Raw genomic sequence first — 61,288 nt, 5'->3', positions numbered from 1 at the left:
AAACAGACAAACTAGGCCTACCTAAGAACCTAAAGTACAAGTAAATGTATTTAGTTACTTCCTTCATCTAGCACTGAGGCATTCCCTCCAGACACATTCCTCTTTCCCTGTGCACTCGCTCACCCTTCCCCTGCTGTCTGGAAACAGCTTGGCAGAAACAAGGAGTAGCCGTGACCCCTCTGCCACTAATCTGTGAATGGGCCGTGAACAAGGAAACATGGGTACAGGAGGTTATCCGGCTGGGAAATAACATCCTATCCCGCTCACCTCCTGTACAGGAGGCGAGGCCGGCAGACAGGTGAATGACCTTTGACCCGTGGGTCGACGCGCCAGGAATGTGTCCACACCTCTCAGCCAAGCACGTCACGGCGAGTGGGCGAAGAGGCGGTGGGAAACACGCAGGCTGACCAAACCCAAACAGAGTGTGTGCGCTCGGCCCGGCCTCTCTGTTATGGTCTACATTCTGTGGCGCTGTGTGAATGTAGGGGAGAGTGTTTTGGGAGTTAGAATGATGGATGACTTAATCAGAAGAGACGCGTAAAGAGAGTGGGTTTGTGTGTGTGTGGGAAAGAGCAGGGTGATAAGGATATTTTTGTCCAATTTATGTGAAGTATTTCAAGGCCTAGATAGTTAAAGAGCTGGAGTTTATGTGAGGGTGTCTGGGAAGCAACAAGGTTTCAATAACAAAGACAGATGCGCCTTTGGGTTCATAAGAGCGTGGATGTCAGTTTTGTAGTCTTGGCCATCATTTGTTTGTTTCTGTTAATGTAGTACTCGTCAAGTTAAATGCTGACTAATTGGAGGTAAAACTGAGACACTTAAGGTACACATCATTTATTGAAAATTACGAATTTCTTTTTGTACAATGACGGTCCTTTGACAGGTTCCCATCATAGTTTACTGACTAACTGACTTCCTGGTTCACCTTACTGTCCAGTAAGCAAATATAGCAGACCTTTTGGGTATTACATTTACTCTGGCATAACTGTTGTCTTGCCTTCAACTTGTTTATAGTCAAACCAGTTGTCTTTCTTGGTCCATTGAACTTCATTCAAGTAATATTAAGTTGTTCCCATATCACAGCAAGTACTTTATTAATTCAAACATTTTCCTACCTGAAAGAAATGATAGCCAAAACTCTGAAAATAAGACCAAAGCTGTAATTATCCTTTAATATTACCACATACAAAAACAATTAAACAGAGGCAGAAAGATGAACATAATATTTATATAGATATATACAAATAATACTGTACAAGAGCACAAAAGGAAGGAATAACAAGGATTTTCTGAAATGAGTGTAATATGAGATGAATCAATATACATGACGTTACATCATCAACATTGGAACGGCTGTTGTTGAAAGTGTACACAAACCTACAGAAAAGCTTAAGAGCTGGACTGAGTCTGGACCGTGCTCATAGTATTCCTCTTCAATCTAACACTCTCTTTCTGTCTCACACACACACATTTGCAAAAACAGGCAAATACATTCACGTTTTGGGTCAAATCCATTCACTCTTCAACACAGGCACACCTGGACTGGCTAAGATTCATCCACCTGTAGTGGCTTGTATGGCTTGTTCAGCGTCACTCTTGGTGCTTTGCACAACAGACACGTACTCACACACACTGCTTCCTGTGAGAAGGAGTGTCCACTGTCATAGAAAATAGACATGCTCCATCCACGTTCCATGTCAGGGGGGTCATTTAGTATGAGTATGATAGGTATCCCTCTCTTTTTGTGTCCATTTTCCCTCAGTCCATCTTAGGCTAAAGTGCTGCAGAGAGGAAAATATTCAGTTTTAATCAACGCGCTCAAAGGGAGTCACTTAAAATAGAAAGCACGTGGCAGAGCGCTGAATTCCTCAACGTCTTTTGCCGCAGCAGCAACAGCAGAAGAAATCCTACGTAGGAATGTGTAAGACATTATATCTCTCAATAAAATAAGGTCCCACATGCTTTTAAGCTGGCGCAGTCCACCACTAGCTCTCATTGGAGAAATAAAGGGGGCTTCAATCATCTCAGTTCCGCCCCTAAAACCTGCTCCCGATCTCACATTTGGAGGACAAGAAAAAATCCATGGCATTGTCGTCCCTGTGTCCATTGGTACTCCAGTATTTTGAAATGGACTGTCTACCAGTTGCAGTCTTTCTTTAGTAGCGTGAGGACTTTGCGGCCCAAGCTGGCTTTCCAAGGTTTGACAAAGCTCTTCATGTTGACCAGGAGGCGGCCCTGCTTACGGTCCGAGTGACCCGCCACCAGGTACTCCACTCCTGAGAAATAATGTCAACAATCAGATACAGCTGATACTATTTTTAGTCTGCCAATCATCTTTCTAGATCAAGCATTTGGTCTATAAAACGTCAGAGACTAGAGAAAAGTAGGTTACGAATTGTCTTTAAAATCGTATCTTTTACATTTAGAGAGACACAGAAAATCAGCTAATCGTAAAGATTGGCGATGACCTTACGATAGACCAACTGATCCATCAGTTGACTAATTGTTGCTTCTCTATTGATGGAACATGTCCCCCCTAATAATCTCTTAACATGTGGTATGTATCTTGTAAAGACCACCACCTCTAACCTGTACTGTAGGATTAGATATGCATGTCACTCTCACCTGGGTTGAGGATGGGGCATGTGCAGCCCCGGGCGGTCCAGGACTCGGGGTAAAGAGTGACCCGACCCCGCGGTACCTTCACCTTGGTGTTTTGACTGAGCACCTTCTGAACTTTGACCTCCACCTCAGCGTGTGAGCCCTTATCGTGGGCGGACAGCACTTTCACCTTCAGGACTATGAGTCAGGTAGAGGAGACAAATATTAATAATGAAATGCGAAATAAATTGCTAGATTTTTTACTTTTCTTTTTACATGAAATCCTTACCGTATGCATAATTCATGGTGCAGAAGAGTTTACTGTTGGTCAGTGCTTGCTCTTTGCACTCACACTTCTCTGCAGGAGGCAAACACAAGGACACATTAATATACATAACATAACTGACGTGTGTGTGTGTGTGTGTGTGTGTGTGTGTGTGTGTGTGTGTGTGTGTGTGTGTGTGTGTGTGTGTGTGTGTGTGTGTGTGTGTGTGTGTGTGTGTGTGTGTGTGTGTGTGTGTGTGTGTGTGTGTGTGTGTGTGTGGTCTCAGATACTGTGCATGGCGTCCTAGTAAGAATGCAAGCACAGTGTGTGTGTCCACTGAGGAATGTGCCTAAGAAAGCTGCAGTTACATGATGGTGTTGGGGGGTCCAAGAGAAGTACACACTTGGAAACTGTCCATGCCTACACACACACACAAACACACACACACCTTTGTTCGATGTCCTTCTTTGGTCCTATCATGACTCCATTACTTAACCATTAATGCTTGGTCACTGGACTGTGGAGGACACACACACACACACACACACACACACACACACACACACACACACACACACACACACACACACACACACACACACACACACACACACACACACACACACACACACACACACACACACACACACACACACACAAACTGTATCTTACCTGAGTAGTGAAGGGCAGAGAAGAGTTCGTCTGGTCTGAAAATCTTCACAGGCTCGCTGGAGTTTCCCTCTAACTCCAGATCAGAGCTGCACAAACACATTAACGCATCAGCACTCACACACAGGAATGTTTGCAATTGAAAGGCATTAGTCATCTGCATATACTTATAAGTAGGTATAGGTGTTTTACTTACCCAAACATACAGTCTCCAGTGAATGGATCACAGTCTCCTGCACAGTCACATGGACGGCAGCCATAATCGTGGAAGCCCCAGTATCCCACCATGCAACTGTCACAGTGGGCTCCCCCTACTCCAGGCTTACAGATGCAGTTTCCGTTGGAGGGGTCGCAGAGAGAGCCGTCTGCAAAGTGGAAGGCCATTGATCCCAAGGGGTGACAGCCGCATGCTAGGAGAGAAATAAAGTAGTTTAGTTGTGAAAGTCATTGTGAATCACAACATGCAACATCACATGTTGCATTTTGACATATTGGCATACATTTTGAGGCAAACTGTTACACTGTGATTTATTTGTATTTATATTACATTACACATTGAGGCAGTGCTTTGGTACTTTATCTGGGAGGAAAATGTTCTGAAAAGCTACAGATATTTGATTAAGATTGTCATTTTTTTGCAGGATTTTGGTCATAAACCAAATATTGGAAAAATGAAAACTTGATGATTTTACTAAACCAAAAATCTGACAATTATCCTCGGAATGATCCTCTGGGGAACATGAAAGCTTCTAATAATTGTAATGGCACTTTATCCAATTGTTGTTTAGATATTTAATACTTGAACAAAGTCTCTTATACAAATATATTCTAACAAAGGTAAAACAATCATTTATGGAAATAATAACATATAAAGATTAGATATCTATGAAAATAATACAAAACAAGTCTAAAGGTCCTTTGAGCTACTATTTATTACCAGGACTTAAGTATTTCATCATTCATTCTATTTGTGTGTGGTATTGTTGGAGGATCATGTTATACAAAGGCCTCTCTCTTGTTCTTATCACACACACACACACACACAGACACACACACACACACACACACACACACACACACACACACACACACACACACACACACACACACACACACACACACACACACACACACACACACACACACACACACACACACACAGCTTTCTCCCTCCCTCATGTCCACTCTAATTGTGTGCTGATATGGTGTTCTTTAAACATCCTCCAAAAACAATATACTTTTACACACACCCATGTTTCCACTGTCTGAGAAAAACTACTGTATGCGGTCTCTCTACTGTTATCAACACTGAGAGCCTTTGCAGGAGAAGGTGTCAGACCTCCCCCATAAATCTGTCCCTATCCCGAGGGGAGCAAGAGGGGGGGAGAAGTGGTGAAGGAGAGGCAGAAGACGAGGAGGGAGAAACAAAGGGGGGGTGTTGTTACGGAGCCATTTCTCTGCTGTTTAATGATGCTTGAAGCTCAACTGGCAGTAAATGAGTCTAACTACTTACTGTAAGGCCCGAGGCATGTCTGCCTGCACTCTAACCTCTTTTTCATTATTATTGAGGGGATACTTAACGCCCAAAATTACCATTTGTATATCAGTTTCTCACCCTGTGTTACATTCAATCTTTCCTGCATGCCTCAACAGAGAACAATAAGTTAAAAAAGGGAACATTTAAAATAATTTCCTCCAGACTTTACTTCTTTTTTTATGATTCTTCGATCTCCGTCAAAGCATGCGAGAAGAACAAAAACGTTATTTTCATATTCAAAGTAATACAGGGTGGTTTATTAATATACAAATGGTCCTTTTGTATGTCAAGTATTTTATCAATGTTGTTGTTCGACTAAGGATTATATAACAAAAGTCATAGTAGTAGTCCTGGAGGTTGTGTTTTCTCAATCTAAAGCATGACACATGACATTCACATACTTCATTCTGGAGATTGCATACTTTTGAAAAAACCTCTAAAGCTGAGATTAAAAGTGAATTCTTGACCTTGGAAACAGCAGTTGACAAAACAATCTCACAAGACATTCCTTTTAACGCCAATGTGCTGTAGATTGTGTCCACGAGCTGACCTGTTAGCTATATCGTAATTACATTCACACGTTTCACACATGACCCGACAATAAAGTATTATCGTATTGTAAGTGAGGACAATTAAGAGGACTATTTTTCAGCATGATGTTTTTAAATCCTAAGACATTTATACTCTGTTACCCAATTAAAACTTTCCAAATTAAAAGTATTTTTACCTCACAGAAACTTTATGACATTATATTATTTATAATATTTTTTTTCCTGTTTCCTGAAAAGTTGCCTTACTACTAGATAAACTGTAAAACTTTCATGCCTGTTTTAGTGCATCACAAATGTATCCATTACGTAAAGATGCCAATGCACTATAACTCTGTAACTTTAGTAGTGTAATAATAAAAAACTGAAAAAGTATCTTTATCCATAATTTAACAAATATGGCATGTTATGTATAGACGAAATAGAATGACCACATTAATCCATAACTAAATACGTGTGAGTTGCAGCTGTATGTGGCATTTATACAAATAATAAAAAGAATGTGGTCCCCGTATTGCTGTAAAATAAAAAAAATGTTACACTATTCTGAATTACGAACAAAGCACAACAGTGTCTTCAGCTTGTTATGTCACATTGACCCTCCTGAAAACCAAACCAGACAGTTTATCAGAGGAATCACACGGGACAACAAAGATAAAATCGTTAACCTTATCAAAGGACTGAACTGTGCAATATCAACACAATCATAAAGATATCCCATTTATTGACTTTATAGACAAGCATAAAACACAGATAACACAGATAAGACAAACAGATTCCCTACAACTACAGCAATAATGTGTGTGTGTGTGTGTGTGTGTGTGTGTGTGTGTGTGTGTGTGTGTGTGTGTGTGTGTGTGTGTGTGTGTGTGTGTGTGTGTGTGTGTGTGTGTGTGCGCACATCAGGCTCTAATCTGGACTATTGTTTAGTAAGCAGCAGTGAGCACGTCAATAATTAATCGACATTACAGCACCAACCCAGTTCCATGTTAAGTCGAAACACGTGTGCTGTTGTGCTTGGTAAGAGTGTGTGTTTACATATCTGCGTGAGAATTTATGAGCATTTGAAAGGGGTCACTACACAAGGAGTCCTGTGTGTAAATACATGTGCGTGTGTGTGTGTGTGTGTGTGTGTGTGTGTGTGTGTGTGTGTGTCTGTGTATGAAAGCTGCAGGTGCTATAACAATGAAAACTTTACGAGACATGACAAGAAGACACCTGCTTGAGCAACGAGTGTAGATAACAAACTGCCCCCCACCACACACACACACACACACACACACACACACACACACACACACACACACACACACACACACACACACACACACACACACACACACACACACACACACACACACACACACACACACACACACACACACACACACACACACACACACACATATATATAAACAGACACTGTAACTTTCCCCCCTGCTAAAGAGTTTTGATTTGTACAAGCTTGACAGGAGTGTTTTCTTTCCAGGGCCCCTCGGAGCCTGGTATGAAAAAAATGTTCCTCACGACGGAGGGAAATTCCTCCATTGTCAGTGGGATTTCACAACCTGTACCTTCGTCTCAGGGGTTTCCAAAGCATGCCTTTTTTCTATCAATCAGCCGTCACTGAGGATCATTAGCCTTCCATAGTTACATATCTTTCACCTGAGTTTTCAGATGCAAAAAAAACACGCATGATACTCAAGCCCTGAAATATAAACCCTAACACACCTCTGTTGTTATAAAAGGTAGTGCATTGTTTTCTCTTATCAGGCATGTTGAAACTTTATGGTCTTAAGTTAATATGGGGAAACTACATAATACTAATAAACTAATAAAATACTGAACAGCAATGAAATAAGGCTGTATCATGTTGGCATATCTTTATGTCAACTATTATTTGATAAACTGCTACGAAATGTGTGTCATAAACTAGCAAACAAGATAAACAAATATTCTTTGTTTGCTCTTAATATCCAATTCATCTTTGAGCTAGTACAATCCTACTGCAATAGAAGCCATTTGGCAATTGCTGGTAGATCTACAACTTTGTTCCAAACTATTTGATTAATAGTGGTATTTTGCGTAAAAAACATTCATGGTCCCCAGAGGATAAAACCCTCACATAAGAGTGATCTATAACTCCACTTGTAGTGCACCCGGAAGTTGATAATCAGGGTTCAAGGTAAAATATCTTGAAAACCATTGTGTGGATTGACAAGAAACTTGCTATTGATATTCCTGTTCGACTCCGGATGAATTGTGACATCTTTAGTGATAATCACATGACCTTTTCATAAAGTGTAGATTACTTTTATTTTGCCATTATTTATGAATATGTTGGTATTATTTAGTTTTTTTATGGATACTCTTAGTTATGTAATCTTTTTTGCACTTTCTTACTGCAGAATTACTGCGACTTATTTGAATGAAGCAACCTCTCAAGAAAGTACTAAGAAACATACTTGCATATACAGTCAGAAAAAAACCTGGATTATGTGATACAATTGGGCAACATGTTCTCCACCCAGATGTTTTTGAACAGTTGATTGCAAATTGACACACAAACAGACGATGTGTGTGGCTATCTGGACACACACACACACACACACACACACACACACACACACACACACACACACACACACACACACACACACACACACACACACACACACACACACACACACACACACACACACACAGTAATCATGTCCAGCATACCTGCATACCTTGGTCAAATCTGACACATAATCAGACGGGGAATGTAGCCACCGCTCTGTGTTTGTGGATGACTATCGCATGTTTACTTAAGACTTGTCTCATCACCGGAGGGCAGACACACACACACACACACACACACACACACACACACACACACACACACACACACACACACACACACACACACACACACACACACACACACACACACACACACACACACACACAAAGGACCCTCACACATACACTGCTACCAATGATTACCCTGAAGCTACTAAAGCTCTGAGTCACGCATGAAAAATGGCAAAACATGCCCGAGATGGACATGCAGGAGTTTGTTGGTTGAGCTTTGAGTCAAGACGCAGGAATGCCACCATCTGATGATTAACTATGCTGTAAACGTCCGCTGGAGCGTGGGCCGTCTGATGACACACACACACACACACACACACACACACACACACACACACACACACACACACACACACACACACACACACACACACACACACACACACACACACACACACACACACACACACCGGGCCAGGTGCCCATCAGTGTTATCCAGCACGTCCCGGCTTGTGATATCATCCCTCAGCATTCCTTAAAAGACGGAGTCTGACGTGCCAGTGTGGTGTGTATGAGGTTAATGTATGATTCACAAAAGCAACACTTTGTCAATACTGAGGTGATTAATTATGTTATTTGACATTTTAAATGAGTTCTACATGTCATGGTTTGCAAAAGAAATAGGGCATGGCAACATCCCTGGATTTTATATGTATATACTGTATGTAGAGTGAAATTCCTGAAGTCATCTTATATATAGTGCACATTTTGGGATTCAATCAGGCAAGATCTGGTGTGTGTGAGTTTATGTGTGTGTGTCTTACGTTTGCAGGAGTCAGGGGCTGTCTGAGGTCTTTGGGGGTCTCTGTAGAAGCCGGCTTTGCATTTCTGACACTGATGTTCCTCAGTGTTGTGCAAACAGTCACAAACTCCCCCGCTGCGCTGGCCGGACTCTCGCCACGCTGTCCAGTCAAAACGGCAGCTGTGGGCATGTCCATTACACTTACACTCTGCGTGAGAGGGAGGAAATATACACAAAATGTAAGTCACTGCACCTTTGGTTGACGTATAGTTTGGATATTGGCATTTTGATTGGCCATTTATTGATATGGGAATTGCATGTGAAAAGCACTTAATCTTAAACGACTTCTATGAGGCTTATTTCAGGAATTGTGTACATATTGGGCAGTAGCTCAGTCTGTATGGACTTGGCTTAGGAATCAATGGGTGAACTTTTCAAGTTCCAAAACAGACCAAGTATGTAGAAAAAACTGGTACATTCAGAGGCTTAGTTTACTACCCTTGGGCAAGGCACTCAACCCTAATGTCACTGTGTGTGTGTTTCAGCAAACATTTGTGATGACTGAACAAGGATTAAATGATATATTATGAAATGTTGCAGTTTCTCATACTTTCTCCACAATATTTTATATAATAATATGCTGTATTTCTTGATGCTTGGGCAATTTTGTTGTTATTAGCTGTGTGTTCTCGTTTTATTTGGTTATGTTACACCATGTTTTATTAACACTTAATTTCGGAATCACATCTTAATATTTTACTCCCTCCCGAAAGTGCTAGGCTTTTTACGTATATGCTAGGATTTTTCTAAGTGTCTCTGCTAAGGTGAAACTCTATTTCTTTGACCTACTCCGACATTCCTGTGGAGCACCTGTCAGTCCGTCAGCTGGCTGCCAGGGTCGGTCGTTGTAGAGAGGACTGCAGCGTTCACAGTGATCACCTGCAGTGTTGTGTCTGCACACACACTTCCCATGGACCTGAGGGAGATAGAGAGAGAGAGGGTGAGAGAGGGAGACAGCTCATTAGCAAAAAGGCAAAATGACAGAGGTAGAAATGTCAAGAACAAAGAGGTCAGTGTGATGGAGGGAAAAGGTTCCCACGTGAGGACGAGCATATTTGGGCTAACTTTAGATTTCACACACACTATTTCTTGTTTTCTCTTTTCTATAAAAGATCTGCTTTTCCCCTCTTCTTCTCCACTTCCTCTCCCTCCATCGCTATCTCTCGTACATTCTCGCCTGAAAATTAGTGAATGGAGATTGATTGTTTGGCTTCATAGCTGGAAACAAGAACGGGCCTCTGGCCTGAAAAGCCTGTGTGTGTGTGTGTATGTGTGTGTGTGTGTGTGTGTGTGTGTGTGTGTGTGTGTGTGTGTGTGTGTGTGTGTGTGTGTGTGTGTGTGTGTGTGTGTGTGTGTGTGTGTGTGTGTGTGTGTGTGTGTGTGTGTGTGTGTGTGTGTGTGTTTGTGTGTATGTGCATGAGAAAAGTGCAAGTATGCAGCGATGAGACCACAATAACAATCTCCTTGTCATTCCTGTGAGCTGGAATGCCATGCATGCTGGATAATGATTGAAGGAGAGGAGGGAGGGGGACAAGCCATCTGAGGAAGCTCTTTATTTGTTTGCGTTACACAGTGCTACTGTAGGAAATACACACACACACACACACACACACACACACACACACACACACACACACACACACACACACACACACACACACACACATTACACAACGAGAGGTAATCACACTCAATATAGAAAATAACTACAAATGTACACAAAGATTCTTGCATTTGTTTCCCACGCTGGGTGACGGTTCTGATTTACACTCTACAGAGTAAAGACTTAAACACATCCACATGCTATAGGAAACAGCTAACATGTTCTCTGACCCTAAAATCAGTCCAGCAATGTGAAGGTGAACATACATTACAGATTTTACACCATTTCAATCAAAGGCTAATAGGGGGGAAGCAATTGCATAAATGAGAGATCAGGCAAAAAGGAAGCAGGATACCTAATGACACATATTGCAAAAATTAAATAGAAGTAATTAATAGAAAAGCGGAAAATCGTGAAGGGAAATAAGGGGTGCAGGAAAAGAAAGAATGGACCAGAGAAAGGGGAAAAGGGTAGCAACAGCAGCAGCAGCAGCAGCTGGCCAGGGTCCAAACAGCTGGTATTTCACCCCATTTCACATGTTTAACCATACCGTGATATGGAACAATTATTTAGCCTATACATTTAGAGCTGCACGGATGCAACCATGCAAGCTTGAGCACAGCCTTCGTAGGACACTGCAAAATCGGACTGATTTGTGCTTATGAGCATGTTTGCATCTTTTTAGCATCTTACTGTACGTCACTTGTTTTCTGCAAAAAATGGACACACAACGTCCTTTAATCGGAAGCGGATAGCAAGCCCTGTACAGCACAGTTTTAGCATCAAATGTCTCTATCTATGTGTCAAAAAGGTACAAATATGCAGTATTTGTATCAGTAGTTGATAGCATGCACGTACAAACATACAGTCTTTAAGCTTGAAGCTCACACTCCGGATTGCCCCTCAGGTTACCATTGGTAGCTCTGTCAGCATCGTTGCTGTTATTTGCACTGTTAGCGCTGTTAGCATCTGCTAGGCGCAGGCTCAGTCATCGCGATCTTGGGAGCCATGTGGAGGCAACCTACTCTAAATTTCAAATTGAAAACCTTTAAGGAGAAGACACGAATGAAAATACGAAATAGAAATATGTGAGGAAGATGTACTGTAGGTGAAAACCATATGAAAATAATGAGTAAATTAAGTACAGATAGATGTAAAGTTAAGTTAATGTTTGTGTATAGGACCCTTTTTGTAACAACAAAGTGAAAAACTAATTTTCCTCTTATGTAATTAAAAGGTAATTTTTCTTAATAAAGAGAGGTTTTGAAAAACAGAACACACACATTGAGGACTAATTGTTGCTAACGCTCCAGTGGTTGTCGCTGGATGTCATTATGTGTGTGTTGGCTTTGTGGCTAACTAACTGACAGTGTAATCACCCTGAACAGAAAACATCCCCATGTGGTGGAACAGAAGCTCACAAAGAAATGAAACAAATACATTTGCATCTACATCTACGTTCACAGTGTTTTAGCACTAATGACTAACATATACGAAAGATACAATCAACAGAAAAAAAGATGATGCTGCTCTGTAGCCTATATTTAAGGAATAGGATGTACAAAAATAAATAAACCCAAACAAGTTGAAATTTGATGTTGGCCTTCTTACTTAATCAGCTATTTTTATCTGGATAAATATATGGATGGAAAGATTTGGCCTTCCTCTCCAGTGAAAACCAGGAATCTGCTCATTTGGTTATTTTGTGTTTACATTTTTCTCATCATCTGAAAGACAAAGTGTTCCTTTATGTTTTGAGAAATGAGTCCTACTTCATCAGCAAAATAAACTCTTAACAGGCCCTTGGATCAGCTAGAGGAAATTATCACAACAAATAGCATTGTTCACTATAGAGACCCGGGTGCAAATAGCATTGTTCACTATAGAGACCCGGGTGTAAATAGCATTGTTCACTATAGAGACCCGGGTACAAATAGCATTGTTCACTATAGAGACCCGGGTACAAATAGCATTGTTCACTATAGAGACCCGGGTACAAATAGCATTGTTCACTATAGAGACCCGGGTGCAAATAGCATTGTTCACTATAGTCACCAGGGTGTAAATAGCATTGTTCACTATAGAGACCCAGGTGCAAATAGCAATAGCATGCGCAGTGTATATAGCATTGTTCACTATAGTCACCCGGGTGCAAATAGCATTGTTCACTATAGTCACCCGGGTGCAAATAGCATTGTTCACTAAAGTCACCCGGGTGCAAATAGCATTGTTCACTATAGTTACCCAGGTGCAAATAGCATTGTTCACTATAGTTACCCGGGTGCAAATAGCATTGTTCACTATAGTCACCCGGGTGCAAATAGCAATAGCATGCGCAGTGTATATAGCATTGTTCACTATAGTCACCCGGGTGCAAATAGCATTGTTCACTATAGTCACCCGGGTGCAAATAGCATTGTTCACTAAAGTCACCCGGGTGCAAATAGCATTGTTCACTATAGTTACCCAGGTGCAAATAGCATTGTTCACTATAGTTACCCGGGTGCAAATAGCATTGTTCACTATAGTCACCCGGGTGCAAATAGCATTGTTCACTATAGTTACCCGGGTGCAAATAGCATTGTTCACTATAGTCACCCGGGTACAAATAGCATTGTTCACTATAGTTACCCGGGTGCAAATAGCATTGTTCACTATAGTCACCCGGGTACAAATAGCATTGTTCACTATAGTTACCCGGGTGCAAATAGCATTGTTCACTATAGTCACCCGGGTGCAAATAGCATTGTTCACTATAGTCACCCGGGTGCAAATAGCATTGTTCACTATAGTTACCCAGGTGCAAATAGCATTGTTCACTATAGTAACCCGGGTGCAAATAGCATTGTTCACCATAGTCACCCGGGTGCAAATAGCATTGCGCACTATAGTCACCTGGGTGCAAATAACATCTGCCTTACTTCCTCCATTACTGCACATGCCCTTCTGTGAGAGATCAGTAATCTCTGCCCCATCTTGAGCTGCTCTGCTTGTTTGGGTTTAGCCAGAAACAGCGGCTCTGGGTCGAAACATAAAACAAACTGCTGATAACTTCGCAGGAAAAGTCACTTATATAACTTCTGCATGTTTACCAAATGCTGCCCGCATGCCACACAGCAGAATGACGCTTCGATGCCCTGAGGTAATGTTGTGAGAAGGATTTACTGTTCAAACTTTAAGTCTTGGTTGCATTTGAACTAATATTGATGATAAAATGAATCAGCCACACATCTAAGCATTACAATGATCTATCATTATTATTATTATTATCCTGGCGTGCAGGGTACAGATTTACAGCCCCGTGGTCTAAATATTTTCTGCCCTCAAAAGAAGGAAATCCTCTTGAAAACACTCAGTAGAGCCTCTAGGAATTTCTTGGCATGAAAATAGTCAGATTTAAAGATTTAGAGATTGTGTCCAATAAATCGAGTATCAGCAGCTTCATTACAAAAGAGCTGGTATCAGCAAAGAAAACACATGAATCGTTTTGTTCATTTTTCACAAAGAATACCAAAGACTTTCATCTGCTTTGAGTCAGTATGAAATATGAAGGTTGTTTTCAGCTGTTTTCAGGGTCCTACATGTTAGGGTATGTATCCTTTTATCTTTTAGGCTGGGGAAATAGAATAGTAGACATTCAGAAAAAAGAATATATATATACGTATATCAAAGAAACGTTAAAAGAGGTAAGGAAAGGTGAAGTGAATTTTTCGGCTTAAAAACGTCTATATTAGTACATATCTCGATTTCTTTTTTTAAACAAAAGATCCTTATCAAAAATGTTTGTTCTTTTCTGGGATAATGTAGAAAAACATATCCATCAGCCTAACAAATTCTTAACTCCTAAATGTCTTTGCCTAAACACGTTGTGAAGGAATCTCCTTGTTGACTTTCACTTTTCCCGTGCGCCTCGCTGATTGCAGCAGAACAGACATATCTGTTTGTGGAGATGGTTGTGATAGTAGCATAAACACTTATGGTTCTCCAGGAAAAACGTTGAATCAGTCACGTCTGTTCACACCTTTATCCAAACACACAGATCAACACTGTCCTTTACGCTCAGTGGAATTCATATCTAAACCTCTTGGGTTCGTTATGGACGGGAAATGCAGATGTTTATCTGAGCGGACAGAGCCAGGCGAACACAGGAAGTGGAGTCTGTTATTAAGACGAATGCCAACACTAAGTGAACAAGTTGTTTAGTCTGAGAGTATCAAGCCTTATAATCTTCCTCAGAACAAGTGAGAAGCCGGCACATGGGGTGTGATTACTTGTGTAATAAATACCAAAACAAGTGAAAGAAATGTCAGAATGCCAAAACAAGACAGACTGAAGGAAGAGCAATCAGTAGCACAGCATCAAGGCTGCAAACAAGATAACATGCATAGCAACCGACAAACATTGACTTAACTTAAGAAACACTCTTGTCAGTACTTTCAAAAGACTGAGGTGCTTGGATTTCAGAAAAATGGTTACTAAGTGGACTTTGAATTAAGCTTTTTTTCTTGTCAAACAACTGTTTCTAAGGTCAAAAATGAACAGCCATGCTTCATTTATGATCTACTGTATTTCAATTGTATTTTTTGACAACTAGTGCCACACAAGATCGATGTTATGATAAGCTTGTTCTTATTGGCATTGCCCCTTCACAAACACATCTGCTGGCAGCTGGGGACACTAATGCAAGTGTATGGCATGCCAGCCATTAAAGGTCAAACAAGATGTGTGTGTTTAAAAAGCAAAATTAGTTATTTTCATTTAAAAGTATAATTTTTTCCACGCTAGTACATGTTAAGTTTCAAAGCTATGCACTCTAACTCCCTGCTCCTCTCTTACCACATGGTTGGTGCGGTCTCTGATGGGCTGGTACCCCAGGGCAGGAACACACTGCTCTGCGTGTCCGTTGCAGAAGCAGCTTCCCTTCACGATCAGGTCATAGATGGCAAAGTGTCGGGTCGGGAGATTAACGTGGGCGGAGGCAAGGTCTTTGGCCTGGCAGGGGCACGGCTGGCGCTTCAGCAGCCGGACCCGGACGTTGGTCACCCTCAGCTGCTGCTGGCCTTCCAGCCCGAACGGGTCCAGGGACTCCCATTTGGGGAGGGTGCGGTAGATCACCTATTTGTCAGAAACAGAGATCTGCTGTCACATTTCAGAACAAATCAGGTCTGTGTTTTGATAGGTTTCAGCCAACAAAAGACACAACAGAAACTTGCAATTTCATTAGAAATAAAAAAATTAAATGTCATAATGCATTTTTTTTTCAAATGCATAACAACCTTTCTTACAGGCAACACAAGATTAAGAAGTTTTAAAACCCCAGATAAAATGTGTTTACTTATTGATTTGTCTGCAACAGCTTACCCTAACCTAAGTGATCCTGAAATAGATCATACCAAGAAGCACCAAAAAGACACGACAAGCAAAACAGCTTCATCATTTATTATCTTCTCATTACTTTAATTTGTCGTTCTTCTCAACATGACACCATTAAGTAGATTGGGTAAATAATGTTGTCCCTTTGAGTTTAATGGACTTTTGGAAGAATGAAAGTGGTGGATCACAAACTTTTCTTTGGGCTTGTGAAGTCCACTTTTCCTTATGTGTGAAACTTTTCAAACTTGATATATGACTTGGACGTGAAAACAAGTTTTAACTCATAGAGGCTTGGTTTCCCCTTTAGGAGGTGGAGTTGTTTTGTGAGGTTTTATGGTTCCCCCCTCCCCCCTCTTTAGTTTATGGAGATAGAGAGCCATTATGTTATGGTACCAATTTCCTGATTTAGAGTGATTAGTCGGCTGAATGTTATGGCACAATCTGGTTTGTTGATGCTTCTCATGTCAGTACACCTGTCATGTTAACGGGGGGGTAGTTTTGGTATAATTTGTGCACTTAATATAACCTTTCACCCCGCAATTATTGACTGCGTCCCCACGTGACCATGGCGGTGCTGGGTGTCCTTAAATGCAACCTTTCTCCCCCTATTTCTCCCTCCCTGTCTAGTCCTTGGACATCCTTCAAATGGAAGATCCCTTTATAGGATGCCTGCCATCGCCATGGCTACTGCTGCCACTAGTTACCAACACCGCTGCTGTGATAAAGTTGGTGTGTGCCCCAACTCTCGCTGTGAAAGACATTTCTTAACAAAGTGTGTTTTTTTTTGTAGCTTTCCGTCATATATATCATTGGACGAGTAGTGTGTGTGTGTGTGTGTGTGTGTGTGTGTGTGTGTGTGTGTGTGTGTGTGTGTGTGTGTGTGTGTGTGTGTGTGTGTGTGTGTGTGTGTGTGTGTGTGTGTGTGTGTGTGTGAGTGTATTTTCTTTTAGTTAAACCAAGTTGTGAGCAAAAAGCCCCCAAGCTCCTCATTGGCTGGATGACTGGCCCCGAGTGTGATGGGAGGAGCACTATTAATTTCCCTGTTGTTGGATAAGGTCTCAGGGTCACGGCATTGTGGTCCACAATTAAGAGAACACGACAAATAGGACGAGGGGCGCCGGTCCGCGGGAGAGCACGGAGAGCAGGGAGAGCAGGGAGAGCAGGGAGAGCAGGCCAGACAAAGACAGGGACGGGGATCCAGCTTCACATAACTCAGGGCCACACAAAAGGCCCGCGACAGCCTGGGGACACCACAGCAACACCGGCATACACACACTCACACACTGGCATGCACACAGACATCAGTGTGCTGCTCCCCTTTACACAACATATATTACACACAAGGCCTTCTTGCAGCTTTTACTACCCAATGATGCCTCGTAGTTTTCCTCTGAATGTGGAAACAAATTATTATTGTTGGCACATACGCCGATTAAATGCACATTTATGATAATGTGAAGCCTGACCTGAGTCTCCCCAGGTGTATTTACAGTAAGAGGTGTTATTAGGGGGGCTAGCAAAAGGAAGAAAGGTTACACTTATCTAGAATTGTATCTGTGGTCATATTAAGTAAATAAAAAACAACAGAATAAATAGAGATTACAAAGATACTACGGTACAAATTCAACTTCCTATTTGGTTTTCCTCCCCTTTTTTGCTACTAATGTGACGCATTTGTAGGCGTTCTTTATTTATCTAGATTTGGTAGTTATATATGAAAAAAAACGAGCAATGTCCAGTAATAAAAGGTAGGGAATAAGACAGTCAGCATCATTTATAAATTATTTCAAAAATACTTTGTAAATATTTTAAGAGACAGGACATGCATTCATTGGGTTTGTTGGGCCTCAAGGATACACACAATATGCTTCGGGGATACACACAGACTATCACCATTTATTCTGGCATTAGTATACAAGAAAACTCCATAGGGAACCTTTAACTGTAATTGAATTTGCAAATGCTGAATGAAGCACATCTGCTATTTTAAACATGTGTCTCATACCTCACATATTTTTTTAAGTTGAATACCTGTCGTCGAAAATATATAACAAATGTCAGGCCAATTGCGCCACATTTTAAAAAGTTAAATCAATCTGAGGCAGTGGGTTCACTGTGGGCCATGTGTCTACTCCAGGCTGAAAAATAAAAGTACGTCTGGCTTAAACAGGCATAATTCCATCAAAGAGCTGTGGACTGTAATCTGGTAAACAGGCACAATGGGCATTGATGGAAGGAGAACGACGGAGAGGGAAACAGAGAGGGGGATGGGTGTCTAGCCAACAGTACCAACATCCATCAGAGCAATGGCACTTCCTTCCCTGCAGAAAGACGGAGAGCCGACTGTATGTGTTTATCTGAAAGGGCACGGACAAGTGTGTGTGTGTGTGTGTGTGTTTTTGTGTGCTCGAGGAACGGTGGAAAAGTGAGAGAGAATGTGTGTTGGCTGGTCTTGCTCTCTTCCCTAAGGAGGTCAGTCTCTACAACAAACACTCACATTCTTCCAGCCCAGCTGACCTCATAAATAAGACAAGGAACCCAGCATACTCTGTCACTCTCTCTCTCTCTCACACACACACACACACACACACACACACACACACACACACACACACACACACACACACACACACACACACACACACACACACACACACACACACACACACACACACACACACACACACACACACACACACACACACACACACACACACACACACACACACACACACACACACACACACACGCACACACACACACACACACACACACACACCACCTTTTCCCCACATTACAGGTGAACACGAAAAGCTTTCAGCACAAGAGATGACATGCTTTTATGTTTGCTGCGGGAGAAAGAAAACTGAGAATACCTGCCGTCTGGTAACCTTAGCCAACAACAATTCCACACATGCATCAAGTTATAGAGTCAGTCATGTGTTTTATTAACATTGCTTTCATATTTCATTGAAGTATTTGTCTTATGGAGGTTGATCACCATCTTATTAGGCTTAATGACATAAAGATCATACTGAATAATTATAATAACGCTGCAAAAAAAACATTATTTTTGTTAATTATTAGATCAATTCATTTTAATATTAGGCAAAGAAAAATGTCCTAATAACATAGTTCCCAGAGTACAGGTATGATGTCTTCTTTTAAAATGCTTGCTTCAATTCAAGTCTGTTCAGTGCTGAGTGTAAATGAGCTTGATTTCGGTTTAAAAAACATACAGTTTGATTGTCTAGAAAATGTTTTATTACATTTGGTTAAACTCAATTACAAGTAATCTGATTAGATGTATATTTATTTAATAAAAATGCGCAATAATGCTTATAGATACTTTTTATATTGAAAAAGAGGCGCTACATCCCTAAAACACACACCCATAGTACTGCACACTATAAGGCTTTGTTGTCATTGCCTAGCGTAGGCCACTGACTGTTTTACTGTCATTATAGTTGACGAATGATTACAAAAAAAGACACTGAAGCAGAAAGAGTGAGAACAGCTGAGTAGCTCCTGATCTGACAGAGAGCTACTTGACCTCTTTTAACCTCTGGGTCATCAGCTGAGGCGTTAGAAGTCAAAGGTCATGCTCTCAGCACAGGTGGCTGAGATGTGAAGTACAGAGACAAGAACAGACAGAAAGGAAAATGAGTTGCTACTTTTCACACCTTCATGCACACAATGTGTAGGGAAAATCATAAAATAGATGCATAGATGTCTTTCCTACATGAGCATGCAAACCACACTGACAGCAGCAGATAAGGTGATAACGGCTGCTTATTTTTAATGCATCGTAGCAGTGGAGCTCTACAAAGAGGGCGTACACACACGTTACATCTGAGAGCTCTGCAGGGAGTCCGAGCAGGACCACACTTGGCCGGCGCCTCCACTCACATCTGCAGAGCAGCTCCTGACACACACTGCTTCAATTAAACATCAATGGACTTCAGGAAGCCCTCTCGTGCTACAGTCAAAGTACGCCTATTAAACACCCACTCATGCACGCTCACGCTCACACACACACACACACACACACACACACACACACACACACACACACACACACACACACACACACACACACACACACACACACAGACACACAGACACACACACACACACACACACACACACACACACAGCGTCCCCCACCTGGCTGAGCTCTGCTTTCATTTTGCTCGGTCCTATGACTCTATGACTCTTGCATGTTGCGTGACTTACTGCAGACAGGACTGAATTTGTTCCAGTAAGAACTGGGTAATAATACGCTTAAAACCATTTGGTTACGAGAGCATTGCCGTCTTTCTGTAGCAGGGTTTACCTGTCATGCCCATTTATGATATGAGGTAAATAGCAACTCAGTGATAGAGGAAGATAAAGCTGAGCAGGAAACTCTCCGTCACCCTCCTCCAGCGTTTCTCTGCAGGTGTGTGTCCGCCCTCCTCTCCCACCTGCGTCAACCTGCTTTCTGAGCGATACGACTGTTTATATTAAGAGAAATGGTGGGAATTCAACCAAGACTTTATTTTAATTAGATCCCCCAAAGCTCTTCTGGCAGGCAGTTGATAAATTGATAAAAGCACAGAAATCTTTGTTATGATTAAGAGAACCATTATTGTGTAACGTAATACTATTGAACTCACAGTGATTTGAAGTTATTTTGACTTAACATGTCCTTTGTGTAGATACAGAATATAAACGCTTCATATTTCTACCTTTTTACTCCCCCGCTGTTCTTTTCGAGATTTCTTTATTTTCCCCTTCATCAACAGATTTTTTGGCCACTTGGGGGCAATATATCTGAAGGATATATCAGATATATAATTTTTTTAAATGTATTTTAGGGCTCAAACCCTTATTTCAACACTTCCTCATCAACAGTGTCACACTTGCGAGGCGCACTACTCATCCGTTGAAGACGGAATTGTTTTAAAGTGTACAGTTTTAGCGAAAATGTTTTTGGGAGGAGCATTAAATGTGACAAGGTTATATTGCTCTAGTGGTTGGAGATTTTGTAAAAATATGTTTTTGACATAGTTTTCAATTCATAAAGACCTTTTTCTGTTTTTGGATTCTTCATTCTCCGTGGAAGTAAGCAGGAAAAATAAAGTTTCATCAAGATTTTCAGGTAACACCGGGTGAGCAATTTATAAGCATATGGTTATTTTGAGGCTCTAAATATCCCTTTAATATCTGATGTAAAAGGTAAGCTCCCTCCTCACCTCTCCACGGTTGCAGGGATACGCCCCGGAGTATTTGGATGTGCAGATGGCCACATCCCGGCCGACACCTGCCTTCCCCTCCTCCATCCCAAAGGTGTCGGTGCAGTTTCCGGCGTAGTACTGCAGCATCTTCCACGTCCTCCCAAAGTCCTGAGACCTCTCCAGGGTCATGGCGGCAGGCCTGGGCGAGCGAAACACCACGATGAGATGCGTGAAGTAGAACTCTGCCTCCAGGTCCAGTTGCACCGTTTCAGACTCCACCCCCTCCGCCGACTGCCACCAGGTGTTGGGGTGACGGAAGGAGGAGTCGGACATGGCGTTGGCCAGGTGGGACAGGAGGGGCAGGCCGGCGTTGCACTTGGCGCACTTTGCAGCGCTGCAGGCCAGGTTGACGTTGGGGTCGGAGTAGGAGCAGTAGAGCTCCGTGCCGTTGTTTCCGCAGACGGTCTGCGTCAGGACCCGCCGACCCAGAGCCAAGTTACCCATGCGGGGGTTACAGGCCCGGCTCTCACAGCGCGGGGACACACCGGCTTGAAATACGTCACCTGACAGACCTGGAGGGAGAACAAAAAACGGTTTCAACTGCAAATATGGGAGGTGACAAAACTAAAAAACGTGGAATCCAGAGTGTCAAATGGGTCATTTGACCTCAGCTTAAAGGGTCAGGTCACCCAAATTATGCAACACATGGTGGTATTTTACAAACTTCATAGTATTCATCCCCATTCTGAGATCTCTTCCTCCACCCAATACAATGCAGGTCAATGGGATTAGACTTTATCACAGCATTGAAGCATTAAAATAACACTAAAATTATATATTCAATACATTACTGATTTTTCTTTGGGAGATTGGGGTTAGAAAGACGAAACAGATGCACAATTTGAGATAATTGAGAATGTAAAAATGTTAAAGTTACTTTAATAACTCGAAAAGTAAAAGATAGAGCAATTCAAATAACCAGAACACCCAATTGAAAAACACTGAGGAAAATGTTTCCTATTCAAGCAGATATTTTTGTCATTATAGATGAGGCAAAAACAAGTCTTGTTAGTTAATGTGCAATGTGCCGATTTGACCCCAAACTTGTTTAACACTTACTTCATAATAATTTGTTATAGTGTTGGAGAGTTTAGTGAACAGAAACAACTGAATCTGAGTACCAGAGTATGTGCTATAGAGTGAGTGGTTGAGGGAAGAAAAAGAGTGACTCAGTGAGTGTGTGTGTGTACACAAGTCGAGTGATTAACCTCGATCGGAAATCTTATTCAAAAGGGATAATAGGGGCATTGTGCACCTACCTGCCGCAGAATGCAGCCAGCATGGACTCTAACACAGATAAAGTTTGGCAGCTCGGAGGATGAGCAGCATTCAGACGCCTCCCAGACGCTCTGCACCCCCCGAGGGCACAGTGTCATCTTCCATGTGGATTTATTATCTTAAACCTGGAGCTCGCTTTGTTTTTCATGGCAATGCCTTCACTTATTAAACCCGAGAGGCTGAATTATTGAACTTTTGCACTGAGGAACCGTTCTCTTGAGGGATTTTCTTTGTTAGCAGAAATTACATAACTGTCTGTGTGAGGGGAGGTCATAGGGGGAAGATTTAAACTGAATAATCAATCACTTTGTCAAGGTTAATTAGACGTTAATGAATAAATCTAGTACATGTGTTAAATTAATTTTAAAGACCTTTGATTCACCCAATGTTGGTTCTTAAAAGGGTTAGGTTCAGCTATGTTATTTAACACCAAACAAATCTGTGGCAGTAAACAACTCTGTTTTCTATAACTGAATACGGAACTTGAGTTGAATTATTTACTTATGATTTTGTATCAACTCGTATTCTAAAGATGTGGCTTCATGGGTTTAGAAATCCAAAGTAAAAACTCTTTTAGTGAGAGAAAATGGAAAAAATCCAAGCAAGATCTTCAATGTTGCACCTGTGACAATAACTGTTTTATTTTTAAATAAAAGTAATAAAGGAAATCCTACTAACCTGCATCTGACAGCACGGCCAGGCTGATCACAAATAAAATCATCATATCTCCTTGTTTAAAATAATAATCCGAAATATGTGAGAATCCGCTGGAGTTATTCAGACATAAAGTATGCACAGATTTCATCCACGGTGGCAGAAGTATAGTGCGTTTAGGGTTCAAATCCAGTGTGGACTTTCTCTTTCACTCAGCTGCGATCCAATAAGCCGATAATAAGTCGTGAAGAAACAACATGATCCCGGACGGTGCGTGGTGTCCCGCAGAGAGAGGAGCTGAGTGTGTGTGCAGAGTGCGGGTGCTTCGGGTCCTGCAGTGTGTTTCATTTCCCCGCAGTGTGCGTCGCTCTGCCCGCAGATCTCTGTCTCAGGAGAGGCAGCAGAGTGGAGTAGTGACAGCAGCAGCTCCGCCTCTCCTCCACAGTTATCTCGCATTTAAAGGAACATTACAGCAGCTCTCACATGGATGGAGCCCACAACCTGCTCCTTACACTGGGAGGGAGGGGCCCAACATGAGGGTCCAGGAGGAACCTCCAGGGGGCCTTTTCGAGGGGGTCCAAGATCAGGATTAAAGGTGTGTATAATTAAATGTTTGACTTCATCCAACAGTACAAAACGTCAAAATGTATCTGTCTGAGTATGTGAAAGTACTCAGATTTTTTAGTCAAAGTATACTACAGTACAAATATGATGACATTAACACTGCATTAAAATCCTATTATTCATTTCAACTAATATTATTCTATTGGGCCACTATTTTTGGCATATTTATGAGCAATATTTTTTCCTCACATGTTTAAGCATTACAAATAACATAAAACATATTTTTCCATATCTATATAATTATTTTCATGTCCAAGTGGTAGAATATAGGATACTTTCTCTCTATATATATTTCATAATGCACATATGAGTATAACAAAAAAAATGGTGTTAGGCATTAGTTATAGTAATACTATTTTATTATTGGTTAAGATATAATGATACTAAAAATAAGATACTAATACATGAATGTAACATTAATACTCAAGATGCTCAAGATATGACGTGGTTTGGGACCCCTGTGCTGACCACGTGGCGCCTGATGAAAAGCTGAGGTAAGTGAGTGCTCAGCCTCAAATCCACATTTCTGACTAATTGGCTTTGGATGGAGAGACGCACACTCAGAGTGATTCTGCTTACGCACTTCAAATTACACCGAATGGTTGCTCAGCTGCAGCCTTTGTTGACAACAATGTTTGTTTCCATAGAAAAGCAGTGAAATATGCAAGCCAAATATATTGCACGCTTTTTGATTCTGCTTACAATGCTGTCTACTCCCAACAAAGCCACTCAATGCCCCATAAAAGAAAGACAGCTGAAGGACAAAGGCATTCACATATAATACATTACATTGATGCTTAAACTCTTACCAATAAAACACTGCAATTTTTCATATAATTGTTGTTTTATAATATACAATTTGCATGTTTTTACTTTAACTTCTTACGTTGGTGTTTGTCTTTTTTCTAATGTTTTTTATTTTATTTTAAAATGATGCAACTATCACAAACCAACTTCCCCTCGGGATAATTACATTATATTTTTTTCTGGTTTTGATATCAAAGCTTTACTCTTTGGTTATACTAATGAAAATGTAAGCTTGTGTTCCAGCCTGTATGAACCATATGACACAACCCAGGCAGCAGTGTGCCCCCCTGTGCTCAGTGATGGTAAAATAAAAATGGATGTTTTAAAACAGTTTTTTCCGCTCTATCCCATTTGGGTAAGGCTCCAGTGAACACAGCATGGCTTTGGCTTCTCTGTCTGCTGTGTAATCGGTCCGTGACCTGCTTTCTGTGCATCTGACCTGAGTCCAATAAGCAGCAGTGAGCCAAAAGAAACTGTCTCACCTGTTCACTTTGTTCTCTCTGTCCTGCTTCAGTCTCCTGCTCTTTGTGGAGATTTGAACTCTTAAAACTCCAGTCATTATGCTCAAATAGGCCAACCAAATTCTGGCCAGGTGATATCACCAAAACCTTCTTTCATGATAACATTTCCTATCTCAGTAACGATATCATGATACAGCACCTTATCTTACTCCAAAAATAAATAGTCTATATAAAATAACCACATGGAAAATCCTGTTTTTGTCTACTCCCTTTTGCATTAAATACGTGAAAATATGCAAAGTATTTTCTCATCTAATATGATATACAGTGTGTAATCAAATTAAGATAATAGTTTAATTTAACAGACAGAGTTTGATAATTTTATATATACATACAGTATATGGAAAGATGAGTATATACCCAATACCCAGACATTTTGTAGACTGCACTTTATCTATTCATTTTACATTTATAAAATACTTATACACAAGTAGTTGAAGATTGGAGCAAAAGTGGATTTTGCACAGAGCTGAGGAGGTCTGTGAGTCCCATGCTTTTCACTTCCTGCAGATCATCCACTCCACAGGCCCGCTCAGTTTTATCTTTGATTCTTAGCTCTCCTCTGCAGACTTCAAAGAGAAGTCTTGTAACAGACTGGAATGATCCGATTGCTTATTAACACAGCCGTCTTCCTCCAAACGACAATACCAAGTCTTCAAAGTCAAAGTCAGCTTTATTGTCAACATTTCTACATGTGTTATAGAGAAATCTTGAAATACCGTTTCTCGCAGTCCCACAGTGTGACATATTTACATAAAACAAGATACACAAAAGGCCTAGATAAACGGGGTATAAAACTAAGTAATAGTAGTATTAAGTACTAGTTAATAATATATTTGAAAAAACGCAATCCACAGAACATGAATTGACATTAATGCAAGTATTCTTTAGTGCAAAACAGAAAATAATGTTCAAAGTACAGTTTCAGTGCAGTAGCAGCGGAGATGGGTAGAATAGTGACTGCATGGTGCTGGATGAGGGAAGGTTGTGTGTGTGTTTGTAGGGGGGGTTAAAGTCCAGGTCCATTCGGGGCAGGAGGGATAGGTGGGAGGCCGGGAAGAGAGGTCAGGGGAGATATTTTTCAGGGGGGGGAGAGAGGAGAGAGAGAGGGAGGGAGGGAGGGGAGAGAGTTCAGCATCCTGGTGGAAGAAGCTGTTCCTCAGCCTGGTGGTGCTCGAGCGGAGGCTGCAGAACCTTCTCCCTGAAGGCAGGAGGCTGAAGACGCTGTTGGAGGGGTGGGTGGAGTCACCCACAATTCTGAGTACTTTGCGGGTGAGGTGGGTGTCCTAAATGTCCTGTAGTGATGGGAGTGAGGCACCGATGATCCTCTGGGCAGAGTTCACAATGTGCTGCAGGCTCTTGCGGTTGGAGGCGGTGCAGCTTCCAAACCACAGCGTGATGCAGCAGCTGCTGAGGATGCTCTCAGTGGCACCTCGGTAGAAAGACAGCATGATGGGGGGGGGTGCTCTGGCTCGCTTGAGCTTCCGGATGAAGAACATCACTGCTGGGCCTTCTTCTCTAGTGCGGTGGAGTTGTTTTTCCAGGTGAGGTCATCTGTGATGGTCACACCCAGGAATTTGGTGCTGCTCACCTGCTCCACAGCAGTGCTATTGATGGTCAGGGGGAGGGGCGGTTGCTAGTGGGTTCTCCTGAAGCCAACAACCATCAATCAATCAATCAATGTTTATTTATATAGCCCAATATCACAAATGTTACATTTGTCTCAGTGGACTTCACAGTTTGTACAGAATATCAGTATGACAATACGACACCCTCTGTCCTTAGACAACAATCTCCTTTAGAGGTTGTTATTTTGGCACCACAGGGCCAGCTGGTTCACTTCCTTCCTGTAGTTAGTCTCATCGTTGTGGCTGATGAGACCCACCACAGTAGTATCGTCAGCAAACTTCACGATGTGTGGAGCTAAAGTTGGGTTTGCAGTCGTGGGTCAGCAGGGTGAAGAGAAGGGGGCTGAGCACTTAGTGGTTGCTTTGCATCTAATTGTGGTATAGTTTTTCATGAGTTTGTAACTGTTTTTCATCTTTTTGCAGTCATTTTTTGCTCTTACTGGTTGTCTTGCACATCTTAATGGTAAAGGATCTTCTCTTTCTGGTCACCTTAATCAGCTTTCTGAAAGTCTTGTGTTTCTTTGTGGTCATCTATTGTCTTTTGTTGTCGTGTTCATACACCTATACACAAACATTGCTATCATGCCATAACTGACAGTGACCGACTGACGGATTGGTAAATTCCACAGGCCAACTCAAAAGGAGAGAGAATTTTTATAGGCTAAATGATGTAAGGGCACAAGTATTTAAAACATCCAAAAAAAAAGCTTTAGTGCAATTTCAGAGGAATTTTCTGACAGAAACCCAGCCCTTCACTGGAAGTCAGATGTTAGTTGTATTCAGAGTATCAGGTTTGAACTTGTTGGATGGTTTAGTAACAGTTGAATGCCTCAATGCAGAAAAACGAGAGAAATCTCCTGTTTGTGCCTGGAGAGAAATAACTGCTCAAACAGAGGGCCAGCAACACCCAGATTTGCCAGTCATGACAGCATTGAGTTTAATACTAATAATTAAACCATTGGTTCACGTTAAAGTGAAATATTATATAGAGCAGGTGTTGCAAGTACAGAAGTTCAACTCAGGGCAGAAAGTGATATTGACAGTGACGCTGGACCTCAGAAGATTATTTGTTTTACTTTAACATCACATCAATCATATGACACATTTTGAAAGAATGTCCTTTCAGGCATATTATCATGATGCAATTTGAAATAACACACCTGATGGAGTAATCTGAGTTCACTTTAAACTCACTTCTGAGCATGCCCATATCATGGTTCCAGCTTCTCAAATGTGAAGATGTGCTACTTATTATATATTTCGATTATTTTAATGTACTATTACATCTTGCTTTTCGCTTTGGGCTCTGGGTTACTGTAATGAAATGTCTCCCTATTTTCTTATATTTCTGAAACCATAAATATATCATAAAAATAATCCTCATAGTCAGTAGATTAATGGGAAACATAAATAATCAATAGTTTCCGTCCAATAAAAAGTACTTACAAAATGTCTCAAACAACCATAGTCTCTCATAGTAAATAAATTAGTAATAATTACTTAATACATATTACTATAACAGTCACAGAGGGCATTGTCTGCCTGCGTCCCAATTACCTTTGATGGAGTACTTTTAAGAACAAACCATACAGAAGAGGGCCGTTAGTCATTAGTACGCCAGTGCTCACATCCCACCACCAGGGGGCAGTGTGTCAAATCAAGAATACCCCCGGATGTTACAGCGTTGTACTTCCGGTTTGGCGGTAAAGCGTGTGCTGCTCTGCTGTGCGAAGTACAAACGTTTTGTGACGAACAAACATCACATTTATTCATTCCCAGACAGCATTTAGTAAAACAGAAATGGTGAGTACTTCTTACACATTTTTGATTCTGAATCCTTTTATATTTTGTTGGATTGTTTTTGCAAAGATAGTTGCGTGTTTGCTAGTTAGCATTAGCTACGTTAGCTACTTGTTCATGACTTCACGTTAATGAATGAATCCCCCGTTTTGACTTGCAGCATGTGTACAATGTAATATATTATCACATAAACAGTAATAAGGCCAATGTTTTATTTATTCGGCAATATTAGTTAATATCAACGTGAAATGTTGCGCCCCTTTGTTTGGGTTTGGCCCTGTTTCTGTGGAGAGAAAATCGCACCATACTCCATGGGAAATCGTACAATTTTAACTAGCATTTGCATTTATGAATACAAGTACTTTGTTGAACTCTTTAACTTAAACACTAGCTTTAATACAAGTTTCCAACGAAAAAACTCGCCTTTGTCTGTTTGGGTTTTCTGCCTGTACACATTGACTTGCTGTTTGCCTAAAACCGCGATGTTACCCACTATAAAGAAAGTAATGCAACTATAGTGCTATTTTATTTAGAAATAACACTGGGCTTGGCAGTAATTGCATACAGTTAAGGCTACACCAGAAGCTGTTTTTCAGTACCTTTTCAATACATGAGCACACGTTTTAAGAACAAATACCCTGGATAATTTAAGTATACAGTGTCACATTATGTGTGTGTAATCAACTAACACAGCCAAAATGAGCATATAGTAACCATTTCATATTTTTCCTCCATAGAGTTTACCCCTGAACCCAAAACCATTCCTGAACGGTCTGACAGGAAAGCCAGTGATGGTAAAACTGAAGTGGGGAATGGAGTATAAAGGCTACCTGGTGTCTGTGGATGGCTACATGAATATGCAGGTGAGAACAATTCATTGTGTATGCCTTGTTCCATTACAGGTGGTATTTTTTATTAAACACAGATTTGTGCTAGCATCGCTCGCACAGAGTCCCAAAGTTGTTTTTGGATTTTGCAGCATTGTTGATCCCTTGTACTAGACCATATTGAGATTTTAGTCAAATTCAGATTAATTGTTCAGCCGACCACAAAGTGAGAAAAAGTCCCACCATTCCCCAAAGCAACAAAAACATTGCATAATTGTGTGTGGTACTGCGTGCACACTGGACTCAGAAAAGTAGTATATTTTAGAAGATCCTTCATCATATACTTTATATTCATATTATTATATATGTGTGAGAAACACTCTATTTTCATTACATGGATGCAGGCATCTCTGATTCTGCAGTTTAGTTGTGGAAACAGCTCTTTTCTCTTCTGCTTGATTTATTGGGTTTTTATATCAATATCATATTTTAAGTATCGACCATAACCGTTCACATACATGCATCTCTTGAACTTTTTATATACATGTTTTTCTGACAGCTGGCAAACACAGAAGAGTTTGTGGATGGAGCATTGGCAGGTCACCTGGGTGAAGTGCTTATCAGGTATGAATCCAAAACATATTTCCCTTTTCATTCCATAAATAACTCACTAGATGCTTATTATTCAGTAACATTCATATTTAATGTAAGATGATGTATTTGATGGAAAACAGGTCAATGCAGCAGTAACTGAAAAAGGCCTTAAAAAGCTGTTTTTTATGGCTCAAGATTCTTAACTTCTTTAACTAACATGCGTTAATAATTAACATGTCGTGTTAAAAAAATCAATGATGTAAGCAAAGGCTCCACACATTCAAACCTTTGTTCTTCTGTCTTTTTCCTGTGCATCTTTTTCTGCCAGCATTGTGTTCTAACCAGTGTTTTTACCCCCCAGGTGCAATAATGTTTTGTACATCCGAGGTGTAGAAGAGGAAGAGGAAGATGGAGAAATGAGGGAGTGATGAAGAGGACCCGGCCCTGTTGTGTGATTGTATCTCGTAGTTGAGTTGTGTGTTTGTGTTTTCACCATGTGAAACAAATGAACGCCTGTGGTTTAGGTTTTTTTCAAGCAGTTTCAAATTTTCCTTTTTTTGTTTTCCTTTGTAATACAGACACAATAAAATGATTATTGTACCCTTTCTTAAACCTGGTTGTTGTGGTTCTTGAATGTAACAGAAGCAGCTTATGTAAATCCTTCTGTAATTATTACTGGATTTCTGTGATGTCTGTGACAGAAGCCCCGCCTCTCTGTGCACTTTAAACCCTGCAAATATTTGCCTTTTCCCAAACTAGTTTGAAGCCAGTCACTCTGAAGCTTAGTGTCTACTTTGAAGGAATTAAACATGTCCAGAAATTACAGACTTCTGGTGAAGAATGCCAAACAGGTGGTTCTGATCTGCAACAACGGAGAGAAGTTTATGACCAAACATGAGATACTGAATCTTTGTGTGATTGAAAATGGAAGCATTGTGATAGGAAGGTAAGCATCAGAGGTTACTTCATACAATGTGACGGGCATGAGGGGTCACCTTCTGTTAAATCTTGTAAAGATTAATGAACGAATGTAAGGCAAACTGCATACATTCTCATGTGTGTTAATTTCATGTCAGGATCTGCAGGTTTGATAGTTTAAAAATGGCTGTGGTGGCTTGTTACACCGGGGAGAACATGTTGGATAGCTGAAAACTCGGGCAACATTTATATTACTGTTCATTTTATTTCCCTATTAATGTTTACATTTACAAAAATAAAGGTTCAACGTTTAAATAAAAAACATCAGTTCGAGCTTTAGCCAGAGTTGTACTTGGTGCATGTTCACATCCAACCTGTGCTTGAAAATGGTATGGTAAAGAAACCAGAGGTGTAAAGTAACTAAGTACATTTACACAAGTACTTTACTTTGGTACAATTTGGAGATACTAATACTTAACCTGAGTATTTCCACTTTTTGTTACTTTGTACTTCTACTCCACTACAATACAGAGGTAATAATTTACTTTAGCTCTACTACATTTATTTTATACCTTTAGTTAACTTTGCAGATTTGGATGAATGATGTGAAATATAATCAAATGTTAAATTAGAGTAGTTCCACCTGGAGTAAATTCACAAGCTACCCTGCAGTATACAAAGTCATTCCAACTAGCTGCACCTTTTCCAGCTTTAAGAACACTTTAATGATCAATCATTATAATATATATATATAAATATGAAATGGGCCAATCTTCATTAGTACTTTTACTATACTCTTAAGTATATTCTGATGCTAATACTTTTGTACTTATACCTGAGTAACATTTTGAATACAGGACTTTCACTTGTAAGTGAGTATTCCTACACTCTGGTACAATATCTGAGTAGTTCCTCCACCTCTGAAAGAATGTTACTGTGTCTAGTGACGGGCTGATCACAGCTGTGGGTCCTGCAGAGACCATCAGAGATCAGTTTGCAGGAGCCACCTTTGATAAAGTCATTGATGCTACAGGGATGTGTGTCCTGCCTGGTGAGTATCAGCTCCATAGGGTTTATATGCACGTTTGAAACTGTTTAGAGAGAATGCATTACAAGCAGCATACATGTTCCAGTTTTTATTTATGAAAATAAAATTGCCTTTAATATATTTTATAGCACAGTAAATATTATAAACTGTACAATAGGTAACTTGTAGGGTCAGGTAAAAAGAGTAATACAAATATTGTGGTCTGCTTAAGAATGATAAAAGTACAAATATAAAAAGGTCGTTATAATATAAAAGATTCTGCCATGTCAAACATTTAACGTTTTATAAGTGGTATCTTTAAAAGTATAAAAGGACGGTATGTCTTCAAAGCTTTATGTTATGTTATGCAGCTAATATACAGTACATTGGTTTAATAAAAACAAGTAGCAGATCAAGCTGTTAGTCTCGATATTTATTTCATGAGAAAGAAAAGATTTAACATCATGTGAAATAGTTTACAATCACAAAAAGTGCATCTGTTATTTACAGTTGTGAAGAAATGAGAGATGTTATGTTGTATATTTGCAGTTTTTCTTCAAATAGATGCTATGTGTGATTTGTATTTTGATGTTGTTTTAGGGTTGGTTGATGCTCACACTCATCCCGTCTGGGCTGGTGACAGGGTGCATGAATTTGCAATGAAGGTAAACCTTTGTGTTCAATATATTTTGACAGTATGTTTTTTTAAATTAAGATAAAGTGCTTACCACCGTCACTCACCACCACATGACAGTCTATCCTGTTTAATTATGTGGACATTTTACTTTTACTTCTCATGTTTATTCAATACTTTATTCTCTCTTATCTCTATTAAATCTCTATTTTCATATCTATACATATTTTTATTTTGTTCAATTCTTTAATTTTGGATATTTTATTTATATGTCAATTCTGTTATTTTATTTGTATTGCAAATGATTACTGTAATTTCTATCTTTTGTAAAAAGGGAGCAACTGTCCTGACACATACAGTACTCTGATCTCTTGTATCTCCTGCAGCTGGCGGGCGCCTCCTACATGGACGTGCACCGGGCCGGGGGGGGGATCCACTTCACGGTGGAGCACACCCGGGCTGCCGGCCCCCCTGAGCTGCTCTCCTCCCTCAGCAGCAGACTGCTCCGGATGCAGCGGGCCGGGACCACCCTGGTGGAGTGTAAGAGCGGCTACGGCCTGGACCTGCACACGGAGCTGAAGATGCTGCAGGTCATCGAGGAGGCCAGAAACACCCTGCCCATCAACATCTCCTCCACCTACTGCGGGGCCCACGCAGTGCCTAAGTGAGGACGCTTATCAATATCTCATTAGCTGACAATAATATTTTCCTAGGCCCACACCTTTCAGAATACCTTTATTAGTCGCACAGAGGGAAAATGTACATTGTTACAGCAGAAAATAGCCAAAGACAGCTTAAGGATACCCACGTAGCATGCATGCATATACAGTATATACATATATACAAAAATTAAAAGTTACAACATTTACAAAAAGCACATCCTGTAACAGTTCTGAGGATTTAGCAGCCAGGTATATATTGCACAGTTTCTAACGGCATACTATATATTGCACATAGTTGTTGGTTAACAACAAGGAGTGTTATAGTCAGTGTAATCAGTTTGTCCTACCTTGGGCTGCTGTGCTCTCAGTGTTTTGTCTCCCTGTTCCTGCCTGTTGGCGTCAGCTGATAGAGGTGTTATACTGCTTTATCTTGTTATGCACACTGTTGATTATTCTCTCAGAAACAGCTAAATACATGGGACTGGGCAGAGATCTTCAGAATTGGCAGCACATGTCTTGTGAATTCTCTGGCCGAAGCTCCAAATAAGCCATCAGTGTTTGCCATCAAACTCCAGCTCTCCTCAAGTCTCGTTGCTTCAGGAGTTTTCGTCACACTTTCCAGCGAACACTATCTCTCTTTAACTCAGAGGGAAAACAGTGGAGGAGGCCACGGAGGACATCCTGCAGGTGCAGCTACCCAGGCTGAAGGAGCAGATCTCTGCAGGGACTCTGAGGGTGGACAACATCGACGTGTTCTGTGAGGAGGGGGTGTTCGACCTGAGCTCCACCCGCCGCATCCTGCAGGCCGGCAAGGACCTGGGCCTCAACATCAACTTCCATGGAGACGAGCTCCATCCCATGAACTCTGCTCAGGTAGCATTGAGGTTTATTTGGCCACTTTAAAGAAAGAGGAACTTCCCATCTTTGACATATTCTATTTCTATTACTGGTAAAACTGTATTTGTATAGTATTTTACATTTAAACAGCTTATTGGCTAAGATTCAACAACTGTTTTACTTTGTCTGGTGATCTAAAGATGTGAACATCCACTAACATAAGTACATATTCATACAGCAGTTTTATTGAGTTAAGTTTGGTTTTCATCAGTTATGTTGTTAAACTCAACATTTTGGTGATTTATTTATATGGTGTTTGAAATATAAGCTCCAAAAAATAAGGGGTAATGTGAAAAATGTCCAAGACCAACATACCAAAACTTCAAAGATGTTTCTAGGACATTACCATCATAGAAACTATTTAAAATGTCACATTTGCTTGATTAACTTGTTTTAATGATAAATAAATTATAGAAATGAGTGGGTTTTTTCAGTTTCAACTTTAAACTGCAAAAGGTTTTGAGCACTATCATTTTTTTACTGTGCTCTGTTTTGTGTGTGTGTGTGTGTGTGTGTGTGTGTGTGTGTGTGTGTGTGTGTGTGTGTGTGTGTGTGTGTGTGTGTGTGTGTGTGTGTGTGTCAGTTGGGTGCAGAGCTCGGAGCCTCAGCCATCAGTCACCTGGAGGAGGTCACAGACCAGGGGATCGCTGCCATGGCAACAGCGAGAACCGCCGCCGTCCTTCTACCAACGACAGCTTACATCCTTAGGTACTGTATCACCAGTGCTGGAAAGTAACTAAGTACATTTACTTATGTGAAAATGTAGTATTTTGTTTTTATATCATGAGGTTTTTATTACCAAGTAGGTTGGCACAGACAAGGAATTTTGTCTTGGTGATCAGCAGCATATCAATTAATACAGTGCAGAATATTTGTATTTTTAAATCCAATAAATGTATTTGACAGCCTTAGTGACTTTGGAAATACATTGCATAAAAAAAATGCATATGAAAAGGATATAAAATAGTATAATGAAAAAAATAGTGAGTTTTATATTGTGTGTGTGTGTGTGTGTGTGTGTGTGTGTGTGTGTGTGTGTGTGTGTGTGTGTGTGTGTGTGTGTGTGTGTGTGTGTGTGTGTGTGTGTGTGCGTGTGCGTGTGTGCGTGTGTGTAGGCTGCCTCAGCCCCGGGCCAGGGACATGTTGGAAGCTGGAGTTATTGTTGCCCTCGGCAGCGACTTCAACCCTAACGCCTACTGCTGCTCCATGGTGAGTAGTGTTGCATTGTGGGTAAAACTCATCTCTGTTTTTATGATGGGATTATTTGTGTTGACCTCTCTCTGTCTCTTCTTCCCCCCTCCAAGCCGATTGTCATGCACCTGGCCTGTGTCAACATGAGGATGTCCATGCCTGAGGCTCTGGCTGCGGCCACCATCAACGCAGCCTACGCCCTGGGGTGCTCCCACACACACGGCTCCCTGGAGGTCAACAAGCACGGAGACCTGCTGGTCCTCAACACCACACGGTACATCAAGTCAAGAGTTACACACAAAGAAAAGTATTAGTCTTTTATAATGACACTAAGTGTTTGAGACAACTACAATTATCAAGGAAAGGTAGATTTAACATGAACATATTCATATCAAATAGAAAAAGCACCAAACTCTAATAAATTGAGGTGTGTTCTACTTGTTGCATTGATTTGGAATCTTTAGATCATATGACATGAAATCTTTAGGAAAAAAACAGAATTACCTCCAATAAATTGTTTAAATAAAAAAAAAAACTGTGACCAAATAAGACACTTTAATTATATATTTTTTAAGCATAATTTTCACTTATTTGAGAAAGTTAGCATGTATGAGTGTAACGCTGATCCCCCCTGTGTGTTTTGTTGCAGATGGGAGCATCTGATCTACCAGCTGGGGGGGCATCAGGAGCTGATCCGTTACGTGATCATCAAAGGAAACATTGTTGTTGATAACGACAAAACTCTGGACTTGTAACCATAAGACAAGTGAAGTGGCCGATTCACAGCTTTAGGATTTTAAGGTGACACTTTGACATTTCTGGAAATATCTTGGCCTTATTATTTCCCTGTATTTCCCAAAATGTAAAAGTGTTTCTTTGCTAATATTGACCTTTAAATCTGTTGTTGTCACTAAGACGTTATTGTGTATGCTGCCTGTCAAAGAGAGTGACTGAGGTGAATCATCTATTACTATCTGTCAAACACATGATTTAAGATAAATGTCATTTCCCTGTTGATTAAAATCCACTTCTCTATTCAACTATCTCTGTTTCATTCATCAGAGTAAAGCCTGACTTCATTCAGTTGCAGGAATGTCATTATCACCTCAGAAACAGGTACAATTATCCAGCAAAGTAATCACACAGCTAATTGATTGGCATGATGTGACCTTTGTTAATGTGTCACCTGACCTGGTGCTCGCCCTGCTTTGATCTGTTTACAATCTTAGAGCTGCTGCATGACCGTCAGGGTGAGAGCTGATACTAGAACAACAGGGTAAAGATAGCAGGAGCAAAGAAAACAGAAGTGATGAATCAGTTATCATATCTGTGAAGAGTGTTCTATTAAAGGTATTCCTACACAATGCTTAGTAGTCTTATCATTAAGACAAACAATACTATCACATTTTATTTCAACCTGCTATACTGTGACTTTTAGTTGACATGCTATATTGTGTTTTTTATGACATTTTTGAAGTGCTATGCAATTACTTTTTTCAGAAATGTTTGACACTATGATAGGAAGTTTTTTTTATCATACTATGATTTTTTTCCAGAAATGTACAACATACTATATTGTATTTTTTTTGTTGACATTTTACTTCACTGGCCTTTTTTCCCCCAAAGATTTGACATACTATACTGGGACTTATTTTTTCTGAAATTCTCGACATACGATACTGTGATGTTTTTGATTGAAATGTATGACATACTATACTATGATGGTTCTTTTCATCATACTATACTATGATGGTTCTTTTCATCATACTATACTATGACTTTTCTTTCTGATATTTTTCGACATACTTCAGAAATTTTTCAGAAATGTTGGTCATACTATAATAAGACTTTTTTTCTATTAATTTGACATATTATATAATATTAAGTATTTTTCTGGAACTTTTGATGTAGGCCTACTATACTATGACATTTCTTTCTGAAAATAATCAACATGCTGAAGAATGTTGCCACACTATACAAGCTTTTTTTTGACATACTATACTATAACATTTTAGTACATTTTTGACACGCTACGGTATAACGTTCTTTTTCAGAATGCTATATTATGAAGTTATTTCGGACATACTCTACTTTGATTTTTTTCTGTTATAATTCAACATAAGCAATCTTTTTTAACATATTATAATGTTCTTTTTTCCTGTAGTTTGACATTTTGCAGGACCAAAGAAAACAAGTAAATTATCAGAAACATCACAAATGTGAAGAGTGCTTTTATTGAACATGTTAGTACACAATACTTGTTTTATCTAAATGTACACACATCATATATTTTTCCACAGGCAGAGTTTAACAACCCCAAAAAATAAATTCTCCCCACTCTTCAACTTTACCTGTGTTCAATTGACCGAGACAAATTGCAAATATTACACATAAAAACATGCATTAAAAGTGTGTTTTTAAAAAGCTACCACATGGAATACTACTTTAATAGACAGAGAGAATGAGAGATTGAAGGCTATAGTGGCGTGACAACTCTTTTATGAAACCATGGTAACAGTCTGGGACGATCATCAGGCTTCATACTTCTTCCCTGCTCGGTGGATCTGCTGGTAGAGTGTCATCGAGAAAGCCATACCAAGGAGCTGGGAAAAGAAAAACATGTTAAAAAGAAGAAAATAAAAAATTGTACAATTCTACTTTTCTATGAGATAGTATGTATTACAAATCTTTGAAATAACTCATACAAAGTTGTGTGATTTTTATGAAAGGATTTTTATACATTTATTACATCATGATGCTTTTTTTCAACATACAATACACTTTAATATGATGTTTCCAACATACTATACTATGACTTCTTTTTGACATACTATACTAGTGACTTTTTATCTGAAATGTTCGCCAGACTATACTATGTTTTTTTCGACAAATGTCAAATGACATTTTTCTAGACATATTTTAAGTTTTGGACATAAGGGACCCTTATCTAACAAATTGCAAATATTACACATAAAAAACATTAAAAAAAAAGTAATATTATACATAGTATGTCGAACATTTCGGGAAAAGTTTTAGTATAGTACATCGGAAAAAACAAACTACTAGGATTTTTTTTCTGATCATTTTGACATACCATACAATGAGGGTTTTTTCGACATACTATATGTTTTTTGGGATATTTCATACGATGATGTTTATTTTAACATACTATACTATAATATACAAATAATTATTTATTCAAAATAGTTTTCTGAAATTTCGACATACTATACTATGGCGTTTTTTCAACATACTAAACCATGACATTTTTTCTGACATTTACTATTCTATGTCTTTTCAATGTTATTACAATACAATAACATATGTGCCGTTTGCAGCCTGCGATAAAGATCTGCTTACCTGTATGACCAACACACACATGGCGATGGTTCCCAGAAGGTGTTTGTTGTCGTCCAGCCACTGCTCCACCTTCTCATAGCAACCCTGAAACCCACATCAACAGTATTTAGGAATAAAAAGACAAATGGCAAATCAGAAAGTTTAAAGCAAACACTGTGTGACTTTTGCTTTTGTTTATATTCAGACAACAATAGGTTTTGACTCTTATAAACTTGTCACAGCACAACTTTATCACAACTTCAAAGACTTCGTAGCCACAGATCAACCCACTGACCCGTGTCCAGAAGGTGTTGGTGGCGTTGCGTCCGCAGCCCGGGTAAACCTGCTGGCAGCAGCGGTCAGGAACCCCGTCATCATGCAGGGCGATGTACCAGTCGTTGTGGTCGTTCACACCGCAACACCGCCACTGTGCACAGGCAGGAGAGAAGGAAACAGGAAGAAAATATACTATATTAATGGCAATTTAATGACATAAACAATTAATAGATAGCAAGTAATATGAATGCAAAAAAAGCCATAGTGTCAACAAAGTACAAATAAGTCATAGTCATGAAAAAGTAAAAGAATGTTCATAGTATAAACAAATATCATAATAGCATATCAAAAACATTTTTTAAAAGTCATAGTATAGTATATCATAAAGTATAATATATAATACTATAAACTTTATAGTATAAAGTATAGTGTTTTTTGATGAACATTTTATTTTTAGTTTACTTAAAAAAGTTATAACTTTAAGATTTGTAATTCCATTACATACAAATGAAAGACATGGAAATGGTTAATAGCATACCTCTCCCTGTATGGTGTTCCATGCATCCCTGAGACCAGCGTTGTTATCAGTGTTGTACAGCACCAGGCCTTCTTTCAGGTCCCGTCTGGCATTCTCACTCACCTGGGCAAACCAAAGGAAAGGTGGTCACACTCGCCCACAGCATGATATGATTGGTTAATAAATACATAATGTTCTTTCATGGAGTCTTACCTGGTCCATATAGACAAAGAACAGGATGAGGAGGATAAGTTCTGCCAAGAGGATGATCAACAGAACGATGAAAAACTGGAGAAAAAAATAAATAAAAGTGTCTTTTAAACTCAACCAGAGAAAGAAAAAGCAGAATGTTGCATTCATATCAATGCAAAAACAGTGATGCCTCATGGGTAGTGTAGTTTACTCACACTCAGAAGAAGACACTTGTTCTCCTTGATGGCCCCAAGGCAACCCAGGAAACCGGTCACCATGATGACGGTGCCAAGTGTGATGATGAGGTTGGCGGCGGAGATCGAGGGGAAGGAGGGTGACAGGGTGGCGAAGCTGCCCTGAGACACCGAGAGCCACACCCCCACCCCCAGCAGCCCACACCCCCCCAGCTGAAACACACAAACACAGGAAACTCACACACTTCCTGTTGATTTATTGATAATGAAACGCTTTGGCTGGCATTCTGATCTGTTTTTGATGTTTAGTCAAAGTTTCTGGCTGTGTGTGTGAAATATTTACCCAGAAGGCTAGGTTGAAGAGGAAGAGCATGTATTTAACGCAGCAGATGCAACCTCGAGCCATGATTGAATCGCCAGGCACTGCAGGGAATAATAGTATATGATAAAAGGGAGAAAACATCTCAAAGATATGTCATGGAAATGTTAAAACAAAGTAGTATTTAATCAAAAACAAAAAAAGAGTCACAATTATGTCATAACAACGTTTTAATCTAGATTGCTTCATTTAAAAGTATACTATACATCACAAAGACTGGCTATGGTTAGGTTTTCTTTCCTCTATTGCAGGTTGTTTAAATTGCCACAAACATCACCACACTACAAACTACCGTATGATGTCACTACAGACATCATACTGTAGTTCACAACCTCAAGTTTCTCGTTAAATCCCACTGACGGTAAACATTTAGTTCTACATGTCATGTCATGCTGAAACCACCCAGAAAATACAAGAGGTAAACTTACCACTTCAACTAGCAGGAGAACAGAGGAGCTCTAGATGTGTACCTGCAACACACCAGAGAACACAAACATTCACACATACTGTTTATTGTGTACAGGCTTTTTTTTAAACGCACTTGCTTTAAATTATGCCAATTTGAGTTTGTTTCTGTAATTAAGAACCAACAATGCTCTCTTTATAGGCCCATCCCACATTAATTACAACCTCTTTTATAGAAACATGCATCTTCCAGTAACATGTACACCAAAAAAAACCACATAGGACTTATGTTAGTTACTTCTATATGAGTCAAAGACGTAACATAGACTTTGTGTAGTAACTGTACACTGAAAATAACAGCTACACGATAAATGTCATTTTTCTTTTATAAAAGTTTTCCAGTGTGAAATGTACATTTAAAGAAAGCTATAAATAGTTAAAAAATGTAAAAAGTAGTATATGTTGGCCAATAATTATTTGCAGTACAGAAAAACCTATCCATTACGTTGGAGATGAATTAGAGATAGAGACAGCTACCCTTTTAGATAGTAAAATAACGACGTATCAGTACAAAATCAAAGTCCAAATTCTTTAAATACTAATTTAAGGGATCCCTTTATCAGAAATGTTTGTTTATGATTATATATATCAGTTGTTGGGCTCCACTAATAGAACATCAATGGCCGATTGTTTTGATAGTAGATTAGTAGTTTACGTTAGAGCTAACAAATACAAATGGAAGTGGAAATCATCGCTTAGGTAGTAGAAAATAATGGACATTTAGCTTTAATAGAAGATATATTTTTTAATAGGTTGCTTGAAGACTTGTAAATGAAACTGCTTTAAATGCTTTTTTTGTTTGTATTATTTATTCATATGCGACAGAGGTATCTTCTATCTCTAGAGGACGTGACGTCAACGGTCTGAACTTCAGTTTGCGGTTTTTGTGAAAGTTTGCTTTAAATCAGGCAAATAAGCACTAAAATCAGTTCTAAACGCACTTATTTTCATATTTCGTGAGAATAAAGCATGTTAGGTTTTGAATACAGAAAACTAAGATATCTCTACTGGAGGTTCAGGCCGTGATTGTTTGGTACTCCATGCGATCAAGAGAAGGAAAAAGAGGGATAGTTGTGGTAGTTTCCTACCGTCTGCTATGAACGCATATCCCCGCTAACGTCTCAGGATTCAGCCGGTAAACACCTCCGCATTCCGGCTTAACTTCAGCTGCTTTCCCCTCACAGCATCCCTCGGTGTGAAAACATAAACCAGACTGCTGTAATGATTGTGAAGTCGGCTTTGAAGTTTATTCGATGGCTGGAGAAAAGGAGGAGGGTAAAATCTTTGGAGAGGGCGGAGCATGGCGGAGGACGGACCCGGGAGAGGAGGCGTGTCTCTGGGTCTGGAGAGAAGGACCAGCCGGGCAAAGACCCCTGGCTGTGTAAAGATGGCTGTTAAAAATAGCTCACATATTTGTTTTAAGTGATATTAATTTGAACATCAAATAGTCACATTCCATTGCTGTCATGTAATTTAAAAAAAGGACATTTGCTCAAGTGAAAATACAAAACTGAGATACTCTATTTTACATCTCAGAGGGAAAAAGTGTTCATCCTAAAGCATTATATTCATTTGACATCTCAAAAAACGTAACAAATTAAGATTAGGAGCTTTTCCTTTGAATAATTGTAATTTATTTTAATAATTTGGACAAAACTCGCTTTGTGTCACTTTGAGTAAATGTGACAATCAATAAATAATATGAGAACATGCAGTAGATTATTCTATAATAATGACCTCCACATAAAAAAACAACAGTAAAATGCTCTTACATAAATGCATGAATAATATCAGTCAAGTGGTGGCCTATAATGGATAACAGTATAACAATCACAACAGCCATTCTTCTGCATAGAGAGTTTTAATTAAGTTAATCGTCCTGATTGCAATTATAAATTATTTAAGTAAATCTTCACATTTCATAAATTGAAACCACCAAAGAAAATGCATCAAAATGACAACGGATTATAAAAGAAATTGCAGATTTGTACTCTTACTATTATAAAAAAGCCTATACCTGTCACACATGAGTTGAACTGTATGAACTTTAAACAGCCACGATCAAATCAGAAAGTCAAATAGGACTTTAATAAAGGTTCATCATTAAAACATTGATATAAATACATGACTCTGAACAGAAAGCAAAATACCAAATTAAATTACAAAAAATACAAAAAAACATTAAAAGCATGTTCTCTTTCAGGTGCCGCCCTTGAGCCTCCATGGGTTTCCTGGGTATTAGAGGAATAAAAGTCGGGTTCTGCCAGCGTCCAGGTGGCAATCATGAGGTCTTTTTTTGTGCCCCCCCCCCTTGCATACAATGTAGGGCGGGTTAAGGAAACATGAGAAGCAGGGGAGTGACGGACACCGTCACTGACCGACTCTTCCTCCATTATTTCACCTCTCTCTCCGTCTGGATCTGCTCATCCCAGGATCCATCGGTCACTGTGGGACGAGTTGAGCTGCACAGACTCACTGCTCTCTCCCCTGTCGTGCTGAAAGACACAGATATTACAGAGTAATATATCTTTATCCTCATAGTCCTTAGAACAATGAAACTGTGTTGGCTCTTTAACAAAAAGTACAGTGAAGAGTAAAGTAGGTACAATTTCAAGTAATACTGTAAATAGAAGCAAATTAAAATGAAAGTAACATATCCGCAAACAAGAAAGAGTGACCTAGACCAAGGATAATGTTTTTTTATAAATCAAAGTTTACACATACATAACAGTACAATTATTCTAACATACAAACAGCAAAGATACATTTTCACGTTTCTAATCAACTTGTTTCAACATTTCATTACAATTAATTGTTATTTGTTTGGGATGTGGAAAAAACATGCATTTTCTTTCTAGTCTGTAGCAAAGAGGCTGAATTACTTTTTGCAATTGGCACGTTTTGTAGTATTATGGCTCGACAAGTAGGATTAAAACTGATTGGGCTATAAAGATTTGGGTTTAGAGGTACAAATATGTGTAGTTGGGTAAGGCATTACAGGAAAAAAGCATGCAGCACACGCTCAGTGAATGTAGTTTATAATCAGTCAGATACACACCTTGTTAGCTATGGCACGGAGTTTCCCCAGCAGGGAGGGCTTCTTGGTGTAGACCACGTCGTCGTCAGGCTCCTCCCCCTCAGCCAGAGCACAGCTGTCTGCAGCTGGCAGCTCACACTCTCTGTTGGCCGACATCACCAGACGAGAGTACTTGTACTCCAGCCTGAACACAGACCACAGGGACTCTGTCATTGGGATTCAACATATTATTTAGCACAGTAAAAAAATCCACTGTTTAGGGGTTTATATGCGGATACTAAAACGTTTTCCCCCTAAAAGATAGCTTACATTTTATCATAGACGGTCATCCTAAAAATCTAAGTGATTCTACCAAATGTTTTTTTTATTAACAAAAAACGTGTTTTGATCAAGATAAATCTGAGGGTTCAAGATCACAAGATGATTAAGGGGATAAAAAGAGGAATAAGTATATTTCTGTTGCACTAAACCTTTAAAATGCATTCAAATGACACAGTCTAAGAAGAATTATAATTCATATGGTTGTCGCAATTTGTGCTAATTAACTATATAGTTAGTCACAAAGTTATTAATAGTTATCTAACTAAAGCAAAAAACAAAGAAGTTGAAGGTAAAGGCAAAGCATTACTCTAGGACTGATAAATAAAATGTATACTTCTTTACTGTCGCTGAGAAACAGCCATGACATCTATTCCTTTAAAAACAAATGAAGGTGATATAATAAGCATGTTGAGATTGCTGGTGGCGTATGATTGGTATTTGCGTCTAACCTTTTGTTTTTCTTCCAGAAATAGCAGGTGAGGGAGACGAGCAGCACGGCCACGAAGGCTCCGCCCCCCACCCCGACCTTCAGCCACAGAGCGATGGCCTCACAGGGAGAGGAGCTGCGGGGGGGCAGCGGCACGCCTTTGGTGCACAGCTTTGGATCGTTCCACACAAACAGAGTTTCCTGGAGAGAGTGGAGGGAGACAGATGGAGAACTTTCTATTTGTTGCTGGCTTCATGAATCAAATGATAGAGCAGACTGATTTCTGATAAAAAGAAAACAAATGTGTCTATTTTTATTTGCTTCTGAAAAGAGTTGGCATGCGAAGCACAAGGGAGGTCTGCCAATGTAAATGTAGCAATGTTTAGTTGTGTTTTTAACTAAGGAAAGTATACAAGTAGTTTAAACTGAATTATAAAGCATTGTTCAGTCAATCTTAGACATAGCAACAAATAAGAAATGTAAGGTGTTGGTTTAAGGGATTATTAAAGTGTTTATATCTAGAATTATATCTTCACATTTAACCTGAATATTCGTCAAATATATTAAGGCTGCTCCAAAATTAATTGTTATACATAATAAATATACCATAGATTGATATTAGTTTGTTAGCAGAGTGACTATTCCTGCTTGTGTATTCATTGCTATTAGTAAGATGTAGATAGTGTAGATAATACAAAATATATAATAAAAATGTGTTTTAGGTCTGGGTCATTTTACAGATAAATAAAGAGTGTGTTACCTGGACCCCCCCCCTGCAGGCCCCCTCTATCCGGTGGTAGTCGTCCTCAGTGCAGAGTGGACAGGCGGAGGCGCTCTCCCACAGGAAGTGAAACGTACATCCATCACAAGTTCCTGCAGGACAGAAGCTGCACAAACACATATTGTACATTTTATTAGGACTGTACTATTCGGAAGAATAAAAACATATTACAATTATTTGTGACTCTCTTTTTTGGAGAGGATCTGAAGCCAACAAATATATTTCATTAAGTCTGTAGAATACGATTTGTTGGCCGGGACATCTATGGAGCACTACAATCTTAATTCAGAACTTTATTTACACATGTTTTAACTTTATTTATACATTGTTTTTAATATATTTTACGTCATGTACTTGTTCTGCCAGAAACTTTTCCAGAAACCTTTCCAGAAACCTTTCCAGAAACCTTTCCAGTCCCTTGATTTTCAGGAGCACTAACACATTTTTGATCCACAGTAAGCAGTCATCCCCTACATTTACCATACCTGGGCACAGAGAGCTCTCCTCGGTCAGACTTCTCAGGTTTACAGCGAACGGTGATGACTGAACTGCGACCCTGATCACATGAAGCAGTTACTTGTGTTGACCTGAAAGAAAAAAGGGCACAGTTAGAAACATAAGAAACAACAAACACTCACTCTGCATTTGTCTGTCACACTCATTGGTGTAATGTAAAAAAAGTCAATTCAATCAAGAACCTTACTATATGAAGCTATATGCAAATAAATACAAATTTGCTCCACCTTTATCAGCTGGGAGGAACACAGTAATGCATCAATAGTAACTTAATATACTGTATATTATTCTGAAATGGGCCATAAAGCATAACAAATCATTTAAGTACTTTATATCTAATGCCAATGCTTTTTACTTAGTACAGATTGTAAATGCGGCACTTTGACTTGTAACAGAGTATTTTTACATTTGACTATTGCTTCTTTTACTTAAGCAAGAGATCCAAGTTCTTCTTCCACCACTCCTCAAACTGTACCTGTAGAAGAAGTTGATATCTGGAACATCCTTTGAGTTTTCCGTAAAAAGTTCAGGTTGAGCTTTCACACCATCCAGAATAGAGTCCACTGTTGCTCCTAGGAAAAATCATGATAAATATATAAATGGAATATTAAACATTTAGTGATAACAGATCCACATACTGCCATCTAACAAGCATGGTACCGATGAAATTGTCTGCAAGGCTGATGGACTGGGAGGAAATGGCCATCCTGAAGCCCCGCCCATCTGCTGGGATGATGGTTGATTGACAGATGAAGCTGTCCACTGAGTTAACAAACTGCGCCGGATCACTCTGGTCATCTTTGGTGGACACATCGGTGACGTTATCTGTGCAGACTGCCACTCTCTTCCCCTGGAGCAGCGAGCAGATAGCAACAAATATGTCAGTTGCTATGGTTACGCTTTAACTGCATTTAAAATAAATGCTATCAAACAGGAGTGACAGGCCTACATGGAAAAGACTATTTGATTTCTAAAAGAAAGTAATGCTGACAAAAATATAAATAAATCCAGACTTACTCAAACTGACTTAATAATATAACTAAAATACATTAAAATGTACTGCTTTAATTTAAGACAGCTAACCATGAGGGAGAATAAGTTCAACGTCTCAAAAAGATCTGGGGCCTCATTTATAACGCTGTGCGTAGGATTCACGTGGGAAGGTTGCTTACGTACTAGAAATAAAAAAAATAGGTACAGAAATGTTCCAACATTTTCCGATTCACCAAACATTGCGTACCGGTGAGGAAAGTGCGTACGGCACTTCCTACGCCGGTTTCCCTTTATAAATCACAATCGACTCGAAATGCGGTGCAGCTTTTGCGGGCTTCACGTAACGCCCATATTTGCCTATAAATAGTCAAAGAAACGCCCTTTCATTCATTCACTTTGACTGACTTTATGAAGAAGATCGCAGGAAATGACGACAGAACAGCTAAAAAAGACATCTCACACCGTGTCAGATTTTGGTTATTTTGGGGAGGTCGAGATAAATCATATTGTTTGGTGGATGCAGTTTGAACCAGAGTAGCAGCATGGAGGTCGGATCGTCACCAAAATAAATGAATAAGTGGTCCGAAAAAGGTTTATGACAAAAAGAATACACATAGCCTTCCTCAGGCAGTGTGTTTGTACCGGGGACAGGAGACCCCCCTTGATGAGAAACTGTAAGAAATGATCGGGGAATCCCTCCGGAGTGGAGTCATGACGACTGGATCTGAATTATGTCTTCGTATTTGGTGGTTTGTGCCCCAGCTGTCGATCAGCTGTGCGCGGCGTCTCCACTGCAGCAACTCTCCACCAGTTAAAGGAAATACAACTAATATGTTGTGTTATATTAGCTGTACAATTTACCACATGGTGTTCTTAGTTTCCATACCTCCTGTATTTTATGAGCGACTTATCAAGTCTTAGCAAACGGCATGAAACACGATTAAACATGGTAGTATATAAAACCATGCTCGTATCTACAACCTATAGAAATGCAAAACGGCGTCAGTTTAGACGTAATTCTGTCCTCCTGCTTACCGCATCATTTATGAGAAAACATTTCATAACATTAACACAACATATTCGAGGTGGTTTTAAATAACATATCCGTATTTATTTATTTCTCCAAGTTATGTTTTTGTGTGCACTGAGGAGTCGCAAACAGGCGTTTGTTTAACCATTTTAAGATTGGCTTTGATCAATGTTTGAAAAATTAATTCTTCTATGATAAATGAGGTAACATTTTATTTATGGTATTATTTCCACATATTTCTCTCCATTCTTCCTTCTGCCAACGGTGTCGCAGTTTCTCGTCTCTCCCGTTTTTGTGCTTAGTGCGCACGCATGGGTTAGAGTTTGCGTGTAGGACCGCACGTTTTAACGTCAAGTTAGTATTTTATAAAATCGCAAACATTGGGTAGAAACTGGCGTACGCCATTTTTTGAGCGTATATCCCTTTATAAATGAGGCCCCTGATCTGAAGGATAGTTTTAGTATAAAGAATGTGAGGATTTAAATATATTTTGAGTATGTGTGAAGTACCTCGTGGCCACACAGGCTGATGTTGAACAGGTGCAGGTACTTTGTGCCTTTAGAGGTGAAACTGGGGCCGATGGTCACCGAGGCAACGTCGCTTAGGGGGCTGAGGTCAAAGGTCAGCGTACGGTTGTTCTCTCTGTGGGAGAAGGAGCAGTCGCTGTAGCAACGAGAGTGTTCCTGAAAGGATAGGAAATACATATTAACAAATTAAAGTACTGTATAGACGACTATACTATGGGTTCAGTTCATGATAATCAATAAATGGAAAAATGATATAAACAAAATAAATTAAATAATATGGAGTTTGTTAAAGGTGGGGTAGGTAATTTTGGAGAAACCAGCTCGAGTGCACTAGAATTTGAAAATACACAACCGGAAAAAATCTGCCACTTCCTTACAGAGCCCCTCCTCCAACACACACGAACGCGCACATGACCAATGAGGGCACGAGATAAGTTTGTGCACAGATGGAAGGCTGACAGGCAGGTAGGCCATCCAGTTATTTTAGCTGGGCCGGCTCAAATGATTGGTCGTGCTTTTTACAGTACTAAGGCTTCCACAGATGATATTTTTTTATGGATTTGTTGTCAAAGCACTTCAGATATTCATTGCTATCGGGATGTTAAGAGCATTCCATGGAATATAACAAAAAGTGTATGTCGAGCCGGTTTCTCAAACTTACCTACCCCACCTTTAAATATTGATTTGCTTATCATATTCCTTAAACAACAATGTTGAGATTTCCCTTCATTACATTTTATTCAAATGCAATTATCTGTAAATAAAATGTTCAATATAAATTATCCAACTAAAATGTTTCTATTTTATGTTCAGAATTACAGCGAGAACTCCAAAGAGTTTATATAGAAATTATATCATAGAATCAATTCAAATAATTGCTAATATATATTGGTCTTGTTAGCCTTTTGTTGGTCAAATGTTTGACCAAAATGTGTCTGTGCGCAAAGTCAGATTTGTTAACATAATGCTTAGATCAGTTGTTGCTGATTTGAAGAAATAAAACTATATTTTAGACTTGTTTGTAGGACAGCTGCTTGCTAAAACAAGCTGCTTAAAAACTGAATTTTGTATCACAAACACAAAGAGTAGGAAAAATCTCTTTACCTTGTCGCTAATACTTCCAGGCCCACAGGCGACACACGCGTCCTGGCCGTAGGTGTGGCGTCCGGCAAGGTGTGTGTTCTGCGGACACTCCTGGCAGCGGTTGGTGGTTAGGTCGATGTAGAAGCCAGCAGGGCAGGGAACGCAGGAGGAGCCGGCCCGCTGAGAGTTCTGAGGAACCAGAGCGCAGGCCCGACACGCCGACGCCACGCCGTCCAGGACGTTCGTCACACTGATGGAGTACACCTTCACCATGTCACTGACATACTGACGCACCTACACACACAAACCACAAGGATAGAAAAATATGTTGAGATGCAAATCTGTGACTGCTTTAAGCAAATAATGGTAATATTTTATAAAGATAATCAAGACTATCTGAACCAAGGAGGTCGTTTTTTCTACTATGGCTTAAAAACACTAATATTTCTAGATTAGCTGAAAACAAAACTCCCTATTCTAGATCTTTATTACTGAGAATGACAAGCACAGGCATTGTATTAAAGGTCCCATGTCATGGCCATTTCCACTGATCATAATTCCATTGTTGAGGTCTACTAGAATAGATTTATATTGTGCAATTTTCCAAACTCACATTGGTTTCTCATACAGCATCTCTGTAAACTACGTGTATTCACTAAATTTCACTCTCTGCCTTTAACGGCTCGTTGTAGCTCCAATAGCTCCAGCCCCCACCCTCCCTGTGAGCACAGTGTGCTCTGATTGGTCGGGACGTTGTGAATCGCGCTGAGCTCCATGGAGGTGTGATTTCCTTGTTTAGCGATACACAGCGAAACACAGCCAAACTCATCCTGAGCACACACAAAGTCACAGCCGAAGTAAAAACAATAAATGTGGCTTGATATTGAGTAAGAAAAAGGTTTATAGGTTGATAAACGCTGTGAGAATGGGTCTGCAGAGAGAATTTCGCCGCGATCCCAACTGTCTGTTATCAGCCTGCAGCCAGGGAGGAGAAATCAGCAGAGCTGCCTGCACTGAGTGTGTGTGTGAGGAAGTCCGTGGATTGGTCATTTTGGACCAATCCACGGGGGCTTAACGTAACGGCTCCGCGGACGTAACGTAACGGAACCACGGATTGGCCCATTTGGTTCCGGGTACCACATGACCGTATCGCGTCATAGTTCTGGGCACGGCTACTAGCCATTCCTACGACACAGTACCCAGGAAGTAAACAATGGACAATAACGTATCTCCAACGAGGCGTTTTGGGGAGGTATTTTCTGTGTTAGAGTTTTACTCGCTACAGGGTGTACTTTGAGGGTTTTGACCGTTTACATGCATAAAAACCTTCATAACACACAAGGGGACGGGTAATAACCGGAAAAGCATGACATGGGACCATTAAAGGGATAAAGGCACTCTGAGTGTGTGTGTGAGTGAGTGAGTGAGTGAGTGAGTGAGTGAGTGAGTGAGTGAGTGAGTGAGTGTGTGTGTGTGTGTTCACTCACATCACGAGCATGGTTGGTCCTCTGGAAGGCCCATGTAAATGCGACAGAGGCATTCCTGGTCATGCTGTGTGAGTACGCCTGTTTCCCTTTACTGCCTTCCCATGACTCCACCACTGTGGTGCTCTTCCTATTCACATCCTGCAGGGGGCAGCACAGTGAAATGGGAAAATAAGGGTTGTAAAAGTGAGCAACAATATGTAGAACACTGTAATAGACTGAGAGGAATGTCACTATTCTGCTTGCTGGTAAAATGTGTCATCTAATTACTACCGTGTGCACTAAAACGTACAGATAAAAAACACCCACCATCATGAAGTAGAGCTCACAGTCACCAGAGCACAGGGTCTCAAACACAAAGGTTATCCGTCCAAACTCACTGCCCGTCATCCCTGCGAGAGAGGCTGGGACCCTGCCACCAGAGACACAAACACAGGCAGAGATTTAAAAAGTATAGCCAAAGCGTCTTGCCACTTATTTTAGTCAGAAGCAATCAGGCTGCACAATCAAAGCTCAATCCACCACAAACAAATCAACAACCTGCACCATATGTACCTACTTTGCATTATCTTATCTACTTTCTGAGGTGCCCAAATGTAAATAGAAAAGCACAAATTCTCACTTGAAGCCAGGCACGTGCAGGCTGAGGATGAGGTAGTCATTATCTGAGCTGCCTGCTCCGCTACGAATGTGGTCCCCTGCAACCTCCCATCCTGAGGAACAACAGACATGATGCACACATTCAACTTCACTCAATCTGGATAACAGATCTGTGCACATATATCAGAATCAGAAATCTTTCATTTGTGCCCAAGCAGGGAAATGTATAGAGTAGACGAAGCAAAGCATACGTCATGAATAGAAAAAAGCATTGTAAAAGTAGGTGAAATGTATCAAATGAATGAAGTAGAAGTCAGTAACAACAGTATTAAATAGCAAAGGGTTTATATATTGCACAGAGGAAACAAGTGTGTGTATGTGAATAGTGATTTCAGATGGACACAAAAACCTAGTTTATAAAGCTTTAGGAAAACAATCTGGCCATTTAAGTATTTGGAGCTTTCTATTCTTTAATATAAAGTTAGAGAGTCCTTCAAGCTTGACTTTGTTGTGTTTACCATTCATGTCATCACATTTGGAGTTTCCGACGTTGAAACAGGAAGTCTTCATGTTGGAGGGCAGCACGTTCCACCATTTATACTCGTAACCCAACACCGCCTCTGTACCTGCAGGGCACTTGGTACACACTGGAACACAAACACAGACAGATACACACACAAAGAAGCTTTATTTAGCAATGACAATGGTATTTTCCTCCTTTTCAAAAAATTATGTTTGCACAAGAACCATCTATTCAATAGTGGATAATCCAGCTGGGTTGTGTTTAGATGTTTGGTTTTCTTTCACTAGATAAATGCAGAGTAAAAAGCTTGAATTGTATGAATACAGCAGCATCAGTAACCTCAGAGGCCAGGTGTGGGCATGTTTACCGTAGGTGCCATCTGAGTGGGTTCCAGCTGGGCAGGGCAAACAGGTGGAGTCGTTGCTGTTGTAGTAGCCGGGGTTGCAGGGGGGGCAGGGCTCTCTCTGCGCCGTGGCAGGCAGCTCCAACGCCCCCGTCACGTTCTCCACACAGATCTTTGGCTCCACCCACCGATACAACACCTGCGTCTGTAAAACACAACACCGCAGAGGTCAGGGGATTTATAATTCTTCAAAAAATGATTAGATAAAGTAGCAGTACCTGGAACAATACAGACACATTTGTCTTAAATGGAGGACAGATAGATTGTGTTTCTTTTCCGTTTTTTGATTGTCATCTCTCTAACTCAGCGCTTTCAGAGGGGTGAATCTAAACAAGCCAAGGTCTTGGACGAGAGCCGACGAAGTTGACTTTGGATCAGATGACATGCAAAGCGTCCACTAAGCTTTTCATCATTTCCTCTCTCATCACACAGTGTGACTTCTCTGGTTTCTGACACACCCTGAGAGAGCTGACTAAACGTCTTCTGGTTTTATAATAAATGTGAGCAATGCAGTCAAAACAGATAACATGGGCCTTAAGTAAATTGACATAAGTATAAATGCACACAGCATAACTCAATATATAATCTTTTTGTGTAAACATCAGACCAAAAATAAACAATGACATGTTGATCACCTTTTACATAAAACACCTATCATGGGTGTTTGTTATTGTTTGTAAGTATCTTTTGTAAAGTCTAAAAACCTTTACATTTTCTTGTTGTAATTAGATTAATTTGCTTTATTTCAGCTTATTAACTCAATCATCCAACAACCTAATTGTCAAGCAATCTTTGAAAATGTTAAATTGTTTATGCACCTTTAATTCAAACCCTATACAAAGAGGGTGTGTCTGTCCTTGTGTAGCAAAAAGGTGAGGATGTGTGTGTGAGTGTGTCGTGTGGATGCTGCTGACCTTTCCTTCGCTGTCGCAGGCCGTGTGGATCTGGAAATAATCCTTCCCTGAGCACGGCGGCCTCACCTTACACTCAGCCCACCCCTCATCTGAGAGAGGAGAGGGAGACGGTGATGATCCAGTACACAGTGATGCAGAGAAAAACATGCACAGACAGAATATGATATTTGGTCAATCGGATGTTCTAGTCTTTTTCTAGCAAAAGTCAAATGTGTACATACGTGAGTAGTGGTGCTCAGGGCAGGTGGTGCAGGAGGAGACCCCCTTAATGGAGAAGGTGTTGCTGGGACAAGGCTCACAGGATGAGGAGCCGGGGGCCGGGCTGAACCACCCGGGCCGGCACGGGAAACACTCAGATGTGTAGGCAACACCTGGAATTATTCATTTATAATTGTATATCCAAGAAAGAAGATTCTGAATTCATCTCAAACTTTTCCATCCACTGTTTATATTACATATTATTGCTAATGTCTAAGCCAATTTTTGTGAAAAGCTTAAATTGTATTAGTGTTGACCTCTGAGGTGCATGGAAGATAAAAGACTACAATTCCCACAGCGCCACCTTATCAGGAGCACAGCTATGGGCAACCTGTATAAAAGACAGCAACGAGACACAGTTTTCATCCATATAATTAATCAATTAACGCTATCATTCTGCCTCTATTGTTTGGATTTACGGCCTACTTTTTTTGTTGAATGTGTGGAAACTATTTGATTTGATTTTGATCAACCACATGAGCTGCATGACATCAAGCCACCCTCACAAAACGGACCAGTCAACTGTGACTATAACATGCTGGAAATGTTTGTTTTCAAAGGCATCTATAGTAGCTTATAGTAAATCAAAAAGGAAGCTACAACTGTTAAATTGATGAATGCCTAATGTTGTGAGTGTTTGCTTTACCTTCTATTTGGATGTTCTTGAGTAGCACAGGTTTCACCATCTTTCCTCCCACCAGGATGACGGTGGTTCTCCAATAGAGGATGTTAGTACCGGTCTTTAGACTCACCTTAAAACAAAAAGACATACACATGAGGAAGCCACACCAAAACCAAAATACTTTCCCTATACTAACAGAAGCAGAATCAGATACTCACTGTGTGTGTTTCCCATTCCCCATTGTTGGTGGCTTTAATCCACTTCTGGTCATCAGTCTGGGCCATTTCCTGACACTGCTCATTCTGGACCTGAACACAAGTTGATATGGCGGGTATTATCCAGTAAGATAGTCTTCCGGGAAAAAGCTGCTGTTCTTAATTATCTCGCATGAAACCTCCACCACACATTCATTTCATATAACTGTAAACCAGGGTATATGTGGATTGCTTGAAAACAATCAGTGGAAAAAAGCTGCAAGAAGTGGATTTGATGAGCTGATATGTAATTTGAAATGTTTAAAAACTGACAGAACCATTAAAGTTTAATCGCACTTTTAGCACATAAATACCCACTATCTAAAGTGTGACATTTAAAAGACAAATAAATGATTAGATTGATACTACTCTTTAACTATTTATGAATTATCGGAAAACTTGGCCTTGGCAGGTTTATAAAAGCAGATCTAGGTAGATTTGACTAATAGATCTTATCTATTCAGGAAAATCATAGATAATTTCAGTGGAATCTAAGCCATAATAAAACCTATTTAGGCAAGCCATTTATCTTATATCACTATGTATTATATTAAAGAAGGCATTTAGAAGTGCTTACATAGAACTCAAAGAAGATGTTGCTGTCGGGGTACTGGTAGGTGAAGGAGACGGAGCCCAGTTTCTCCAGATGGACGGCGTAAACCAGAGACACTGTGCACTCATCGCGGTTTGACTCTAGATACACACCCTGTGGCGTCCATGATGAGCTGCAGCAAGGAGAAAAAACATGTCATTCCTGAACTCTGATTGAACCTGTGAGAAAAGTAGTGTTAGTGAGTGTCTGGGTCACCTGTTACAGGCCTGAATGTCCTCTCCATTTGGCCCAGGGTCTAAGAAGCTGGCCATGTTGGTGAAGCCTGCAGGGATGGCGTCCCATTGGTCAAAACGGAGACCACTGCCCAGAGAATAAGAGCCGGCCAGACACGGCGTGCACTGCTGCGTGCTCATCTCTAAAAACTTCCCAGCCGGACAGGAGAAAGCTGTGAGACAGGAAAAGGGGTCATATTGACATGTACACACAGATATGAACATAAACATCCAGAAACACACACAGTACTTACAGCAGTCTGTTCCCCTGGTTGGGGGGGGGAGGTCTGAGCAGGAGTTTGGAGTGACGGGGATGGAGACCCTCCATCGTGACCCTGTGCTGTCACACTCTGTGTACTGGTAGTTGTATTCTGTCTGCAAAACACACACAGAAACACAACAAGATCAATACACCATCCAATGGATCACTGTGGTGCTCAGCAACTAATTCATGGAATAGCAACACATTTTTTCAGAAGTTCTGATTGATTTTGGTAATCCTCTGTCCCCCCAACCATGAGGTTTTGAGTGAAATATCTCAACATCTTATAAAAGGATGTCAATGAAATTAGAAACAGATATTCATGTTCCTCTCAGGATGAATTCTGATCACTTTGGTGATCCCTTGAATTTTGCTCTTGCAACACAGTCAGGTACAATAGTCAAATACTTTGGTTGATGACTATATACCTGCATCAGCCTCAACGCTAATTTGTGTTATAAAGCAGGAAACTTCAAGACAAGTGCATCTTCAACAAGAGTAAAGTAGATGATGAAGCAGGGTATGCTTGTGTTTTTAAATCAGGAAGCTTGATTTTGACATTTGGTCGAAATTTTTTGTTAACCTTTTGGTTGTTCTAAGCTAAGATAACATAAGATAGGACTTTATTTATCCCGATGGGAAATTGTTGTGCCAGAGTTACAAAGACACAACAAACACAGCAGCATAATAAAAAAAGTTAAAATTATAATAATAAAACTGTACACTAACAGTGCAGTTAAAAGCGAAAATTAAACAACTACAAGCTTTAACCTTTAGTCACCTCTGGCCCAAAAAATAATGTCCTGTGTGCGGTCATATGCCAATTTCTAATTCTGTGTTTTACAATTGTTAGCAGACCAAACTTAGATAGTGAACATGGGAAACATAACTTGTGCTAAATATGATCATGGTAGTGGGGACATTGTGAGAATGTTATCATGCTGATGTTAGCTGAGGTTTTAGCTCAAATCACCAATAAGGGTGTATGTGCAGCCGAACTGTAGACTCCTTTTATTAAACCAGGACACATACACGCAAAAATCATTATTTATTTTCTACACCCTTATTTCCGTTTATCCCACCCTGACTAGTGCACTACAGCCACAGACGAAGCAAAGCCCTCAAAGTGCTTCATCTCGATTCACATACAGTTCTGGACGCAACATAACTTTTTTTTACGAGTATGAAGCTGATTTCATATGAAAACAAAAGCCGGGTTAAAAGTTGATGGCTGGCCCTAATCACCAAGGGCAATCAACCTAATGTAAAACGAATGGTCCATTAAGGGCACGCTTCTTTCCAAGGACGGCTGCTTGTGTCATTATCATGCTCCTCTTCGAATGATTGCACATTCATTAAGAGGAACATTTTGTCCAAGGCAATTTATAATGAAATAGAAACAAGCTAAACATGACAATGAGTGTGTTCAATACAAAAGCTGAGTATTCATTTTTATTATCCATTAACCTCATACATTACAAGTTATTGACTTGTTGTTCTAATGTTTCGTTTTTTAAATAACCTCATAATATAACATTTTAAAAATAAATATTGTTCCCACACTTTTACATTTATTGCTTTTTTATTTGATATGCCATATTGATTATATTATGGGCTAAACAATGGTTAACTGGTATATAAAATAACAAACAGCTTTGTATTTCACAAATATTATGTTAAGGTGTGCTAAGGAAATTCTATCAGGATTTGGACTTCTTTTATCTTTACACTAAATGTGAAGCTACAGCCGGCAGCTAGTTAGCTTAGCATAAAGACTGGAAACTAGCTGGCCTATACAAACAAATTAAACGATGACTTTCATTCAATTGATTTTCTCAACAGGTTCCATGTAACCTAACACAAGTTATTATTGCTATTTAAAGTCATATTTACAGGCATATTTGTATTTAGACTTTTAGTATCTTTTGGCTGTAAAAAAAGAAGTAGTACAGTGAGCATATTTAATATTGATATTCAATGTCACCCGCTTTCCTCTCGTTCTGAAGTAACCTTTGAATATCTAACTGTCAAAAGACTTTAAATCAGTTTTATGCTTTATGCAATTTCTACAGAATTAAGGCAATACATCCCGTAAGTAGGGCTTGGGTTGTCCTTTTTTTTTTTATTCGAGTTCTCTTGAGTCCAAAGCCTCTCTCGGCAGATATCCATCTCCTCCCCCGACCCTGCTGCTGCACTGGGCAGACAGAGGACCACCGGAGAACAGGAGCTGGCTGCAGCAGGGCACTGACATTCAGCAGCTAATTAAACAGGAACAAACACAGAAACGACCTGTGGCGTGTGACGGGGGGGGGGGGGGGGGGGGGGAGAAACTAATCAGAGATGGTTTGCAGATGCAGGCGGGTGTGTGCAGTAAAGATAAGCTTCAGCTCTCTGCAAAAACTAAAATGGCTTTCATTCCGAACCCCCCCATCCCCCAACACACACCAGCATGCAATCTGTGTACAAACTGTGAGAGGAAGAGCACCTCATTAACATGAACTAAAGAAACATCACCTCAGATTAACCTGCAGAACAAACAACAGCGCTTGGGGGGAAAGGTGAGTCTGATAAAAATTGTGCTAATGTGTTGCGCTGGTCTCCAGGGTGACTCACGCTAGTTGTCATGGAGACTGATGAGAAAAAGCGAGAGGAGGGACATTGGATACAATTCAACGCCATGCATTCTCTGAGTCAGGAGATTATCTAGACTGGAGGTTTTAGGATTTGTGTATACACAACAGGAAAGATGAACACTAATCTTTTTGGCTTCCAATAGGCTACTGATATTTTGTATTATTGAATCAGGGCGAAAGAGTGCCTGAACATAATTTTGGATAAATTATAGACTTAAACTAGGAAAAATAAACCACATGTCTCTTGACACTGTAAATATTACTTCACTTTCATCTAATACCATCCAAAAACGAATAATAATAATAATAATAATAATAATAATAATAATAATAACAACTGTTAAAGGTGTGTTAGCTGCTCTTATCATTAATGTAATTTATATTATTCTGAAATATTATATAAAAAAACATTCTAATTAGCACTTTTAGTTTTGTATTTTCTTTTGAATGCAATACTTTTACCTGTGACAGAGCAGGCTATGTCTTATAACATTATTATTTTTACATGAACAAAAAATGGATATGGGAAAAAAAGCCCCCGGTTCTCTCTCCTCCTCAGCGGGCAGACCTGGCCGCTGCTAGCCATGGAGCGTCTGTATGGTCAACACATGAACCACATTTTAAGCCGATCATTGTGTTGGGGGACCGTGTGGTCTCGCATAGCTCAAAAAAACAATTGAGCCAATATATTAAGCTGGCTAATGACTTGTTTTCCTTTTAATTGTGCATTATGAGAAGCCATAATGTGGTTGTTTATTTCTGCTTGCATGGCCATTTTATTGACTGGATCATCCATTAAAATATATTTGCAATTTTCTAGATGAGAACACGAATTTAAAAAAGACTGAAGCTACTTTGGCTTGTTAGGAAGCTACACATTTGTGTTTAGAACAAGTAGCATTAAATGATATGGAGACAATAATAAAGGCACCCACCCTGTCGCACGGCCGCAGCTCGGCGGACGCAGATGAAGTGTGCGCGGTGATGATGAGCACCAGGCAGCCGGGGAGCCAGGAGGCCCACACCTGCTCCCGCATCCTCAGCTCGGGTCACAAACAGCCGGCTGTCCGCGGCCTGGAGCCTCAAACATGAAACAGGCCGAGCAGTGAGGATCTGTGAGGCGGTGTGTCTCTCATTGATGCCTGCCTGTCTATTACTTATCCCCCACCATCAAGACAGACAGTGAAAAAATAATACTTCCATTTCCGGTTATCAAATTAAAACTCCAGTAGGCCTATCCCTAGAATAAAGAAGGAAAAAAATTGAACTAAAAGATTGATACGTTTTATTTGTGTACACTTTAAATAACATAACTGTATTGTTTTTATGCAGGCTTTTGAAATTGTGTAAATTAATGTTTATGTGGATGATTCCAGGTAAGAACTCATCTTGGGCCCTGATTAAAAATAGTGGACAAATAAACCAGACAAACAATTCAGAATAATCAATAACCAATATAATCCATAGTTGCAACTCTAATGCCCATAGTTTACTATTATCAAATTCTAATAAATTCAATCGTATTGATTATATAAAATAAACGGCTTGTTTATGAACTGATTTGAAGCTTTTGAGTAAAAACCAGAGGTAAAAACTCAAGCTCCATGCTTTTATTTTGAAGGCGTCTGAGCCGGTGGTTCACTCCTCTCTGAGATAAACCTTCACACAGACACAGACGCCACAAGTGCGATAACGCTCACCTTATCTGATTGACAGCTGGAGATGGACAACAGGCCTGCTGGCTGCTGAGCTCATTTTAGCTCTGCCTCAGTGCCCTCCCTGTCATAGTAGGAGATCGACAATATCTAACTGTATACAAAAAAAATACTAAACACTAAATTGTGAAAATAACAATGTAGTTTGGGTTAGAACGTGTAGGGTTCAAGGTTGAAGTACATTTAAGGTTCAGTTAAATAATATGTGTATTATCTTGAAAACTATTAAACTATCACCTCTAACAAGCTTTTATTTTACACTCATTAACGTGGTTTGGATTTTTCAATCACTGGTCAATATTCAGTGGTTAAGATGTTCAAATGAAATGTTTTAGGAAATGTTTCCATGTTTCTGAGTCATGCCAAATGTAACTCAACAACAGTTCTCTATCTGCAGGTTCACCAACCTATCAAAAGTTCCTGTGTAGGAAAATTAGGAGTTTGAAAATAACATGTAACACATGAGGCAAGTTTATCTGCATAACACATTTCAAAAACAAAAGGACAAGAAAATACCATTTAAAAGACAAGTGCCACTTACAGCAGATTTTCACATCAACTCTTTGAACAATAAATCAAGTTGAGCCACCATAAACTGACACACCTGAGAAACTGGTTACAAAGTAGAGAGGTTACATGTAAAGGTTGTTCCTACAGCATTTGGAATATGTAATGTGAATCAGATCTTACTACATGTTTAATGAATATAATTTGTTGTAATAACTGTAATGTATAAACCTGAATGTCTAAAAAGACATTCCTGTCAACCAGATTTGATACAAGTTTTAATATCTAGACCGTTTTTAAACAAGTGTAATCCTAAAACAATTAATTGGATATTATAGAAATTCCTTCTGGGAAATGCATTTATTTTGACTAGATAATTGTTTTAATTTTAATAATATTAACATTAATTTCCTTTGGAATTATATCACAGAAATACAGAACCTTTAGGTAATCCCAAAATGTGTGTATGTTGTTTTATGTTATGCATATTGACTGTAGGTTATCTATTAGGTTAAGCATGTCGCCCGATCACCGGCAGGTGGCAGCAGCACACAAGAGCTCTGCCAAACATATCCCCGCAAAGAAGAATTAAAGAAAAGGAAATGACGTAGAGTGC

At 39.9% G+C, this 61,288-nt stretch overlaps 6 protein-coding genes across 6 annotated transcripts in view; 3 read left to right on the top strand and 3 right to left on the bottom strand.

Moving 5' to 3' along the window:
- Positions 1 to 1,146: 1,146 nt before the first annotated feature.
- Positions 1,147 to 23,945, bottom strand: ntn4 (netrin 4). The gene is made up of 10 exons (XM_079655186.1): positions 23,490 to 23,945; positions 21,492 to 22,045; positions 15,718 to 15,996; positions 10,068 to 10,194; positions 9,241 to 9,426; positions 3,732 to 3,945; positions 3,539 to 3,624; positions 2,891 to 2,959; positions 2,626 to 2,799; positions 1,147 to 2,276 (listed from the first exon to the last, which is right to left on the bottom strand). Exons 1-10 carry the CDS (start codon positions 23,614 to 23,616, stop codon positions 2,137 to 2,139), a joined length of 1,956 nt encoding a protein of 651 aa, XP_079511312.1. The 5' UTR covers positions 23,617 to 23,945; the 3' UTR covers positions 1,147 to 2,136.
- Positions 23,946 to 28,694: 4,749 nt separating this feature from the next.
- Positions 28,695 to 30,878, top strand: snrpf (small nuclear ribonucleoprotein polypeptide F). Its single transcript, XM_079653992.1, has 4 exons — positions 28,695 to 28,848; positions 29,583 to 29,708; positions 30,232 to 30,296; positions 30,628 to 30,878. The coding sequence occupies exons 1-4, from the start codon at positions 28,846 to 28,848 to the stop codon at positions 30,692 to 30,694; spliced, it is 261 nt and encodes an 86-aa protein (XP_079510118.1). The 5' UTR covers positions 28,695 to 28,845; the 3' UTR covers positions 30,695 to 30,878.
- Positions 30,879 to 30,947: 69 nt separating this feature from the next.
- Positions 30,948 to 36,635, top strand: amdhd1 (amidohydrolase domain containing 1). The gene is made up of 9 exons (XM_079653991.1): positions 30,948 to 31,212; positions 32,129 to 32,235; positions 32,812 to 32,876; positions 33,232 to 33,509; positions 34,155 to 34,380; positions 34,988 to 35,112; positions 35,520 to 35,613; positions 35,709 to 35,869; positions 36,245 to 36,635. Exons 1-9 carry the CDS (start codon positions 31,076 to 31,078, stop codon positions 36,348 to 36,350), a joined length of 1,299 nt encoding a protein of 432 aa, XP_079510117.1. The 5' UTR covers positions 30,948 to 31,075; the 3' UTR covers positions 36,351 to 36,635.
- Positions 36,636 to 37,794: 1,159 nt separating this feature from the next.
- Positions 37,795 to 42,309, bottom strand: LOC307021357 (tetraspanin-9). The gene is made up of 9 exons (XM_079653394.1): positions 42,046 to 42,309; positions 40,921 to 40,962; positions 40,457 to 40,536; positions 40,135 to 40,326; positions 39,941 to 40,015; positions 39,749 to 39,850; positions 39,230 to 39,361; positions 38,956 to 39,039; positions 37,795 to 38,198 (listed from the first exon to the last, which is right to left on the bottom strand). The coding sequence occupies exons 3-9, from the start codon at positions 40,517 to 40,519 to the stop codon at positions 38,127 to 38,129; spliced, it is 720 nt and encodes a 239-aa protein (XP_079509520.1). The 5' UTR covers positions 40,520 to 40,536; positions 40,921 to 40,962; positions 42,046 to 42,309; the 3' UTR covers positions 37,795 to 38,126.
- A 490-nt stretch (positions 42,310 to 42,799) lies between these two features.
- On the bottom strand, positions 42,800 to 59,628 carry LOC307021354 (endosome/lysosome-associated apoptosis and autophagy regulator family member 2-like). Its single transcript, XM_079653391.1, has 22 exons — positions 59,386 to 59,628; positions 55,810 to 55,930; positions 55,539 to 55,728; positions 55,308 to 55,455; positions 54,695 to 54,784; positions 54,501 to 54,606; positions 53,818 to 53,967; positions 53,597 to 53,685; positions 52,647 to 52,827; positions 52,275 to 52,403; positions 51,779 to 51,869; positions 51,466 to 51,568; positions 51,160 to 51,297; positions 49,694 to 49,966; positions 48,572 to 48,745; positions 46,700 to 46,889; positions 46,515 to 46,611; positions 46,009 to 46,110; positions 45,503 to 45,629; positions 44,765 to 44,943; positions 44,016 to 44,178; positions 42,800 to 43,452 (listed from the first exon to the last, which is right to left on the bottom strand). The coding sequence occupies exons 1-22, from the start codon at positions 59,485 to 59,487 to the stop codon at positions 43,381 to 43,383; spliced, it is 3,015 nt and encodes a 1,004-aa protein (XP_079509517.1). The 5' UTR covers positions 59,488 to 59,628; the 3' UTR covers positions 42,800 to 43,380.
- A 1,556-nt stretch (positions 59,629 to 61,184) lies between these two features.
- The window catches only part of klhl42 (kelch-like family, member 42), a 6,729-nt gene continuing 6,625 nt past the window's right edge, over positions 61,185 to 61,288 (top strand). The window contains exon 1 of the mRNA XM_079653392.1: positions 61,185 to 61,288. This exon is cut by the window's right edge and continues 1,152 nt beyond it. The gene's annotated coding sequence lies outside the window, so the exon portion shown is untranslated.

Source organism: Notothenia rossii, assembly GCF_949606895.1.
Source record: "Notothenia rossii genome assembly, chromosome: 10".
NCBI classification, from domain to species: domain Eukaryota; kingdom Metazoa; phylum Chordata; class Actinopteri; order Perciformes; family Nototheniidae; genus Notothenia; species Notothenia rossii.
Note: the sequence above shows the minus strand (reverse complement) of the source record. Positions and strands in the feature narration are given on the sequence as shown.

Bases quoted from the DNA above. Each gene is read 5' to 3' on its own strand.
- LOC307021354 (XM_079653391.1), bottom strand. From the start codon at position 59,487: ATGCGGGAGCAGGTGTGGGCCTCCTGGCTCCCCGGCTGCCTGGTGCTC. The intron at 52,828-53,596 runs GTCAGCAGCATC...TGTGTTTTACAG, and splicing joins CCTGCGACAGCGAAGGAAAG to ACGCAGGTGTTGTATCGGTG. The intron at 51,569-51,778 runs GTGAGAATTTGT...CTCTGGTGGCAG, and splicing joins CTGCACGTGCCTGGCTTCAA to GGTCCCAGCCTCTCTCGCAG.
- amdhd1 (XM_079653991.1), top strand. From the start codon at position 31,076: ATGTCCAGAAATTACAGACTTCTGGTGAAGAATGCCAAACAGGTGGTT. The intron at 31,213-32,128 runs GTAAGCATCAGA...TACTGTGTCTAG, and splicing joins GGAAGCATTGTGATAGGAAG to TGACGGGCTGATCACAGCTG. The intron at 35,113-35,519 runs GTACTGTATCAC...GCGTGTGTGTAG, and splicing joins ACGACAGCTTACATCCTTAG to GCTGCCTCAGCCCCGGGCCA.
- ntn4 (XM_079655186.1), bottom strand. From the start codon at position 23,616: ATGAAATCTGTGCATACTTTATGTCTGAATAACTCCAGCGGATTCTCA. The intron at 22,046-23,489 runs GTTAGTAGGATT...TTCTCCCTCCAG, and splicing joins GGCCGTGCTGTCAGATGCAG to GTCTGTCAGGTGACGTATTT. The intron at 2,800-2,890 runs GTAAGGATTTCA...CCTGACTCATAG, and splicing joins CACCATGAATTATGCATACG to TCCTGAAGGTGAAAGTGCTG.
- LOC307021357 (XM_079653394.1), bottom strand. From the start codon at position 40,519: ATGGCTCGAGGTTGCATCTGCTGCGTTAAATACATGCTCTTCCTCTTC. The intron at 39,362-39,748 runs GTATGCTATTAA...GCCTGTGCACAG, and splicing joins GGAACACCATACAGGGAGAG to TGGCGGTGTTGCGGTGTGAA. The intron at 38,199-38,955 runs GTAAGCAGATCT...TTCTTTTCCCAG, and splicing joins TGTGTGTGTTGGTCATACAG to CTCCTTGGTATGGCTTTCTC.
- snrpf (XM_079653992.1), top strand. The intron at 29,709-30,231 runs GTGAGAACAATT...TTTTTCTGACAG, and splicing joins ATGGCTACATGAATATGCAG to CTGGCAAACACAGAAGAGTT. The intron at 30,297-30,627 runs GTATGAATCCAA...TTTACCCCCCAG, and splicing joins CTGGGTGAAGTGCTTATCAG to GTGCAATAATGTTTTGTACA.